The sequence below is a fragment of the Hyperolius riggenbachi genome, chromosome 8 (genome assembly GCF_040937935.1).
Source record: "Hyperolius riggenbachi isolate aHypRig1 chromosome 8, aHypRig1.pri, whole genome shotgun sequence".
Lineage (NCBI taxonomy): Eukaryota > Metazoa > Chordata > Amphibia > Anura > Hyperoliidae > Hyperolius > Hyperolius riggenbachi.
Window position 1 is genome coordinate 199,858,494 of NC_090653.1, and position 72,089 is coordinate 199,930,582.

Here is a 72,089-nt window from a genome sequence, read left to right on the forward strand (position 1 = left end):
GGGCGAGTCCCGCGGTATCTGCTGTCTCTTCTCCGCTCTGGGCTCCAGCTTCACTTTACTTCTTGTTGGGGGAAGTTTAAACAGTAGAGGGCGCTCTACTGTTTAAACTTCCCCCCCACAGGAAGTAAGTGAAGCCAGCCGGAGCCCAGCGCAGAGAAGGGACCACCAGGAAAGCGGGGACACGCGCCGGCGGAACAGGTAATGTATTGCCGCTAGCGTCGGTCGTCGGACATTTGAACACCGCTATCGACGCTCTCCCGACCCTCCGGGGATCGAGCGAAATTTCGACAGGATCGATCGTTTTTGGTCGGAAATCGGTCAATCGGTCAGTGTTTGCGCATCGATTTCACAGCAGATTCTATCAGTGTTCGAATCTGCTGTCTATCGGTGATAAACCAGGCAAGTGTATGGACACTTTTAAACACTTGTATAATATTGTCTGTGGCAACTAAACAATGGCCAAGACATATTCCTTATAAGTGCCAACTTATTTGGTCAAATAAAAATGATTCTGATTAAATTAACCTTTCTCTTAAAAGATACTTTTTCATCTTACCTATAAAAGTTTTGTTTTTGTTTTTTAGCATCAAACTATTGAAATAGTACTAAAAAGTATGCAAAGTAGTATCAAACTTATTTTGAGCATTACCTTGTTTGATAAGAGCTTACAAAATATATTACTTCGTTAGGTGTAAGACGTAACCTTCACACACGCTGACTTGATCGTTATTGGCCGTGTGTACAGCAGCCAACGACCCCAATCCATGAGCGATCAGCCAGGAGGACCTACTCAACCCAAGCAATGCCAGTCCTCTCCCCCCCCCCCCCCCCTTCCACCGTGATCACATTGTTCGTTCTGCCTGTCACCATGCTCTACTCGTCGTGAGTCAAATCATGTTCCCTTTGCTGCAGTTCACCACTCAGCCTCAGACCCTGAGGGAATTCTGAAGGCATTCAGCACTGCAGGCAAAGTAACCTTTTAGATTGGCTGATGAGTCTACACACAATAAAATTTCAATTGCTTGTACACTTGATACAATCTGCAATCTTCTATAGAGTAGTGTTCCTTAACCCTGTCCTCAAGGCCCACCAACAGTACACGTTTTGCAGAAAACCACACACATTCACAGGTGGGGTAATTAGTGTCTCAGCAGGCTGATTAATAGAGATGGCCCAAACCTCCGATTTTCAGTTCGCGCGAACTTCTGCCAACCGCAATAGACTTCAATGGGGAGGCGAACTTTGAAAACTAGAAACATGTATGCTGGCCACAAAATGGGTGGAAAAGATGTTTCAAGGGGTCTAACATTGAGTTTTTGCATGGATGAGTGGGATAGACACCAAAAGCCCTGGGGGAAAATTCTGGATTTGACGCAAAGCAGCGGTTTAAGGGCAGAAATCACCTTGCAGTGCTGGACGGGTGCACACCATGGCGAGAGTGCAGGCAATAGCGGTTTTCAAGCCTATATGGTCGCCAGGCTGAGGTAGCTCAATGACAGAACAGTGATTGTCCAGCTGATCGAATTTGGTCTGTCCACAATGAAGCAACAACCTTATCTTTGGTGTGCCACCCCCTGAGACACTCATATAGCCGGCCTTCATTGCTTCATTGTGGCACGCAAGCCCCTTCACCGCGACAAGGTAACGATCACAAAGAGGAATTGACACATGTACATGCCTTCTGTTTTGTTGTTGCAGCTGCAGTGCAGCCAGAAAAATTAGGCAGGCATGTACATGCACCAGAAAAATTATTATAGCGGCCACTGCTAGCTAAAATTCAGGAATCCGCTTGGAGTCCTGGTGGACCCTGTTGGTGGTGGCGGAGAAGGCAGTCAAGCGGCCTGCAGGCAGAGATGCTGTGTGGGGACAGACTTAGTCATGGGGTAGGCAGTCACATGGCGTGCAGGCAGAGATGCTGTGTGTGGGAACTGACTTAGTCTACAGGCGGGCAGTAACCGTCCGGGATCCATGCCTCATTCATTTTGATAAAGGTGAGGTACTGAACACTTTTTTGACTTAGGCGACTTCTCTTCTCAGTGACAATGCATCCAGCTGCACTAAAGGTCCTTTCTGACAGGACGCTTGAGGCAGGGTAAGACAGAAGTTGGATGGCAAACTGGGACAGCTCTGGCCACAGGTCAAGCCTGCACACCCAGTAGTCCAAGGGTTCATCGCTGCTCACAGTGTCTACATCCACACTTTAGGCCAGGTAGTCGGCTACCTGCTGGTCGAGGCATTGGTGGAGGGTGGATCTGGAAGCGCTAAGGCGAGGCGTTTGACTAAAGAATGTCTGCATGTCCGACATCACCATGAGATCGCTGGAGCTTGTCCTTGCCTGCGTGGACATGGGAGAAGGATTACTGGCAATGGTACCTTTATTGCGTTGTGTAGGTAGGTGGCTGCACTGAAGTAAACAGGTAGGTATATGCAGTGATGGGTATTACAATGTGCACCTGTCACAGTAGTAATCAAGTCAATGGTATAATAATTGTGAATTAAGGAAGCTGTGCATGGACTGCCTCATATGTACAATAGTAATCATACCACCAAGGGGCCAAAGGCCAGCTGCGACTGACAGGGCTGTATATAATGCAGGTGGGCCACAAAAAAAAAAGATCACAAGAACAACATTAGCTCTCAAAAGAGCTGTTGAGGGGTGCTTTTTCAGCAATACGAATCAGCAAACAGCAAGCTAACAAGCCTACAAGAGCCTAATTAAGCTTCCGCTATGTGAGTCTGCAGCAGCTCTCCCTTCTCTAATTACTGCAGGCACACGAGTGAGTGAAAAGCCTGACGCTGCCTGACGCTGCCTGCCTTTTATAGGGGGGGGGGGGGCTCCAGGAGGGAGTGTAGCCTGATTGGCTACAATGTGCCTACTGACTGTGATGTAGAGGGTCAAAGTTGAGCCTCATGATGCACTATGGGGGCGAATGGAACTTCCGGAAAAGTTTGCGGTTCTCCGCGATCGCGAACCCCGGAAATTTGCCGGTTCACGTTCGCCGGCGAACAGTTCGGGCCATCTCTACTAATTAACTACATCTCTGGATTTCCACAAAACATGCACTGTTGGAGGGCCTTGAGGACAGGGTTGGGGAACCCTGCTATAGAATGCAGGTAGCTGCCACAAATTCGCATTAGCGTGCAAATACAAAAATTTAAATGGGTTATTTCAACAACCTTTTTAGGGATAGCAAAATATAACAATTTCTCATATTCATCAGCTGGGACACCCTCTGGAGGAACGGCTCCGCCCAGTCCTGGGGAAACACAGAAGTAAAGTATAAAAAGCTCGCAACCTCCCTTAATCCCCAGTTCATTTGTGTTTCCGCCCGGGAACACAGGGTATTTTCAGCTCCCAATTTGTTTTTTTTCTATCGCTCACCAGAGGGTGAGAATCTATTTCTGGCGGTAGTACCTGGTTGGAGAAGGATGTTGCTGAAAGCTGCTGCCGCCATTGCCTCTGAATGCCCGCGGTTGGGATTGGGTCGTCTGGCTTCTTCCGCCTTCCTTCTGCGCAAGTGCCTCTCGGGACTTTAATGACCAAGCACGGAGGTCACTTCCGCTGACGTCGGAGGGGGCGGACCGGAAGTTGTGCGCACACACTTCCTTTTTAAACTCCGGCTGGGCGTGCGGGCGGCGGCAAGATGGAGGAACAGAGCTCTAACGTGGTCGCTGCCGCCGCCACGGCTGCCAGTACATCTAGTGCAGCCACGGCTGTTCCCACTGCCTCATCAAGCGCTTCAGCTTCCAGGACTCAAACGCATGCTGATGGTGTGGTGAGTGGGAGATTCTTTCTCCCTAAAGATGCTCCCAGTTTGATTTACACAGATTGTTTTTAACTGGGTTGTTATTTTGTCTCCTGTTTTTTGTGGTTTTTTTTATACAGACAAGAGTGGAGTCTGGGTCTTCTTCTAGTAGTAAATCCAGATCTAAAAAATGCTGTCAATGCTTAGCAAAACTTTCCTCTAGCTATACTAAATCTCTGTGTCAATCATGTATAGATGCTGTCATTTCGGCAGAGTCTTCCTCAATTTTTAAAAATATAATGAAGTCGGTTAAAAGGGATATGGATAAGACTCTGGGGAAATTTAAGGAATCTCTTTTTTTCCAATCCTTCTGTTTTAGCTGTTGCAGGTCCCTTCTCGGCACCTGTTGTGAACCCTCCTGCACCTCCTCCGGTTCCTGTTACTGACACTGTGCAAGTTGATTTACCTCAAGTTCTGTTAGACATGGATATACTTGTGGAGGAGGGTGAGGAAGAAATAGAAGGAAGAGAGGATGTTTCTGAATTGGAGGAGTGAGAGAGTGCCTTTTCAGAGGATGAATCAGATAGTGATTTGAAAAGGGCAGCTAGATTTCTGTTTAAAACTGAAGAAACAAACTAATTACTTAAAGAGGTTTATGCCACTGAACAGATCCCTGAAATTCAAAAAGAAATTACGGCACAGGATCAGGTATATTCTGGCCTGGCTCAACAATCTGGCAGGGTTTTTCCTTTTCATCAGTCGATTAAAGATATCATTGTATCTCAGTGGCAGGAACCCGAACGTAAATTGTTCATTCCTAAATCAGCAAAAAGAAAATTTCCTTTTGCTCCTGCCGACATTGATCAATTTACTAAATGTCCAAAATTAGATGCTGCTCTGTCCAAGCACTCGAAAAATGCTGATCTGTCCTTTGAAGATACGGGAGTGTTAAAGGATGTTATGGATAAGAAAATAGACTTGCTGTTAAAAAAGGCTTGGGAATCTACTTCATTTGCCTTTATACCAGGGATCGCTTCTACCTGCATTTCTCGTAATTTACAGGTGTGGATGGATAATTTAATTTCTCATAAAACTGGATCTGACTTGAGTACTTATGTTAAATCTCTGCCTCTGGTGTTAAAATCTGTGGCCTTTTTGGCTGATGCAACTGTAGAAATTGTGCGCATTTCAGCACGTACCACTGCATTGATCAATTCGGCTCGCAGAGCTCTTTGGCTCAAAACTTGGGAGGGAGATTTAACTTCTAAAAATAAGTTGTGTGCAGTTCCTTTTGAGGGTAATCTGTTATTCGGTAAGAATTAGATAATATACTCTCCAGGTCTGCAGAAAACCATTCCCTAACAAACATAAGACATTTCGGACTAGTAAGCTGAGTCTGTTCAGAAAACCTTAGCGGGAACAGGCTAAACAGCCTTCTCAGCAAAGGAAGTGGTCCTTTCCAACCGGTAGGGGCCGGGGAGGTTTTGCTCTCGCAAAACCAGGCGAGTCCAAGGGTAAATGACAGTTTGCCAGTGGGCGGGGAGACTTTGTTATTTTTTGTCCCACTGGGAAAAGATCAAACCAGATCCCTTTATTTTAACCAGTTCACCCCCAAGGGTTTTTATCCTAACGGACCAGAGCAATTTTCAGTTGTCAGCGCTCCTCCCTTTTATTCCCTAATAACTTTATTACTACTTATCACAAGAAAATGATCTATACCTCGTTTTTTTCGCCACCAATTAGGCTTTCTGTGGATAGTACATTTTGCTAAGAATTTTTTTATTCTAAATGCATTTTAATGAGAAAAACAGAAAAAAAAAGAAAAAAAATCATTATTTCTCAGTGTTCAGCCTTTATAGTTTTAAAATTAAACATTCTCCTGTGGATAAAACAAACACGTTTTATTTGCCCAGTGGTCCCGATAATTAAACCGTTTAGATTATGTCCCTACCACAATGTATGGCGACAGTATATTATTTTGAAATATAAGTGGTTATTTTTCTGTTTGTTCTGGCTATAATTACAAGCCCCTATGTAATAAATTAAAATTAATTTTCCCCCATAAAATATAGAATAAAAAAAGCTGAGTCCCTAAGGCAACTATTTTTTTTTTTTTTTTAAGCTGATTTTTTTTTTTTACAAGTGTTTTTTTTGGGGGGGAGGGTTGGAAGTGTAATTTTATTAATGATGTGTATATACTTGAAAATGTATGTGTTTTGTAGGTGTAATATACTTTTTGGCCACAAGATGGCGCTGGTGAACACTCATAGGACGTGTTCACTTTTTTTTTTTTTTTTTTTACACACTTTATTAAACTGTTACATTTCCTGTTTATGTGAATGGACGTAGCCGCTGTTCGCGGTCACGTCCATTCACTCCAGGCACTGCGATTGGGTAGAGGACTGTTCAGTCCTCTTCCCCAATCGCCCAGCACGGGATCCCGACGGTAATGGCGGCGGTAGCGGCGGACACACGGCGGTAGCAGCGGCGGGAATGCGCGACGTATTAAAACGTCATGTTGCTGTTAATAGCGGTAAGCATGACGTTTTAATACGTTAGGATGGCGGTAAATGGTTAAAGATCATAAAGGACGGGTATCGTCCGCAATTTTGTGTTCCCCCTCCCCCCAGAATTTTTGTGAACAAATTTCCGAAGGATCCAAGCAAGGCTCAGGGTCTACTTACAGAGATACAAAAGTTGATTTCAAAGGATGTGATAGTCCCAGTACCGCAAACGCAGGAATTCAAGGGTTACTACTCCCATGTTTTTTTGGTGACCAAAACCAACGGGGAATTCAGATTCATCCTAAATCGGAAGTCGTTAAACCCCTTTTTAGTTTACAAAAAGTTCAAAATGGAGAACATTTTTTTCTGTCAAGGCAGCTCTGCAGGGAGCGGAATTTTTTGCGTCAAAAGATTTACAAGACGCGTACCTTCACATTCCAATCGGCAAATCTTATCAAAAGTTTCTAAGGTTTGCGATTCGGATGAGGGATCGAACATGTCATTACCAGTTTCAGGCTCTTCCCTTCGGAATAGCGTCAGCGCCACGCATATTTACGAAAGTTCTGGCAGAGATAATGAAGGTGGTAAGGAAGCAGGGAATAAACATTATTCCCTACTTGGACGACCTGCTTATTTTTTCCAAGACAGAACAGGACCTCAAAATACACACGAATCTAGTCATACAGATTCTGTCTCGGATGGGATGAATTGTAAATTACTCGAAATCGAACCTCGTGCCTTCTCAGTCGATTGTTTTTTGGGGGTATGCGATCAATTCCATACAGGGGAGAGTCTTTCTGACCGCAGGAAAAGTGAAAAGATTACAGAGGGATGTCAGAGAACTACTCTTACTCCAGGAGATTTCAATAAGAGAGGGGATGAGAGTATTAGGTCTCATGACGGCCTCCATTCCTGCTGTAACGTGGGCACATTTCCACTATCGGGTACTTCAAAATTGGATATTGGAAGTATGGGACAAGACTCAGGAGTCCCTGGACTTTCAGGTTTTGATACCAGCTCAAGTGAAAAGGAGTTTTCACTGGTGGCTTCAGTCAAGCAATCTAACACAGGGCAGAATCTGGAGACAAGAGTCCCTTGTAAGGATTTACACGGATGCCAGTGCCTGGGGTTGGGGGGGCCACGTCCATGGGGCAGCATTGCCAGGGGAGGTGGCCCAAAACAATAGCCAGGAGATCGTCCAACTTCAGGGAACTCGCAGCAGTGAAGGAAGCTCTTGCTGTTTTTCAGGACATGATGCGGCTCAGCCATGTCCTGATCTTTTCGGACAACACTTCCACGATAGCCTATCTCAACAAACAAGGAGGGACCAGATCGCCGAGTCTGTCTCTTCTGACGATGGAAATTTGTCTGGGCAGAAGCCAATATTCTGTCGATAGAGGCCGTTCACGTAAAAGGGTCGCTCAATCTCAAAGCGGACTTTTTGAGCCGCCACGAGCTCGATCACTCTGAGTGGGAATTGAATCAGGAAGTCTTTCTCGATCACGGAACAACTGGGGTTTCCAGAAATCGACCTCTTTGCCTCTCCAATGAATGCCAAGGTTCCGCGGTTTTATACGCTTCACAAAAATGCGAGTTCTCTGAGGTTGGATGCTCTATCGACCCCTTGGAGATTCAAACTGGGGTTTGCTTATCCACCTCTAAAATTGATTCCGCATGTACTAGACAAGATCCAAAAGGAAAAGGTAGAGCTAATACTCATAGCTCCTGTGTGGCCCAAAAGAAATTTGGTTTTCCACTCTACTACGGTTGTCAATTCGACCTCCTCTGAATCTTCCAATCAGGCCAGACCTTCTACGTCAGGGGCCGCTGTTTCATCCCAAGCCGTAACTGTTCAGTCTAGCAGCCTGGACCCTGAGAGGTTGATTTTGAGGTATAAAGAGGTTTCTGATAAAATCATTGACACCTTATTGAAGTGTAGAAAACCGGTCATTTAAAAAATTTACAGGAAGGTTTGGAAGGTATATACATCTTGGTGTACAACACATAATCGAAATCAAAATAACATCGGGGCTATTCTTGATTTCTTTCAGGAAGGCTTTGAGATGAATCTGGCTTTGAGTACTTTGAAGGTGCAGTGCTCAGCCTTATCAATTTTATTGGACAGACCTTTAGCACAGGTAAAATTGATTAAAGATTTTTTCCGGCCAGTTCAAAGATCTACTCCTATTAAACAGTCGTTCCGCAATGGGATTTGTCGCTAGTTCTAAATGTTCTGACCAAGGCTCCTTTTGAGCCTATTGATGAAATTGAGCTACAATTTTTGACACTTAACCACTTCCCGACCGCCCACTACACAGGGGCGGCGGGGAAGTGGAGCCCTGCAGGACGGCCTCACCCACAGAGGCGGCGGTCCATTTAAGGGCATGGGCGGACCGATCGCGTCATCCGTGACGCGATCCTCCGCCGGCGCCTGTCACCGCTCGCTCGCCGCAACATCCCGCCGGCTATACGGAAGTGCCGGCGGGATGTTAACCCCGCGATCGCCGCATACAAAGTGTATAATACACTTTGTAATGTTTACAAAGTGTATTATACAGGCTGCCTCCTGCCCTGGTGGTCCCAGTGTCCGAGGGACCACCAGGGCAGGCTGCAGCCACCCTAGTCTGCACCCAAGCACACTGATTTCTCCCCCCCCTGCCCCAGATCGCCCACAGCACCCATCAGACCCCCCCCCCCTGCCCACCCCCCAGACCCCTGTTTGCACCCAATCACCCCCCTAATCACCCATCAATCACTCCCTGTCACTATCTGTCAACGCTATTTCCCCCCCCCCCCCCTGCTCCCTGCCCCCTCCTGATCACCCCCCACCCCTCAGATTCTCCCCAGACCCCCCCCCCCAGACCACCCCCCCCTGTTTACTGTATGCATCTATCCCCCTGATCACCTGTCAATCACCTGTCAATCACCTGTCAATCACCCGTCAATCACCCATCAATCACCCGTCAATCACCCCCTGTCACTGCCACCCATCAATCAGCCCCTAACCTGCCCCTTGCGGGCAATCTGATCACCCCCCCACACCAATAGATCGCCCACAGATCCGACATCAGATCACCTCCCAAATCCATTGTTTACATCTATTCTCTCCTCTAAACACCCACTAATTACCCATCAATCACCCATCAATCACCCCCTATCACCACTTGTCACTTTTACCTATCAGATTAGACCCTAATCTGCCCCTTGCGGGCACCCAATCACCCGCCCACACGCTCAGATTGCCCTCTGACCCCCCCTTATCAATTCACCAGTGCATTAATTACATCTGTTCTTCCCTGTAATAACCCACTGATCACCTGTCAATCACCTGCCAATCACCTATCACCCATCAATCACCCCCTGTCACCCCCTGTCACTGCCACCCATCAATCAGCCCCTAACCTGCCCCTTGCGGGCAATCTGATCACCCACCCACACCATTAGATCGCCCGCAAACCCGCCGTCAGATTACCTCCCAAATGTATCGTTTACATCTGTTATCTTCTCTAAACACCCACTAATTACCCATCAATCACCCCCTATCACCACCTGTCACTGTTACCTATCAGATCAGACCCTAATCTGCCCCTTGCGGGCACCCAATCACCCGCCCACACGCTCAGATTGCCCTCAGACCCCCCCCCCCCCCCCTTATCAATTCGCCAGTGCATTAATTACATCTGTCCTTCCCTGTAATAACCCACTGATCACCTGTCAATCACCTGCCAATCACCTATCACCCATCAATCACCCCCTGTCACTGCCACCCAACAATCAGCCCCTAACCTGCCCCTTGCGGGCAATCTGATCACCCACCCACACCAATAGATCGCCCGCAGATCCGACATCAGATCACCACCCAAGCGCAGTGTTTCCATCTATTCTCTCCTCTAAACACCCACTAATTACCCATCAATCACCCATCAATCACTCCCTATCACCACCTGTCACTGTTACCTATCAGATCAGACCCTAATCTGCCCCTTGCGGGCACCCAATCGACCGCCTACACGCTCAGATTGCCCTCAGACCCCCCCTTATCAATTCGCCAGTGCAATATTTACATCTGTTCTCCCCTGTAATAACCCACTGATTACCTGTCAATCACCTATCAATCACCCATCAATCACCCCCTGTCACTGCCACCCATCAATCACCCCCTGTCACTGCCACCCATCAATCACCCGCTGTCACTGCCACCCATCAATCAGCCCCTAACCTGCCCCTTGCGGGCAAACTGATCACCCACCCACACCAATAGATCGCCCGCAGATCCGACATCAGATCACCACCCAAGCGCAGTGTTTCCATCTATTCTCTACCCTAAACACCCACTAATTACCCATCAATCACCCCCTGTCACTGCTACCTATCAGATTAGACCCCTATCTGCCCCTAGGGCACTCAATCACCCGCCCACACCCTCAGAATGCCCTCAGACCCCAGCCCTGATCACCTCGCCAGTGCATTGCTTGCATCCATTCCCCCCTCTAATCACACCTTGAGACACCCATCAATCACCTCCTGTCACCCCCTAGCACACCTACCCATCAGATCAGGCCCCAATTTGCCCCGTGTGGGCTCCTGATCACTCGGCCAAACCCTCAGACCCCCTTCCGATCACCTCCCCAGTGCATGGATTGCATCTATTTTCCCCTCTAACCACCCCTGAGACACCCATCAATCACCTCCTGTCACCCCCTAGCACTCCTATCCATCAGATCAGGCCCAATACAACCTGTCATCTAAAAGGCCACCCTGCTTATGACCGGTTCCACAAAATTCGCCCCCTCATAGACCACCTGTCATCAAAATTTGCAGATGCTTATACCCCTGAACAGTCATTTTGAGACATTTGGTTTCCAGACTACTCACGGTTTTGGGCCTGTAAAATGCCAGGGCGGTATAGGAACCCCACAAGTGACCCCATTTTAGAAAAAAAAGACACCCCAAGGTATTATGTTAGGTGTATGACGAGTTCATAGAAGATTTAATTTTTTGTCAAAAGTTAGCGGAAATTAATTTTTATTGGTTTTTTTTCACAAAGTGTCATTTTTCACTAACTTGTGACAAAAAATAAAATCTTCTATGAACTCGCCATACACCTAACGGAATACCTTGGGGTGTCTTCTTTCTAAAATGGGGTCACTTGTGGGGTTCCTATACTGCCCTGGCATTTTAGGGGCCCTAAACCGCGAGGAGTAGTCTAGAAAACAAATGCTTCAAAATGACCTGTGAATAGGACGTTGGGCCCCTTAGCGCACCTAGGCTGCAAAAAAGTGTCACACATGTGGTACCGCCGTACTCAGGAAAAGTAGTATAATGTGTTTTGGGGTGTATTTTTACACATACCCATGCTGGGTGGGAGAAATTTCTATGTAAATGGACAATTGTGTGTAAAAAAAATCAAACAATTGTCATTTACAGAGATATTTCTCCCACTTAGCATGGGTATGTGTAAAAATACACCCCAAAACGCATTATACTACTTCTCCTGAGTACAGCGGTACCACATGTGTGGCACTTTTTTACACCCTAAGTACGCTAAGGGGCCCAAAGTCCAATGAGTACCTTTAGGATTTCACAGGTCATTTTGCGACATTTGGTTTCAAGACTACTCCTCACGGTTTAGGGCCCCTAAAATGCCAGGGCAGTATAGGAACCCCACAAATGACCCCATTCTAGAAAGAAGACACCCAAAGGTATTCCGTACGGAGTATGGTGAGTTCATAGAAGATTTTATTTTTTGTCACAAGTTAGCGGAAAATGACACTTTGTGAAAAAAAACTATTAAAATCAATTTCCGCTAACTTGTGACAAAAAAAATAAAAACTTCTATGAACTCACCATACTCCTAACGGAATACCTTGGGGTGTCTTCTTTCTAAAATGGGGTCATTAGTGGGGTTCCTATACTGCCCTGGCATTTTAGGGGCCCTAAACCGTGAGGAGTAGTCTTGAAACAAAAATGACCTGTGAAATCCTAAAGGTACTCATTGGACTTTGGGCCCCTTAGTGCAGTTAGGGTGCAAAAAAGTGCCACACATGTGGTATCGCCGTACTCGGGAGAAGTAGTACAATGTGTTTTGGGGTGTATTTTTACACATACCCATGCTGGGTGGGAGAAATACCTCTGTAAATGACAATCTTTTGATTTTTTTACACACAATTGTCCATTTACAGAGGTATTTCTCCCACCCAGCATGGGTATGTGTAAAAATACACCCCAAAACACATTGTACTACTTCTCCCGAGTATGGCGATACCACATGTGTGGCACTTTTTTGCACCCTAACTGCGCTAAAGGGCCCAAAGTCCAATGAGTACCTTTAGGATTTCACAGGTCATTTTGAGAAATTTCGTTTCAAGACTACTCCTCACGGTTTAGGGCCCCTAAAATGCCAGGGCAGTATAGGAACCCCACAAATGACCCCATTTTAGAAAGAAGACACCCCAAGGTATTCCGTTAGGAGTATGGTGAGTTCATAGAAGATTTTATTTTTTGTCAAAAGTTAGCGGAAATTGATTTTAATTGTGTTTTTTCACAAAGTGTCATTTTCCGCTAACTTGTGACAAAAAATAAAATCTTCTATGAACTCGCCATACTACTAACGGAATACCTTGGGGTGTCTTCTTTCTAAAATGGGGTCATTTGTGGGGTTCCTATACTGCCCTGGCATTTTAGGGGCCCTAAACCGTGAGGAGTAGTCTTGAAACAAAAATGACCTGTGAAATCCTAAAGGTACTCATTGGACTTTGGGCCCTTTAGCGCAGTTAGGGTGCAAAAAAGTGCCACACATGTGGTATCGCCGTACTCAGGAGAAGTAGTATAATGTGTTTTGTGGTGTATTTTTACACATACCCATGCTGAGTGGGAGAAATATCTCTGTAAATGGACAATTGTGTGTAAAAAAAATTAACAAATTGTCATTTACAGAGATATTTCTCCCACCCAGCATGGGTATGTGTAAAAATACACCCCAAAACACATTATACTACTTCTCCTGAGTACGGCAATACCACATGTGTGGCACTTTTTTGCAGCCTAACTGCGCTAAGGGGTCCAAAGTCCAATGAGCACCTTTAGGCTTTACAGGGGTGCTTAGAATTTAGCACCCCCCAAAATGTCAGGACAGTAAACACACCCCACAAATGATCCCATTTTGGAAAGTAGACCCTTCAAGGTATTCAGAGAGGGGCATGGTGAGTCCGTGGCAGATTTCATTTTTTTTTGTCGCAAGTTAGAAGAAATGGAAACTTTTTTTTTTTTTTTTTTCTCACAAAGTGTCATTTTCCGCTTACTTGTGACAAAAAATAATATTTTCTATGAACTCACTATGCCTCTCAGTGAATACTTTGGGATGTCTTCTTTCCAAAATGGGGTCATTTGGGGGGTATTTATACTATCCTGGAATTCTAGCCCCTCATGAAACATGACAGGGGGTCAGAAAAGTCAGAGATGCTTGAAAATGGGAAAATTCACTTTTGGCACCATAGTTTGTAAACGCTATAACTTTTACCCAAACCAATAAATATACACTGAATGGGTTTTTTTTTATCAAAAACATGTTTGTCCACATTTTTCGCGCTGCATGTATACAGAAATTTTACTTTATTTGAAAAATGTCAGCACAGAAAGTTAAAAAAAATCATTTTTTTGCCAAAATTCATGTCTTTTTTGATGAATATAATAAAAAGTAAAAATCGCAGGAGCAATCAAATAGCATCAAAAGAAAGCTTTATTAGTGACAAGAAAAGGATCCAAAATTCATTTAGGTGGTAGGTTGTATGAGCGAGCAATAAACCGTGAAAGCTGCAGTGGTCTGAATGGAAAAAAAGTGGCCGGTCCTTAAGGGGTAGAAAGCCCTAGGTCCTCAAGTGGTTAAAGTAGCCTTTTTAGTCGCCATTACTTCAGCTAGAAGATTGGGCGATCTGCAGGCCTTATCAATTAAATACCCTTTTTTGACTATTTTTCCAGACAAAATCGTCTTACGTCTCGATCCGAACTACTTACCGAAGGTGTCTTCGGACTTTCACAGATCCCAAAATATAGTCCTTCCCTCGTTTTGTGACAATCCTTCCTGTGCTAAAGAACAATTTCATTGTTTAGACGTCAGGAGGGCTCTTCTGTCATATCTAGCTAGGACTAGAGATTTTAGGAGATCTTCACATTTATTTGTATTATTTATGGGGAAGAATAAAGGTCAGCAAGCTTCAAAACAAACTATTGCTAGGTGGATATGTGAGGCTATTTCTCTTGCTTATAAGACTTCAGACTCCACTCCACCATCCAACATAAGAGCGCACTCCACCCGATCGATGTCTACGTCATGGACAGAGAGAGCAGGTGCTACAGTCCAGCAAATATGTCAAGCGGCAACTTGGGCGAGTTCTTCCACCTTCGTCAAGCATTACAGAGTGGACTGAGTGGACAGCCAGAGGTGCCTGGCTCTTCTACTGACGACATATGCTATTGCTCCGTTGTTATTGCCTGATGAAGCGGGATCAAACCTTCGAAACGCGTTGCATATTTGGAGTTCATAAATAAAATATATTGACTGTCTTTACTACAGTCATTGTGTGTCTACTTGGAGGAGGTAAGTCCACCACTACCTCCTCTATTTACCAAGAATTTGTTTTTTAAGCTCATTTAGCTTCCTTTTATCCTTTTGGCGCCTCTGTTCTCCTGTATAATGAGTCCATCCTGGGTGGAGGGTTGAACCCCCTTTTTTCTCATCTACAGAGAGCGACTTCTTATTCCTGAGTGGGGTCAGGAAAATCTCCCCACCTGCCTTTACAGTGGTTGCCTATTGGTAACCCTGGTTTGTGAGTATTAATATTTTATCTATCTAGTAACCATTTACCAGTACATATTACACTATTGGGGCTCTTGGTGTTCCTTGTTTTTATTACAGAGTGGACGTTCTTTCTCAGCAGGATTTGTCGTTTGGCAGGAAAGTGCTTCAGGCTGTAGTCCCTCCCTAGGTGGGTATTTACTTTGGTATCCCTCCAGAGGGTGTCCCAGCTGATGAATACGAGAAAGCACCAGTTAGTCTTACCGGTAACAGTGTTTCTGTTCAGCAGCTGGGACACCGTCTATTACCCTACCCTATTCTGTCCCATTTCCTTGTACTTATCTCTGTGTATTAGTGGGTCACTTGGAGGTGCTTCGCTCCTCCCTTTTTTCCTGGTGTTCGGGCTTTTTACTTTATATACACTGGGGATTAAGGGAGGGTGGGAGCTTTTTATACTTTACTTCTGTGTTTCCCCAGGACTGGGCGGAGCCATTCCTCCAGAGGGTGTCCCAGCTGCTAAACAGAAACACCGTTACCGGTAAGACTAACTGGTGCTTTCAATAAAACCGGTTATGGTAACGCTCTCTCAGAAAAGTGGGACTCTTTGCAGAGATATATAAAAATCACTTAGACAAATGATTTTTAAGTTTATTTTATAATAAAATAATGCATACAATGAGTATAGCAAATGTTGAAGAGAATGTGTACTCTAAAATTCTTACAATAAAAAGCATACCATTCTATTCATTATGTTCTCCTGGGCCCCTCTGTGCTGTTTCTGTCACTCCCTGCTGCAATCCTGGCTTGTAATAGCCATTTTATCCAGTGTTTACAAACAAAAGACATAGCAAGTCATACGCTGACAGTAGCTCAGTGTGTGAGTCATGCAGAGCCTGCAGGGGGCCTGCAGAGGGTGTGTATAGCTTCTAGCCAATCACAAGCAGCACAGCACATTCCAGCTTTACTGCCTCAGCCCGACAGACCTGACAGAGGAGAGATTAGATCATATAACAGAGATAATACAGCCACTGTGCAAGTAGGAAAGGTTGCAGTAAGACAGAGCACATTAGAACAGGTATAGGAACTTATAGGATAGAAGAAATGAGGATGAAAATTTTGTTAGTCTCTTTAAAAAAACGTATCTAACAATAAACAGTTTGATAAAGTAAAATTTCAATATAAGTGAAAACAATAACTGGATACAGTCTGAGCAGTCCGTAGAATTACCATGTCCTTTTAGAAGTCCAAACAGAAGTTAGAAAGTTCTGCGAGTAATAGTCCAAGGATAAATACCTAAATCTTTGATGGTATATGCACTCTGGACAGTCTTTGTGTCTGGCAATTTAACCCTTCCTCCACTGGAGGGTGGAGATGATAATCAGAGATGGGCAGTCTCTGCCACGTGCTTCAGTTTCACCTTTGTCATTAGAGGTAGAAAGAGATATGACATATCTGAAGCTATCATAAATTTGGGTCAGTTCAACACCTAATGTGGGGAATGGGACCTGTGGTTTCCTTGGATTCTCTGCTTCTTCCAGAGACCAAACACTCATTAATTAATTTATTTAATTTCAGAGAAAATCATATCTTTGTGACAGAAGGTGGTAGATAAAAGTTTTCTGGCTTCAGGTTGTGTCCAGCGCCCATCTAGCTAATTTTGATATCGTTGGCCATGATGGAATTCTGGAAATAAAGTAAAAATTTATATTCTTTATTCCATGGTTAATTATAGGGCATTCTTCCTGTCAGGATACGTGGAGGAATGTAGCTTTTGTCAGTTAAGGATTTATGTCAGGGATCTGGTTTTCTGTTCCCAGAATCTCCTGATCAATATCCTTTGAAGACGAATCAAAGAATGTGTAATGTTTGCTGGAGAGAAGGTTTGGATTGCTTTTTTTGCGCTCTCTACAGCGGAAGAATGTAACACATCACAAAAACAGTGACTTCCTATGGAAAGAGCTTGGACCTAAGGAAGCACTTGTTTTTAAGCCAGGCTAAAAACTAAAAGGGTATTCAGCAGTATGTCTTTGTGCACACATTTTTATGCGTTGGGTGCATCTAGTGCAGGTGAATCCGTCAGTTGTCCCTCCATCGTACCCCTGCATAGTGATGCAGTGCATCGTCAAATACACAGCTGACACATGTATACAGCCTGGCCCAGCGATGTCGCCCAAGGGGATCAGCTCTTGATGCCTGACAGGTGACATAAGTTGGCACTGTATACGAGGTCTTAAAGAGGAACTCCAGTGAAAATAATGTAATAAAAAAAAGTGCTTCATTTTTTACAATAATTATGTATAAATGATTGTCAGTGTTTGCCCATTGTAAAATCTTTTAAATCCCTGATTTATATTCTGACATTTATCACATGGTGACATTTTTACTGCTGGCAATTGATGCTGCTGCTTGCTGTTTTGGCAGTTGGAAAGAGCTGTAAACAGCTATTTCCCACAATGCAACAGGGTTCACAAACCAGAAACTACCAAGAGTTTCTTTGTGGGAGGGGTTTCACCACAATATCAGCCATACAGCACCCCTGATGGTCTGTTTGTGAAAAGGAATGATTTCTCATGTAAAGGGGGGTATCAGCTACTGATTGGGATAACGTTCAATTCTTTGTTGGAGTTTCTCTTTAAGGCTTGTACACATGTCCAAGCAATCTGCCCAACTATCATCTAAACTTGGTCTGTTGGAAGACAATTGGGCATGTGTACGGCTGGCAAACAAGACAACCAACTAATAACAGGTGGTTTACCCGATCCACCCAGAAGATCAAACTGCTCAACTGTATTGCAGGTTGGCCATGTACAGTAATGCGCAAGTTGTTTTTGAATGCAGACATACATGTTGTGCAGTTTGTTGGTTCACTTGCATGCGCAGTATTTAAGTTAGTTGGATGGCATGTGTGTATGTACTTGTCGTGTAGACACATTGTCGTGGGGTTGGTCATGTTGTGCAGATGTTTGTGCATTATGTTGGATATGTGTATGAGCCTTTAAACATTGCCATTGCCATTGTTTCTGTGGAGTAAAACCAACTCTGTATAGCCATAATTATCTTCCTGTTTGTGTGCTGATCACATCTGTAAACAATGTGTACAGTTTATAGATATTACCTGTAAACACTGCCGTTACAGACTGCTGCTGAGTCATTTGTACAATGTCAACAAAAGCAGCGGTTACATTTTATGTTAGAGTAACGTCATATGTTGGCATAAAAGTAAAATCAATAAAAAAAAGTATATTGCATTATGTGTCAGACCTGCATTTTATGTTACTTAAGCAAGCACACTTAGTTACAGGTACTCTGCCATTTAAACAAAATGGCATCTTTTTTTTTTCTTTTTTTGTTTATCAGGACATAGACAGAAACAAAATAACCAAAAGACTGTAGTTCATGATGGGCATCAGATAACTGTATGGATATGAAACATGATAGTGTTAGCGGCATCATTCCTATACAAATATGCAACAATAACTAAGCCTTAAAGGGGCAAAAAAATTAAATGTAAAATTTTTAAATATGCACAAACATAAACAAATAAGTATATTTTTCCAGAGTTAAATGAGCCATAAACTACTTTTCTACTATATTGCTGTCACTTACAGTAGGTAGTAGAAATCTGACAGAAGCGACAAGTTTTGGACTAGTCCAACTTTTCATGGGGGGATTCTCAGGGATTTATTTCAAAAGCCCTTAGTGTATGGCAGTTGCTCTGTCCAACTGCCCAAAAAACTGTTTAGCGAGCAGGGAAGCTGGCCAGCATCATTGTTTAAATCCTTTTTAGGGAATATCTTTATAAAGAATAAAAGCCTTGCTGAGAATCCCCTATGAAGAGATGGACTAGTCCAAAACCTGTGGCTTCTGTCAAATTTCTACTACCTACTGTAAGTGACAGCAACATAGGAGATAAGTAATTTATGGCTCATTTTACTCTGGAAAAAAGTACCGTATTTTTTGGAATAGAAGACGTTCTGGAATATAAGAAACACCTAGGTTTAGAGGGCAAAAATCAGGGGAAAAAATGTAATGTATACAGTATATACTAAACGTGGTGCGTCCATGTTCCAGGAGCATCTTGTACATGTTCTCCCCCATTGCCCTCCTGTGTCCACTGTGTCCCTTCCTGTCCTCCTGTGTGGGTCATCCCTTCCTGCCACCCTGCATGGTCCTCCTGCCCCATGTGTCCCCTCCTGTCCTGTGTGTGTTTCCTCCAGCCCCACTGTGTGGTCCTCCAGTCCCCTTGTGTCCACCCCTGTCCCACTGTGTGTGTCTGTGTCCCCTTCACCCTCCCCTCCCCCCCCCCCCGGTGTCCATGTGTGTGCCCCCCCCCCCCCGGTCCTACACCCCAGTCCCCATCCTTTCCTCTGTCCATGCCTCCCCATGTCTCCGCTCCCCCTCGGCAACAATGACGGCAGAGCAACTCACCTTCCTATGGATTCCAGCGCTGTGTGGTCTGCTGTGTGGTCCTCCGCCCCCAGCATGTCAGCGCTACACCTGTAAAAGAAAAGTTAGAGGCAGAGAAGCTCACCTACCCAGCAATGGCGATCAGCAGACATCTCACTTACCGCGCGGCTTCCCCTAGTGACGGCTCCTGTTAATGATTCAATGAGTCATTCCCCATGACTCAATGAGTCATTAACTGGAGCCGTCACTAGGGGAAGCCGCCCGGTACCAAGATGTCTGCAGATCATCGCCGCTGGGTAGGTGAGCCGCTCTGCCGCTAACTTTTCTTTTACAGGTGTAGCGCTGACATGCTGGAGGCGGAGGACCACACTGCGCTTGTCTTTTTTATTCATTGACACGATTTATAGCACGTTGCACTTTATAAATGTATGTAGTGTTTGAGCATACCATTGTACTCCCTCTTTGGGTATAATTGATTTGTAGCACGTTGCACTTTATAATTGTATGTAAGGTTTTAGCACAATAATGTCCTCCCTTTTTGGGCATAATCATACACAAATATATACTTAGCATCACCTGCATTGCTTTAGAATCACCACTAGATGTCCTACTTATCCTATTGCCATGGCTGCTTCAGGTCATTTCTAGATTTTTGTGTGTTGATATGAATTTTGGCCACACGATGGCGTATTGTGAGTTCTATATACATATATTGATATTCTCATGCGTTTCTGCAGTTATTAATTATTTTTGCATGTTATAACTATATTTTTAATGTGTTGGCATCCGCCTTTCAATATGTAGTTTGTTATATATATTTATTTCTGCCTCAGCCGCTTCATGCACTATCCCTCCGCATTCAGCATCATCGGGTATGCGCCGCTCAGTCTATGCGACCGCGAGGTCGCGTAGCGGAGTGACGCATAGGGGGTGTGGCCACGCCTCCTGCATCGTTCGGCGGCATACAGCGTTGTATTTAAGACGGATCAGTTTTAACTTTTTTATCTCCAAAGAAGCACCGTAGGAGGTGCGATACATGTGAGGTCTCTTGTCTCCGGCGGGGCTGAGAGGGACAGTGCATCAGGAACGGTGAGGTTACTACTTGATATTACTGACAGCCATTATATGCATGTGTTTAGGACTATTGTATTTAGGAGTCGGTGCTGCTCAGTGCATTAATATATGCATGTGTGATTGTTGTATATTTCCTCACCCACACTGCCTGGCTATATTTTTTATTGATTATTTGATTACTTATACATCCCCTCCCAGCTACGCTGGAGACTTGTGTTTGTTTTTATTTTGGATACGTCCTTGAATAAAATTCACTACTTTTTACTGCATGAAGTTAGTGGTTGCTTGGTCTTTTAACCATGGATGTCTTTTTTGTTTGATATTGCCCATCCTTTCCTCTGTCCATGCCTCCCCATGTCTCCGCTCCCCCTCGGCAACAATGACGGCAGAGCAACTCACCTTCCTATGGATTCCAGCGCTGTGTGGTCTGCTGTGTGGTCCTCCGCCCCCAGCATGTCAGCGCTACACCTGTAAAAGAAAAGTTAGAGGCAGAGAAGCTCACCTACCCAGCAGTGGCGATCAGCAGACATCTCACTTACCGCGCGGCTTCCCCTAGTGACGGCTCCTGTTAATGATTCAATGAGTCATTCCCCATGACTCAATGAGTCATTAACTGGAGCCGTCACTAGGGGAAGCCGCCCGGTACCAAGATGTCTGCAGATCATCGCCGCTGGGTAGGTGAGCCGCTCTGCCGCTAACTTTTCTTTTACAGGTGTAGCGCTGACATGCTGGAGGCGGAGCACCACACTGCGCTGGAATCCATAGGAAGGTGAGTTGCTCTGCCATCATTGTTGCCAAGGGGGAACGGAGACATGCTGGGGGCAAGCTGACCACACGGGGGGACAAAACAGGAAGTCCCCGACAATGCAGGGGATCGACGGTTTGTAACGGGGGGGGGCGGTTCTGAAGTCGGGGATTCCCTGCCTTTGGAATATAAGACGCAGGAACTTTTTCTCCCTATTTTTGGGGGAGAAACAGTATGTCTTCCGAAAAATTACGGTACTTCTTATTTGTCTGTTTGCACATATTTTACATTTTTTTTTGCCATAGTGCCCCTTTAAGGCGCATACACATGCAACTTTTTCCACCCAACTATTGTCCAAACTGTGTCTGTCTGGATGATAGTTGGACATGTGAAAAAATGACAAACGACTAGACGAGCGACTGATAACAGGCGGTCTGTCTGATCCAACAGGCGGATCAACTCACACAACTGTTGGGCTGATATTCCGCTTGTGTGCACAAAAGAGTTGGTCATTCTGTTGGTTGTTGCAAGGAAAATACAAGTTGTGCAATCACTTGGTTGTTCTGTCGGTCAAAGTCGTCAAGTTGGTGATGCAGAAAAATTGCACATGTATAGGAGCCTTTAGCCCTGACCTTTGTAACCACACATGGTCTGTGAACACGATAGAGCCCAAGATAGACTAGACCTCACAATTGCAGGACACAGTTTGAAAAACAAAATTAAAACTTGAAATAGTAGCAAAACCAGAGTGGGGACACATAACAGAGTTCTGACGACCACTGGACCATGTTAAAGAGACACTGAAGCGAAAAAAAAATGATGATATTATGATTTGTATGTGTAGCACAGCTAAGAAATAAAACATTAAGATCAGATACATCAGTCTAATTGTTTCCAGTACAGGAAGAGTTGAGAAACTCCAGTTGTTATCTCTATGCAAAAAAGCTATTAAGCTCTCCGACTAACTTAGTCGTGGAGAGGGCTGTTATCTGACTTTAATTATCTCAACTGTAATTGAACTGTTTACTTTTCCTCTGCTAGAGGAGAGGTCATTACTTCACAGACTGCTCTGAAAGACTCATTTTGAATGCTGAGTGTTGTGTAATCTGCACATATTATAGAATGATGCAATGTTAGAAAAAACACTATATACCTGAAAATAAAAATATGAGAATATTTTCTTTGCTGCTAAACTTCTAGTAATTATTCATAGTACACAACCAATTCATTATATCATATATTTTTTTTCGCTTCAGTGCCTCTTTAATTTAACTATATCCACAAATGAGAAAAATGCCTGGAAATCTCCGTCTGAATGGCTCTAGTTTCTGGACAATGGAGAGGAATGTTGTGTGAAAACAATACATTTTTGCATTTAAAGGATCATGGCAACTACAGGACTACAGTAGAATTACATTTTTTTTTTCAACACTATAGAAAAGAGGCCCCATCCGGAGACATAATAATATATAACACTGACATCTAGTTATGATGAAAAAATAATTTTATTAAGGTCTGATCCAAAACATCAACAATTAAAAACAGTTAAAAACCACCTCCTTAAACCGACTGTTGTCGCAAATCTCTCCAGCAACTGGGAAATTGCTAGTGTCCTAATAGTGTCTACTATTAGGACACTAGCAATTTCCCAGTTGCTGGAGAGATTGCCGACAACAGTCGGTTTAAGGAGGTGGTTTTTAACTGTTTTTAATTGTTGATGTTTTGGATCAGACCTTAATAAAATTATTTTTTCATTATAACTGGATGTCAGTGTTATATATATTATGTCTCCGGATGGGGCCTCTTTTCTATGGTGCTTTTAATTGTGTGTTTTGCCTTAGGGAGACGCATTATCATGTATAAATATAAAGCTCTATTTGTTGTGGTACTATTACATTTTTTTTTTCAACTCAAAGTGCAGAAGAGAACTTGAGCCAAAGCTCAAGGGTTCAGAAAAAAGATCCGGCAGCACCATGTAGAGTACAAATGCTCTTTTATTTAAAGGGAATCACAGATGACAAATTAAAAAGATTTTATACATACCTGCGGCTTCCTCCAGCACCATTCGCTCTGATCCCGCCCACGCCGCAGTCCACCACTGCTCACAGCTTTGGGAACCTGGTCCTATCACTGACGTCAGTTGCGGCCAGCTGCGCAGGAGAAGTGCGCCCTCTACGTATCTCTCCTGCGGCTGCTGGAGAGATATGCAAACAACACACTTCTGTTACGTTAGACTGGCTCCGACTGACGGAAGTGCGGGGATCCGGTTCGTGAAGCTGCAGGCAGCGGAGGACGGTGGCGTGGAAACAATTGCAGCTGATGGGGCTGGAGGAAGCCCCAGGTATGTATAAAATCTTTTGAATTTGTCAGCTCTGATGGGTTCGAATGTGGTCCCCTCCTAAACAAACTTGTTTATTGGCCTGTACGAAGTGGCATTTGTCTATGATAGTTTCTACTTCCCCCAGCAAACGATTCCATAACGAATTGACAGATGATGGATTTGGAACTTGTTTAATCAATCAGGGAAGATAAAGTAATTAAACGTTAAGTGTACCTGAGCCAAAGCTCAAAGACACAAACAGATACTTACTGTATTTTTCAGCCCATAATACACAATTTTTCTCTCCCAAAAGTGGGGAGAAAAAGTCAGTGGCCCATATGCAATTCATTTTTTCACCCGAGTTTTCTCCTAAGTGATATTTTCACAACTTGTCATAAAATGTCTTTTAAGCCACCAGCAAGCAAGAAAATACTCAAAATAAAATTTATAGAGCTTTTTCACTAACTTTTGGGGACTTTTTCAATTGAAATATGCTGAAAATTTAGTTTAAAGAGAAGATGAAAATGATCTCCTAGGAGCTAACTCGGGTGAAAAAATTAATTGCATATGGGCCAGTGTGTCTTATGGTCCAAATATAGGGAATCCCATCCTTATGAACACCCACCGAAATGAGCCACTTACCCACCACAATGTATTGTGCTCCCCATTGCAGACTACAGAGTGATTGGCAGCAGTAGTGGCAGCTTGCCTGCTCCAGGCATCTGTGGCGATTGGCTATGTCTCCCCTTCTTTATTTCTATTTCCCAGCACCTCAGCACTGCTGCCTTTCTTCCACAGGAGATGTGAGTGCACCTGTCACTAGAGCCAGCACTTACCTAATGTCAATGCTTTATGCCAGGCACTGCTGGCATTGTTTCCTCCCATCAATCTTTGCCATCTGTGGGACCCACCTTGATTGCCACCGCTGCTTTCCTCCTCTTACTGTTTTTTGGTGCTCCGGCAGAAGCATCTTTGAAACTTCTACTGGGGCGCCTCATTAGTTCACTAGGTGGACCAATGCCAATCATCCTGATAAGGGCACCTTCAGATGTCCTGCCTTTTTCAGATAGATATAGAGAGACATTTTTGACCCTATATCTATTTAATGTTCAAGAATAGACAAACTATTACAGAGGAAAAACTCTTTATTTCATTATTTTTTTTATTTGTCCTTTCTTATTGTATTTCCTTCTACTTCCTTCATTCTTCTCTAATTCTTCTTTTACTACTTCCTTCTCTTTTACATGTTAAGGGTCCTATTTCCCTAAACCATCCCCCCTTCCGCGCCATCTTCTGCCGGTTATCCAGCTATAGTGATTACTAAGCCCTGGCAAAGCATCTTTGAGCCTCCCTCCGGGGCTCCTAATTGGCCTTCAAGTTTAACCATTGATAGTCCTCCTATAGGAGGATTTTTAATAGGTTTAAAGGACAACTGAAGTTAGAGATATATTGAGGCTGCCATATTTGTTTCCTTTTAAGCAATACCAGTTGCCTGCCTATCCTGCTGCTACTCTGACTATAATACTTTCAGCCATAGACCCTGAACAAGCACACAGCAGATAAGGGGTTTCTGACATTTTTGTCAAATCTGACAAGATTGGCAGCATGCTTGTTTCAGGTGACTCACACTACTGCGACCAAATAGATCAGCAGGGCTGCAAAGCAACAGGTATTGCTTAAAAGAAAATATATGGCAGCCTCCTTTTACCTCTCACTTCAATTGTCCGTTAAACTGATGACCAATGGGGAGCCCCAGCAGTGAGACATAGGCGATGGGTCTTTTCACCTGTTTTGAGCAGGTGAAAAGAGTCTGCCTATGTTTGACGGGAAGCATTGCTTCCAGGGGGTGTTTGGGGCAATTGAACAGGGGGGGAAAGGACTCGCTAGACGATTATGTTGCCTACGCAAGTTTTTACCTCCTCAGGGAGTGTTTATTACAGTTGCATTAGGCAATGCTCCAGTCACCTAATTTTAGAACTAGCCAGCGCTTATTATCACTGGTGAGTTTGTGAATTGCATAGAGTCCCTGGTTTAGTATATTTTTTTTCCCCTGGATTTTGTCCTTTAAACCTAGGTGTGTCTAATGATCAGGAATGTCTTCTAGTATGAAAAATACATTAGTCCTCTGTTGTCTTTTTCATGGAAGATGAACAGGTACACATGTTGTATACTTAAAGAGGAACTGTAACGAAAAAACGGCCCCTGGGGGGTACTCACCTCGGGTGGGGGAAGCCTCAGGATCCTAATGAGGCTTCCCACGCCGTCCTGCGTCCCTCGGGGGTCTCGCTGTAGCCCTCCGTACAGCGGTGACGTAATATTTACCTTTGCAGGCTCCTGCGCAGGCGCTCTGGCTGCTTTCGCTCCGAAGGAGGCGGAAATACCCGATCGCCGTCGGGTCCGCTCTACTGCGCAGGCGCAAGTCTCCGGCGCCTGCGCAGTAGAGCGGACCCGACTGAGATCGGGTATTTCCGCCTCCTTCGGAGCGAAAGCAGCCACAGCGCCCCCGCTGGAGCCTGCAAAGGTAAATATTGAATTGAACAGTCGGCACAGTCGCCGGCTGTTCGGAGGGCTGCAGCGAGACCTCCGTGGGACAGAGGACGGCGTGGGAAGCCTCATTAGGATCCTGAGGCTTCCCCCACCCGAGGTGAGTACCCCCCAGGGGATCTTTTTGTTGTTACAGAGTCTCTTTAAGGACAGAAAGAATTCTGTGGTATCGTGTCAGCATTCTGTCCATAGTAAAGCAGGTGACTGTGAACAATCTGTTTGTTTTGCTGTAAGAAGGAAGGTGGGGAGGGAGAAAGCATAGAGATGTGAAGATGGCTTTGTAATTTTCTTTTTTTTAGCCCGTTATATGCCGATGTGTTTGCTGAGGGCTCTGTGATTAGTCACTGCAGGCCCTGGCTGGCTGGGTGTGAAGTTCCACCTACTTATACAGTATATTTACATACTATGTACTCGGTAATAGTTCTAGGTTGTTTTATTGCGTACATTTGCAAAGGCCGCCTGGAAAAAAGGGCGCCTGATATAGACGAAAAAAGACAGATTCGGCTACAAAGGGCCCCTGGTGTAGCCCATTTGCCAAATTCAGCTACAAAGGTCACCTGGTGTAGCCCATATGCCAAATTTGGCTAGAAAGGGCGCCCAGTTTAGCCCATAATCCAAATTCGGCTACAAAGGTTGCCTGGTGTAGCCCATATGCCAGATTGGGCTTCAAAGGGTGCCTGGTGTAGCCGACAAGCTAGTTTTAGTTTTATAAAAAGGATGCTGCTATAGGCAAAATTTGTTGGGCTATAAAAGGACTCTGGATATAGCTGAGAAAAGGGATTACTATAACTTAACTTCTTCATACTCACACAGAACCCACTTCTGATGATGCCTAACCCTAAGACCCTCCCTGTGATGCCCAACCCTAACCCCCCCAGTGATGCCTAACACTAACCCCCTGGTGGTGCCTAACCTAACCCCCCCCCCCATGGTGATGCCTGATCCTAAGACACCCCCCCCCCCCGGTAATTACTATGACCTAACTTCTCCTTACTCTCCCTGGTGGTGCCTAACCCCCTTGGTGGTGCCTAACCCTAAGACCCCCCCCCTGGTGGTGGTACCTAACACTAAGGATTCCACCCCACCCCCCCTCCTCTCTGGTGATTACTATGACCTAACTTCTCCCTACTCTCACACAGAACCCTCCCCTGGTGGTGCCTTACCCTAAGATCCCCCAGTGGTGCCTAACCCTTCAAAAATATCAGCTATAAAAGGGAGCCTTTTTGTAGCAGAATCAAAAACTTTGTAGCCAAATCAAAAATATGGGCTACAAAGGGGTGCCCTTTTTGTAGCCAAATCAAAAACCTTGTAGCTGAATGAAAAGTAATGGGGTACAAAGGGGAACCTTTTGTAGCCAATAAAAAAAACTCTGGCGCCCTTTTCATTACCTTGTAGCCCATATTTGCTGAAATAACATTGAAGTTTATGGAGGCGCCCTCTTAATACAGATGGCTCAAACGCCCTTTTCAACTGATTTCATTTTATTTAATGTATTTATAACTGTAAAGGCTTACTCCCAGAATGAGGTTGGTAGTGCTGGATATCAGCAAAGTTTTGCTGGATCTCAGCAAAGATTTGCTGGATCTCAGCAAAGAGGTAGGAAGCTAAGTGATGGAGCAAATGGCATACTGGAGCAGTGACTGCCCAGAGTGACGTGGACAGGAGCCAGCCAGATGGCAATCGAACGGGGGGAGAGCCTGATAAAAAACTATGTGAATTTGATACTGTTTTACATGTGGATGAAAACTTTTGGTGATATTAGTGTTTTAAAACAGTTATACTATGGTAGCACTGGATTATTGTCTGAGGTGATTTGTCAACTGACATCTTGTGAAGTTTGAAATAGGGGAAGGAGAATCTAGTATACAGGCTAGTATACTAGTATAAATATTCTGTTTACCCATTTAACACAGGGTCCTAATCAAGTGCCCCGTGGGTACTACTTCCCTGTCAGCGTTGTCGGGAAGTCCAGAAAGTGTTTTCCACTTCTTTCAGTCACAGCATCTCATCTCTGCTTCCCTCTATTGGCACCTCTCAGTACTGTACCGCTGGAGGAGTCAGAAGAGTCAGAAGAGATGCTGTGACTGTGTGAAGTGGAGAAGTCTTTCTGGACTTCCCGACTAAGCAGCGCTGATGAGTGAGTAGTACCTTTGGTCCTTCTGTTGCAATGCCCACCATACTGCATATAGGGGGGGGGGGAACTTAATCCTGGGGGACACATCTTGCGATCTATATTGGGGAAGGGGGGTTATACTACCTAAGCTATCTATACTGGGGGGGGGGGTACCTAATCATGGGGGACCCTTCTGGCCATCTATACTAGGGGGAGACTACCTAGGACTGGGGAGCACAGCTGGCCATTCAGTCTGATGGAGACAGGGCAGGGGAGTCTATCAGTGGTCGAGGAAGGGGAGGCGGGTCAAGGAGCCCTCCAAGTTACTTTTGCCCCGGGCCCCATTGGAGCTAGAACCGGCCCTGTGTAAAGCATATACTCTAACTCAGGCCATTCCGTCCTTTGACCTCCAACTAAGTACTCCTTACTAGATAGCCTAAAAAAAAAACACACCGCTTCTGGTATGCATATTGTGTACTACCCTACCCCTTGCCCCCTCCTCCACCATTTCTTTATATTGTAAGCTCGCAAGGGCAGGGCTCTCTCACCCCTTTGTGTCTTGGAAATTATTTATCTTGTGTCTTGGAATTTCTTATATATTTTATTCATTGTGTTAAATTTGTAACAGTAATTACCAATTCTGTATTTTGTACCAGCGTCTGTTATTTGATGCAACCATTGTCTGTAGTATTACTTACCCCATGTTTGTTTCTTACTTTGTACAGTGCCACATAACATATTGGAATTTTCTAATAATAAAAATAATACCTCAGTTGAAAGCCTTATTTTTTTTTTCTTTTTAGTAACATTCATTTTATTCAGTTTCAAGCTGCATACAAATTACAACACAATTTGCATCAACTCAGAAAAATGTCACTGATCTGTACTACCGTATTTGTCTGAAAAATGTTATTGCCCAGTCACCTGACTTGAATACATGGCAAAGGATTTCAGCTGAATAAACTGACAGGATGTAGTTATACTTGGGTAAAAAGGCTATTTAATGAAGATAAAGTTTAACTATTACAGTTTTTGTGTTTTTTTTACAAAAGTCAATATTGTTCCTCCTCAGAAAATAGGCACTGACTTCACCTGTCATGGCTTCGTCTCTTGTAAATAAGCATCAAAGATATAGCCTATACTTACACTATGTCTCAGGAATCTTAAATAGCATGATTTTTCTAAACTTTTGACAGGCAGTGTATTTTGTAAAATTACTAGCATTGACTGATAATATATGTGGTGTCAAATGTATTATGCTAAAATGAACAAAACCAAATGTAAGGAAAAACACAGAACTGCAAGTATAATAGAAGAAAATAATATGGTAACCTATAAAATGGTGACATTTAGTTTTCAATAACTGCATCAACATAAGATAAAAATCTCATACAAGATTACCTCAAATAATTAATCATTTTTCTGCCTTTTAAATGATCACACAAGGCAAGATCAATAGTAAGGGCAGCAGGCTGACTTTGAACAATCAAGAACTGTTCTGTACAGATAAGTATATCTGAAAAAAGCTAATATTCATAATATTTTATTAAAATGTTGTGAAATGCAGAATTGCTATTACCACTAGAGTGAGTCACGTAATTTGCTAAGGGGACAGGAAGTTTTGGTTTTGCTAAATTGCCATTAGCTAGACATTGACATTAAGAGAATTGCACAGTCTCCAGGCTGCTCTGCGTACGGGATCAACTGGACCTCTGTTATCCACATTGGCCTCAATTCACTAAGTAGTTTAGACTAGTCTACTGGTGATTTTTAGTCTACTGATGGTTTGGTCAGTTGCATCAAAGGGGAATTCACTATTTGTGTAATTACTGAATGTTAGACCAGGTCTAAAAACAGGTCTAAAACAATACACCAAACCATCAGTAGACTAAAAACCATCTGTAGACTAGTCTAAACTGCTTAGTAGTGTTGGGCGAACAGTGTTCGCCACTGTTCGGGTTCTGCAGAACATCACCCTGTTCGGGTGATGTTCGAGTTCGGCCGAACACCTGACGGTGCTCGGCCAAACCGTTCGGCCATATGGCCGAACTAAGAGCGCATGGCCGAACGTTCCCCGAACGTTCGGCTAGCGCTGTGATTGGCCGAACGGGTCACGTGGTTCGGACCCGAACGCGCTCTGATTGGCCGAACTGTCACGTGGTTCGGGTAAATAAATACCCGAACCACGTCATATCTCCGCCATTTGTCTGTGGGTTTAGCTTTGGGTAGGCAGGCAGGGTAGTTCGCGCTCCAGCCACGCTAGCCAGGGTCCCCCCCAGTCATTGTGTGTCGCTGCTGGGAATAGTAGTACACCGCTCGCTCAGCATTCTGTTTACTGCCACTCTGTGTACCTCGCTCAGCCACACTATATAGCATTCTGTTTACTGCCACTCTGTGTCTGCTGGGAATAGTAGTACACCGCTTGCACAGCCACACTATATAGCATTCTGTTTACTGCCACTCTGTGTACCTCGCTCAGCCACACTATATAGCATTCTGTTTACTGCCACTCTGTGTCTGCTGGGAATAGTGGTACACCGCTCGCTCAGCCACACTATATAGCATTCTGTTCACTGTTCTGTGTCTGCTTGGAATAGTGGTACACCGCTCGTTCAGCCACACTATATAGCATTCTGTGTACTGTTCTGTGTCTGCTGGGAACAGTAGTACACCGCTCGTTCAGCCACACTATATAGCATTCTGTGTACTGTTCTGTGTCTGCTGGGAACAGTAGTACACCGCTCGCTCAGCCACACTATATAGCATTCTGTTCACTGTTCTGTGTCTGCTGGGAATAGTGGTACACCGCTCGCTCAGCCACACTATATAGCATTCTGTTCACTGTTCTGTGTCTGCTGGGAATAGTGGTACACCGCTCGCTCAGCCACACTATATAGCATTCTGTTTACTGTTCTGTGTCTGCTGGGAATAGTGGTACACCGCTCGCTCATCCACACTATATAGCATTCTGTTCACTGTTCTGTGTCTGCTGGGAATAGTGGTACACCGCTCGCTCAGCCACACTATATAGCATTCTGTTCACTGTTCTGTGTCTGCTGGGAATAGTGGTACACCGCTCGCTCAGCCACACTATATAGCATTCTGTTTACTGCCACTCTGTGTACCTCGCTCAGCCACACTATATAGCATTGCGTACTCTGCCAGTCAGTGTGTATATTGCTGGGATCAGTAATACTCCACTCACCGTCAACCACTATATGAGCTCAACATGAGTTCCCCAGAGACCTCCGCTGTGAGCAGCACTCCCAACAACAGCAACAGCCAACGCCCCACGCAAGCTATAACATCCACCCCAGCAGCCAGTGGTCAGCAGCAGCCCTCCCCGGAGGAGAACGTTGTGTCCATCAGTCCGTCGCCAGAGCGATTAATGAGGGCTGCCATTGAGGAGATGATGGGGCCTGATGTGGAGGAGGAGGTCTGGCTCAGGCCAGCATCCCAAGTTAATGTTGAGGACGATGAGGGGTCTGTGTCTGGGGATGTTGGGGTGGCAGAGGTGGTGGGTGGGTCAGACTCAGGAGAAGAGTTGTATGATGAGGATGATGATCGGGACCATCTGTATGTGCCTCAGAGTCCGACCCCGGAAAACATGTTGTATCGTGTGTTTAGGTACTAAAATCTGCGTTCCCTCCCAGTAGTGTTGGGCGAACAGTGTTTGCCACTGTTCGGGTTCTGCAGAACATCACCCTGTTCGGGGTGACTATATAGCAGACTATATAGCATTGTGTTTAATGCCACTCTGTGTACACGGCTCAGCCACACTATATAGCATTGTGTTTACTTCCACTCTGTGTCTGCTGGGAACAGTAGTACACCGCTCACCCGCCACTGTATAGCATTGTGCTCTGTGTCACTGCTGACAATAGTGGTACACCGCTCACCCACCACTGTATAGCATTTCTGTACTGCCACTGTACTGCTGCCAGTCAGCGTGTACTTTAAGGATAAGTGAAATGAGGAAGAAATCCGGTGAAAGAGGGAGGGGCAAGGGAAGAGGTGTTTCCCCTGACGGTTCACGTACAGGCCACAGGGGAGCACCCAAGAAAACCCACTCAATACTGCCCATGTTGTCCAGGACAACAACCCTCACAGATCCAAAAGAACAGGACCAGATAATTACTTGGATGACCTCTCAAGCGTCCAGCAGTGGGTTAAGCAGCACCAGCACATCACGCACGAGGTCCGAGTCCTCAGCCAGTTAAAGTCTGGGCTTTCTTTGAAGACTGCACTGAGGATGTTACCATGGCGATTTGCAAGGTGTGCAAGACCCGCCTGAGCAGGGGGAAAAGTATTAACAACCTCTCCACCACCAGCATGAGCCGCCACATTCTATCCAAACATCCCACTCTGTGGGCAAACGCGGCAGGACAGGGTACCACCAGCAACACTGCCTCCCTTGGGTTCACCAGACTCACCACCAGACCCGCCTCAGCAGCAGCAGTAGCCCAGCCATTGCGTGGTTCACAACATTCACAAACATCAGACGATGCTGACACTGTCACTTTCCGGACTAGTGCTCTTGAGGTCTCCCAGTGTTCATCAAACACAACAACCAACAGCCCTTCGGTGTGCAGCGCTACGGTTGAGTTGTCTGTTTCTGAGATGTTTGAGCACAAGAGGAAATTGCCAGCAAATGACCCCCGGGCCGTGGCAGTAACAGCCAGCCAGCATAGCCAAGCTTCTGGCCTGCGAAATGCTGCCATATCGAGTGGTGGAGACAAACAGCTTCAAGGGCATGATGTCAGTGGCCATCCCACGTTACGTGGTTCCCAGCCGCTACCACTTTGCGCGCTCTGCAGTGCCTGAGTTGCATGAGCACGTGGTCAGCTAAATAACCCGAAGCTTGAAGAATGCCGTTGCCTGCAAGGTTCACCTCACCACTGACACCTGGACGAGTGCGTTCGGCCAGGGTCGATACATCTCCCTTACCGCGCACTGGGTGAACCTTGTGGAGCCTGGCAGCGATTCCTCACCTGCTACGGCGCGGGTGTTGCCCACGCCGCAAACAGCTGGATAACAACAGCAGCACCTACCTCTCTGACTCCTTCTCCTCCAACGCATCTCAAAGCTGTACCTCATCCGGAAATGCTAACCCAGCACCAGCAGCAGTAGGATCGTGGAAGCAGTGCAGCACAGCTGTTGGCATGCGTCAGCAAGCGTTGCTGAAGCTGATCTGCCTTGGGGATAAGCAGCACACAGGGGAGGAAATTTGGAGGGGAATAAAGGAACAGACGGATTTGTGGCTGGCACCGCTGGACCTGAAACCGGGCATGAAGCTAGACACCTGGCACGAACTGGCAATGTACGCAATAGAGGTGCTGGCTTGCCCGGCAGCCAGCGTTATGTCGGAACGCTGTTTCAGTGCTGCCGGAGGCATCATCACAGATCGGCGTATCCGCCTCTCCACAGAAAATGCAGACCGTCTGACTCAAATTAAAATGAATCAATCCTGGATTGGAAACGACTACGCAACACTCCTGGACCCCAACCAAGTAACATGACCGATGAACATCTGGGATGGTTTAGCGTTTCCGGTCCCTGTTTATTGAACCTCTCATCTGTATTACATTTATGACTGCATGGCGGCAAAAAGCATTGCTGCTATATCCGCACGCTTTTTGTCCTCATGCAAGGCCTGGGTTGTTGTGTCTCACAAAGCGTGGCCTTCTCCTCCTGCGCCTCCTCCTGTTCCATCACGTGTGCTGCTGCTGCTGCTGCTGCTGGGTTAGCGTTGCCGCGTGGTCCCTGTTTATTGAACCTCTTATCTTTATTACATTTATGACTACATGGCGGTACAAAGCATGCTATCCGCACGCTTTTTGTCCTCATGCAAGGCCTGGGTTGTTGTGTCTCACAAAGCGTGGCCTTCTCCTCCTGCGCCTCCTCCTGTTCCATCACGTGTGCTGCTGCTGGGTTAGCGTTGCCGCGTGGTCCCTGTTTATTGAACCACTTATCTTTATTACATTTATGACTGCATGGTGGTACAAAGCATGCTATCCGCACGCTTCTTGTCCTCATGCAAGGCCTGGGTTGTTGTGTCTCAAAGCGTGGCCTTCTCCTCCTGCGCCACCCTCCTCCTGTTCCATCACGTGTGCTGCTGCTGGGTTAGCATTACCGGTCCCTTTTCCTGGAACCTCTTATATGTATTACATTTATGACTGCATGCCGACAAAAAGCATGTTACCTGTGCAAAGAAAACAGACATTTCCCGCATTTAAAAGACAGTTTTCCCTTTGAAACTTTAAAATCGATTTTCTCAAAAACTATAAGCTCTTTTTGCTAAATTTTTTTTTCCTCTTGTACCCACTCCCAAGGTGCACATACCCTGTAAATTTGGGGTATGTAGCATATAAGGAGGCTTTACAAAGCACAAAAGTTCGGGTCCCCATTGACTTCCATTATGTTCGGAGTTCGGGTCGAACACCCGAACATCGCGGCCATGTTCGGCCTGTTCGGCCCGAACCCGAACATCTAGATGTTCGCCCAACACTACTGCTTAGTGAATTGAGGCCATTGACGTGTTGGTTTTTGATTAAAACTCTTTTAGGTGTTTTTAGAAGTGCGCCACCAGATTTATATCCTAAAATGTTAGTGCCAGCACAGTGTGATTGTTTTTATATCTGAATTAAAATTAATAGCCAATTAAAGTAGAAAAGCAAGTATTATTTTTATTACCTTACAAGTTACCTATATTCTCTGTCAATTGAGCCCAATATATTTACTTAAGGCCGGTTTTAGACTTTTTGTGTTACAATGAGGTGTGATGCACCTGCCACAGCTGGATGGTGTACTGGTTAAGGGCTCTGCCTCTGACACAGGAGACCTGGGTTCAAATCTTGGCTCTTCCTGTTCAGTAAGCCAGTAATTCAGTAAGGAGCTCATTGGGCAAGACTCCCTAACACTGCTACTGCCTACTGAGTGCGCTCTAGTGGCTGCCTCGCAAGCGCTTTGAGTCTGACAGGAGAAAAGCGCTATACAAAAAAAGGTATTATTATTATCACATAAAATGTCACTCTTATGACCCTGTGGCAGAGTGCACAGACAGGGTCATATGCATAGTGCCGCCCCTCCATTCAGTGACTTACTCTGCTGCTAGGCCGGATTTGTAATATTTACCGCCCACTGTCAGCAGCCGTCCCCTTCAGTGTAGATAACCTGCTCTGCTGGGCAGAAAATATGTCACTGGGATTTCTATTGGTCCGTGCATGCGCACCGCGATGCACTGTGCTCCATTGTTTACACTACGTGCGTTTCCCACAGACTTGTGTTACCCCAAGCTCAGTACGTTAAGTGTGGTGCTTGTGGAAATGGGCTGCAGCCCTTGCATTGGATCGTATACTTCCGTCGCACCACAAAGGACCACAGTAAGTCTCCATAGACTTCCATTGCTTATGCGGCCACTTGTGGTAAAATAGTGTAACGCAATGCAGGTTTCACCTGCAAGTGTAAAAGGGGTCTAAAAATGATAATCCAATTTGATAATGGCTCTAAGGGTGCCCATACATGGTACAATTTGCTTCATCCAATTTTACCATTTCGATGTAATCTAAGGGAACTACCTAAATTATACTTCGGTGTATTCACTTAATTTACCCTTATACTACATAGAAATGGTAAGATTGAATGAAAAAAATTGTACCATGTATGGACACCATAATAGCAATGTCACTATGTCACAGTCATTTAAACGGATACAGGGCCTGATGCAATTGTTCAATTCGCCAGCGTTAAATGCTGATGAGTCCAATAATCAGGCAGCAATAAAGATGCCTGATCCAATTACATTTAGCCCTAGGCAGGGTGTTAATATTATTAACGATACAATATTATAGCCCAGCAAGTTCCTTACCCCATATCCTATTGCACGTTGCATGCCTCCGCAGACATGAGCATTAGCTTAGACCTGCAAAAAGCAGGTCTAAACATGCTAACGCAAGTCATCGCCACTGCATCTGGGGGTCTCCTTTAATATCGCCCAGATGCAGCGATGGAAGATAGCGACGGATGTTTGGCCGGTTGTGCGCATGTGTGTGGAGCGAGGCCGTGGTGCTGATGCACAGCACCACAGGGTAAAACCTTGCTCCCCATCACCCGTAACATGGGAGCATCGCTCAGGCTTTTGCCTGAGTAATGTTCCCTAACGATCAGCCATCGCACGAGTGAAACTGGCAATAGGATTTGCCGGTAATCCTTGTGCGATGACAAGGTGATGAGTAGCTCACATCTTGGAAGCTACTTATCACCTTGAATAGCATCAGGCCCACAGTATTTTACTAGACCTTGTGCTTCTTGACATTTTTATATGTCATCATGTCTATTAAGAAACTGTTAGTTTTCACAATAAAATAAGATAAATAAAAGCTATAGATAGAAAGTGATCTTTACGTTAGATCAGCTACACCTTGCCACAGCCTTTCACCCATAGTTACATAGTTATTTGCAAAGATTAAACATCTGATTCCCCCAGAGGATCTTCAAACCCTAGTCCACGCCTTCATCACATCACGGCTGGACTACTGCAATGCCCTTTATGCTGGCCTCCCCAAAAAAAGACCTGCGTCGCCTGCAATTAGTGCAGAATGCTGCTGCCAGATTGCTAACAAACCAGCCTCGCCACTGTCACATTACACCGATCCTTCGCTCACTGCACTGGCTACCAGTAGAATGGAGAATACTCTTCAAGATTGGACTGCTGACATTCAAATCCCTGCACAATCTGGGCCCTGGATACATGAAGGACTTGCTGAAGCTGCACCACACCCCTCACAACCTCAGATCAGCAAGTTCTATAAACTTGGTCACTCCCAGAGTGCACCTCAAAAAATCTGGAGACGGAGCCTTCTGTCATGCTGCCCCTACTCTTTGGAACTCCCTACCACACCCAGTAAAGACAGCACCATCCCTGGAGCTATTCAAATCCAGACTGAAAAGCCACCTGTTTAGCCTGGCATTTCCAGATTTATAAAATTCTTCCCCTGTACCACGATGGTCGGAGCCATGCTTATGCGCTTTGAGTCCCACAGGAGAAAAGCGCTTTACAAATGTTATTTGTTGTTGTTGTTGTTGTATTTGAGTTGAAAAAAGACATACGTCCATCGAGTTTAACCAGAGAACAAAATACAACCCCAGCCTGCTCCCTCACATATCCCTGTTGATCCAGAGGAAGGCAAAAAACACTTACCCTTGTTAAAAGAATTATTAGCATGTGACTGCTACTGTAAAGTAGTAGTTTCATCTTCCCACATTTGAAGCTCAACTAAAGTGTATGTAATATTAATTAAATAAGTGACTGAAACACTGTATTTCATTTAGAATGTCCTGATACCAACTCTGGTTATGTCAATAACACTTTGCAGCCATATGGAATCAGGAAATAAGATGAACTTATGCAACTAATTTGATCTTTGCTGAAGATCACTGCATCTGTCATCCTATATACAGTAACCGAGATTTTGTTATATTTTCTGTTTGCTGTATCAAAATGAAATCAAACCTATAAACAAGTTCTTGGGAAAGCAACAGCTGGAAGTAATCCACAAAGGTATAAAAGTTTAAAAGCTGTATAAAAATTAGGATTTTCCAAAACATATGGTAAGGATTTCAGCTGAAAAAACTGACAGGATATAGAGACTATATTAAGTAGCTATAGTTGCCAGGGGAAGGTTGTTCTTTGAAAATAAAGTTACATAGTTAATTTGTTTGAAAAAAGATATCCATCCATCAAGTTAAACAAGACTGGTATAGAGCTGTGCTGCAACTTACAGCCAAGTTGATTCAGAAGAAAACAAAAACCAATACAAGGCTTGGGCCAATTATTCTTAAAAGGAGAAAAAAATCCTTCCCGACTTCAGACGGCAATCAGATAACATCTCTGGATCAACACCACTAATTATAGTCATAGATATCCTTTAATGCAAGGAACATATTGAACCCCTCTTAAATGCTTATAAAAATTTGCCATAACTACTTCATGTGGCAAGATATACAACATTTTAATCACTCACAAAGTAAAGAACCCCTTCCTCAATTGATGGTAAAAACGTTTTAATCCAGAAACAGATCATGTTCATGTCCCCTCATTATTTATACAAGCCTTGGAACGAAAGCTCATCTGCCAAGCTTTGTACAGCCTTCTGCCTGATACACACATACAATTTTGATTGTCCAGTTACTGATCTATTTTATCATCTCCATGTAGATTTTGTATACTGTTAAAATATTGTGTAAACATAATCGTACTACAAGGAAGTGGAAAATTGGCCAATCATTGATCAATCAAAATTGTGTGTTCTAGGCTGAACTTTTGATTGTTCAATCAATGGACAATTTTACCACTTCAATGTAGTATGGGAGCTTACTTACACAATTGTATGCACTTTCAATTATGATTAGTCAATCACTGACCAATTTCACCACCTCCATGTAGTATGATGGTCAAAAGATATTGAATACTATGAGCAGATTATTTAGGTAAACCCTCATTCCACAAAGAGATGGCAAAATTGGTCTGTGATTGGCCATTCATAATTTAGGGCTGGTGCACACTAGAGCGGTTTTGCAGCGTTTTTTAAAACGCTTGCAGGGGGAAAAACGCTTGGCTAATAAAGATGAATGGGATGGTGCACAACAGAGCGGCTTGTTTTTCTCCAAACGCAAACTCCCAGGCTGCAGCATTTTTTGGATTTCTGAGGCGTTTCTGCCTTCAAAGTTAAGTATAGGAAAAACGCAAAACGCTCTGAAAAACGCCAGATCAGAGCGGATTTCCAGGCGTTTTTGTTACAATAGCTGTTCAGTAACAGCTTTACTGTAACAATATATGAAATCTGCTACACAAAAACGCTCCAAAAAACGCTAGGCATGTTTGGAAAACCTCTCTAAACATGCCTAGGAATCACTCTGAAATCTGCTTCAAAAACCTCTAGCGTTTTGCAGATCTGCTAGTAGTTTTTGGTGTGCACTGGGCCTTAGAGTGTATACCAGGCTTTGGAGGACTGATATGTTTTGGCTAAGGAGAGTCCTTAGTCATGCTATAACTAAGGACCCATCTTGTTGAAAACATGTCAGCATTTTATCTTTTCATAAGACTTATACAAAGGCCTTCTTTATACATTTGGGCATGGAGCGGACTTCCTATTGAAGATTCTTATCATCCAGGTCACTCAATCCCCAATGCAGTGCCCAGAACTGTATCTCATATTCCAGATGTGGCCTTATAAAGGTAGCTATACATCACTAGACAAATCTTTTTCTGATTGAATTTGATTAGAGAGAGATCTGTCAGCTGCCCATACACCACAGGCTGATTCCCGATAATTTCCATGCTGAAATTAATCCGGAATCAGCCCTGTGCACCGCATCCGCTGCCTCCCCACCCCAGCGCTGTCCCCTAATAAAAAATGTCCGCCTGTTGCTCAGTGTAAAAAATACATTACCTGTCCATGGCCTGTGCTTGTCCCTCTGCTGCTCTAGGCGCCCCACGGGGTTTCTTAGTAAGGGCGCACGTGTGTGTGATGTCACACCCATGCCCTTACTAGGAAACCACATGGCAAGCGTGTATGAAAGCCAAGGAGTGCCCCCGGAGCAGCGAAGGGACAAGTGCAGGCTGCGGACAGGTAATGTACACTTTACACTGGGCAACGGGGGGACATTTTTCATTAGGGGGGACAGTGCCGGATGTGTTGTAGCATTCATCAATCGTCGGTAAATTGCATGTCATTCCCACTGGGCACCCGATTGAGCAAGTAAGCCCAACATCTTGGAGCATGAGTGATCGACAATGCAACCAATTTTCATCCCAAAATTCAACACGTTGGCGGTTGCACTTAGCGGCACAGATTTTCATCCAATTCAATTATAAAAATCAAATCAGATGGTCGATTGGCCGCCAAGTCACCTGATGTATGGCCACCTTAAAGAGACACTGAAGCGGAAAAAAAAAATTATGATATTATGATTTGTATCTGTAATACAGCTAAGAAATAAAACATTAAGATGCAGATACATCAGTCTAATGCATCTGAACTTGAGATAATGTTATCTTGTGTTTACTTAATTGTATGAAGTGAGGAATGTGACACATTCTCTTACACTGCACTGCAGACTCTCCTGAACACAGAGCGACAATCAGAAAGTATTTCTGCTTAAATTAAAAGATGAATAAAACCAGTTATGAATACAATGCAAAGTCACCTCTCAGACCAATAAAAGTGTACTTTGGGAACTTGAAATTTCTAAATAAATAATACTTAAGCACAAAAGTTAATGATAACTATATGGCATATAAAAAGTAGGAAAACATGTTTTTATTGAATATTATGTCAGGGTTTTATACCGCTTTAAACACAAACCTTTAAAATCCTTAAAACGTTTTTACAGTTCATTTATGGTGGCAAATAAATAAATAAATATGAATTTTGTGCCTTATCACCTGAATAGCCAACAGCATGTGTTTTATATTCAAACATTTCTAAGTGTATAAATTCCACCTGTACTCCTCCTTTTTAGTTGTCTTTAGTTGCCTATGTGGTAACCCGTGTTTGTGAGTATATCCACATCTGTTCATTATTTTGCCAACAATTGCTAGACTTACTGCACCATATTGGGCTCTCGGTTATTCTTTTTTGTTTCAAGTGCATTTCTAAGTGTATATTGCATTGTGATAGTAGAAACTTATGTTTATGTTTGCCTTCACTCAGGATATGAACCTGGAGATAGCTCCGCCTGCCAAGGGGACAGGAAGCACAAGATACAATTAAATAGCCACATCCTCCTACCTATCCTCCGTGCTTTCCTCTCCCCTGCACATACAGGATACAATTGCTGGGCTCTCCGTGGAGTCCAAGGGTTAGGCCAGTCTTGTCTCTGCCTGCCAGCAGTAGTTTCCTAGGCTGGAACTCTGCTTGGCGGTCCGCTGTGTGGGGAGCTGGACAAGGCGGATGACGGCTAGTGGTGCAGGACCCTACATGTGCATATGCACCGCTGTGGGTCCGTCAGAATCCCTCGTGTCCGGCTATGCACTTCTATGCCTAGCGCTGAGTGAGGGAGCGGCGCTTCTCACTGGAGGGCGGTGTAACCCTCTAAAAGAGGATAATTTGCTGTGTAATGCATTTCTGTGTGTAAAGTAAACCTAGCATCTAAGGCAGAAACTAGCCTTAGAAATTAGCATGATGAAACTAAAACGGTGCATGGAGAGAGAAGCCTAAGTGCTTAGATGGTCGCATAGACTGGTTGCTAAGGCGACCATGTATACAAAGCAGTGGAACCTTCTAGAAGCTCCAGTCAGAGAGCACAGCACAGGCGCAGAGAGACAGAGCGCACGAGAGCGAGACACAGCTAGAGGGGACCGGTTTTAACCAGTTTTCCTCAGCGCTTGGGGAGTCAGGAGGTGGCGGTAAGAGGGAGATGAAGCTGGGGAGAGATTGTCCGCAGCAGTCACCCCATGAGGAAAAGAGGAGACCCGGCGGCAACCCAGAGACCACCAGCGGTGGAGAAAAGAGGGCAGCGGTGACAGAGACAGACAGTTACTGGAGGCCAAGTGCAGTGAAGGAGAAAGGCTCTGACAGGCCAGATAAGTATAGGCCTTGCACCAGCTACAGGCCACAGTGTGTATGTTCAGAAAATAGCCAGTGTTCAGTGGAGGTTTGCTGAGTGTAGAGACAGTTAACCCAAGTTACTGAAGAGGCATATTTTGATGAAAGTGGTGCGACTAAAAACTGCCTGTTTGATGGAGCCTTAAAGAGACATTGACATTGTGATGATAATCCGTTAATTGATGCAAGATAGTCCACTGAGCAATTTAGTTCCTTTACCCCTATACCTCAATGATGGTACTGTGATTTAAAGGTGTTCTATTGTAAAGTGGTTGATGATTGTACAAGAAGATCTTTTGTAGCTCAACTTTCATAAAAAAGTTTTTGTGTAACTTAACATTTTTATTCCACAGCTTTTACCGGTGCACCGGCTGTGAAGGAGCAGAAGATTGTGTATTTTGACCTATGATGTGCAAGGAATGTGTATTTTGTTGTTGAAGTGTTACTGATTGAGAGAAGTTACCAGTTGACCACTGTTAGGTCACAAATAAATCCTTGATAATTGCATCTGAGTCAGTGTCAGTGGTTGATTCCTCTCAGCCGGGGCCAAGTGCTAATGGATAAATCGGGTTACATACGCGGAAGTTGTTAAGAGTGGTGTCATGATCGCTTCTGCAGCATGTACTGCTGGCTGCAGAGGTACAGCAGACAAGCAGTTTTGATTCCTTTACATGCAGTTGCTAGCATAGTTCTGCATGCATTGCTTGTGATAGTCTGTCAGCTAGGGAATGGTAATCAAGCCAGCCTGCTTGTGACTGATTACCATTCACCTGTGTGGAGATTTGCATCTCTGCTCTCATTGGATGACTTCAGTATAAAGGTTTGCTTCCTGCAAGCGTGCTCCGCCCATCATAGTTTCAGTCAGTCTAGGCTGTTACTGGGTCTCTGAACAACACTGTGAAATATAGTTCCTTGTATTGTTACTTTCTAGTTCAGTTTCTTGTGGAGTTACGTTATATATTTCCCACGGGGATATATATACGTACTCCTTCTAGTATAGAGTTGTAGTATTGTATTGCCTAGCTTAGTTGCTGTATTGCTTCAGATCTAGCTAGTCTTCCTGATTTATGTTATATATTTTGCTAGGCTTGCGTCGTATATTACATAGAGAAGAGAGTGTAGGCAGCACTTAATTTGCATAATTTTGCATCTGATTTGGATTCAAGGCGTGTATTTAGCCCCTGGGGGTCTGTACCCGCCCCTGAGGGTTTATAAGCCAGTTGCAGCCTGTGAGCGCTGTCATTTTTGTTTGTCTGTCTTGAAGAAATGTGTATACCATTGTATGATAAGTCGCACCAGGTAAGTTATGCTTTTAATGTTAGGTTAGTGGTTAGGTCTTCCCTGAGGGGGCACGTCACCGCCGTGGGAAAGTCTAGTAGGAATGATTTGTGCACACATTATTGCTGAAGCTAACGGCCTCCATTGCTGTACCTGTTTGAATGCATGCTGTGTAATATGGTCCATTGGAGCTCTGCACTTCTTTGCAGCTAAATCAATTCAGGTGCAGCCTTCTGTATTTGGAACCTCTGCCTACACTTTCTTCTCTATGTAAAATGTTCTAAGTATACTTGTGGTAGCCTGCATCCAATCTGCATTCAAATTTTAGATTAGGGACTAGCACATAAATGTGCACTTAATTTGCATAATTTTGCATCTGATTTGGATTCAAGGCGTGTATTTAGCCCCTGGGGGTCTGTACACGCCTTTTGATGGTTTATAAGCCAGTTGCAGCCTGTGAGCGCTGTCATTTTTGTTATCAAATCATATACTGGTTCATTGCCAATATATACGCATACTAGCGCGTTTGTTATTTTCCATATTGCGTTCGCGGATTTTTGTATCACATTGATAGCTGTAATTGTAAATTCTTTGTGATACTATTGTGTGATTTATCTGTGCTCTTGTACTCTGCTTTGTGGGTTGCGCCAATCTCCTGCAGAAGAGCAGCGAATCCTTCCAGTCCCGTTCTTGCGAAGTAAGCCATCGCTGCATTTGCGATTGGCTGCTTCATTCCAGTCTGTCTTGTCTGTGGATGCTTGCTTGTTTTACATTCAGACGCTGCTGTGAATAGGGGCTGATCTCAGCGTCTCTCCCTGCCATCCGCTATGGAGGATTCCTCTCAGAGCAGGGACGTCGCAGCTTGATACTGACCAAGTAAGGTCTTTTATCAGCATTTTTTTTGGGGGGGGGGGGGATGTCTTTCTTTTTTGGTACTCTAACACCTTTGCTTGTTTCTGCTTATGTTTTTCAGAACCCCACAACTATTAAATCCACAAGGGAGTGTGGTATTTGTCAAAAGAGGCTTGCCTATCCTAAGCCTCTGTGCAACACATGTATTTTGCAAGTAGTAAAACATGAAAGTGATTACATGTTTATTGATATGTTGTCTAAGTTCCAGGAGCATTTAGCTGAAAGGTTTGCAGCTACAAAAGATGCTCCAAACTTACCTTCCACTTCTCAGGTGATCCCTCCTATATTGAATACACATTTACCTGATGTTTTTAAAAACACAGAGGGTTGCGGATTCCTACTCAGAGGATATTGAGCATGTAGGGGAGTCTTCTGCTCAGGAAGAGGAGACATCCAGAAGCTCAAATAGAGGAAAATTTAAACTGCTACCTGGTCAGTCTAATGAATTGTTAGAGTACATTTGCACGGCTTTGCATATTCCTATTGAAAAGCCTAAACCTGCTTCTATTGAAGATGATATGTATTCTGAACAGATAGTTCAGAAACAGGTGGTTTTTCCAGTACACAAAACAATGGTTGATTTAATTGTGGGTTAATGGAAAGATCCCAATCACCGGCGTACCTACCGGGGATGCGACCCCCTCAGCCGCAGGGGGGCCCGGGGCTGCTCTGGGGCCCGTTCACTGTGCATGGGGGGAGCGCTGCTCTGGACCCCCCAGCTAGGTGCTCAACTGGCCGCAGCGTCTAATAGACGCTGCGCCAGTTTATTCCCCGCAGCCCCGCTCCAGCAGCCTGCATAGTCTCCGGCAGGCAGAGCAGGGCTACGGCAAGATGGTCGCCGAAGAAGCCCTACACTGGAGACTATGTGTCTCTAGTACAGGGCTTCGGCAGCCATCTTGCCATAGCCCTGCACTCTGCCTGTCAGCGCGGGAGATGTGCTGCAGGAGGACTCGGGGAGCTGCGAGCCAGATGCCGGGAGAGGAGAAGACTTCTGTCAGGTAAGTGAATTGTTTTTTTTTTTCACAGGTGCATTTTTTTTTCTAGTGTCTGCTGCCTACATTGTGATTTTCAGGTGTCTGCTGCCTACATTGTGATTTTCAGGTGTCTGCTGCCCACATTACGATTTTCAGGTGTCTGCTGCCCACATTACGATTTTCTGGTCACTGCTGCCCACATTGCGATTTTCTGGTGACTGCTGCCCACATTAGGATTTTCTGGTGTCTGCTGCCCACATTACGATTTTCTGGTCACTGCTGCCCACATTGCAATTTTCTGGTGTCTGCTGCCCACATTACGATTTTCAGGTGCCTGCTGCCCACATTACGATTTTCAGGTGTCTGCTGCCCACATTATGATTTTCTGGTGTCTGCTGCCCACATTGCGATTTTCTGGTGTCTGCTGCCCACATTACGATTTTCTGGTGTCTGCTGCCCACATTACGATTTTCTGGTGCCTGCTGCCCACATTACGATTTTCTGGTCACTGCTGCCCACATTGCGATTTTCTGGTCACTGCTGCCCACATTGCGATTTTCTGGTCACTGCTGCCCACATTGCGATTTTCAGGTGTCTGCTGCCCACATTACGATTTTCAGGTGTCTGCTGCCCACATTACGATTTTCAGGTGTCTGCTGCCCACATTACGATTTTCAGGCGTCTGCTGCCCACATTACGATTTTCAGGTGTCTGCTGCCCACATTACGATTTTCTGGTCACTGCTGCCCACATTGCGATTTTCTGGTGACTGCTGCCCACATTAGGATTTTCTGGTGTCTGCTGCCCACATTACGATTTTCTGGTCACTGCTGCCCACATTGCAATTTTCTGGTGTCTGCTGCCCACATTACGATTTTCAGGTGTCTGCTACCCACATTACGATTTTCAGGTGTCTGCTACCCACATTACGATTTTCAGGTGTCTGCTACCCACATTACGATTTTCTGGTCACTGCTGCCCTCATTGCGATTTTCTGGTCACTGCTGCCCACATTGCGATTTTCTGGTGTCTGCTGCCCACATTATGATTTTCAGGTGTCTGCTGCCCATATTATGATTTTCTGGTGCCTGCTGCCCACATTGCGATTTTCTGGTGTCTGCTGCCCACATTATGATTTTCAGGTGTCTGCTGCCCATATTATGATTTTCTGGTGCCTGCTGCCCACATTACGATTTTCAGGTGCCTGCTGCCCACATTACGATTTTCAGGTGTCTGCTGCCCACATTATGATTTTCTGGTGTCTGCTGCCCACATTGCGATTTTCTGGTGTCTGCTGCCCACATTACGATTTTCTGGTGTCTGCTGCCCACATTGAGATTTTCAGGTGTCTGCTGCCCACATTGCGATTTTCAGGTGTCTGCTGCCCACATTACGATTTTCTGGTGCCTGCTGCCCACATTACGATTTTCTGGTCACTGCTGCCCACATTGCGATTTTCTGGTCACTGCTGCCCACATTGCGATTTTCTGGTCACTGCTGCCCACATTGCGATTTTCAGGTGTCTGCTGCCCACATTACGATTTTCAGGTGTCTGCTGCCCACATTACGATTTTCAGGCGTCTGCTGCCCACATTACGATTTTCAGGTGTCTGCTGCCCACATTATGATTTTCTGGTGTCTGCTGCCCACATTGCGATTTTCAGGTGTCTGCTGCCCACATTGCGATTTTCTGGTCACTGCTGCCCACATTGCGATTTTCTGGTCACTGCTGCCCACATTGCGATTTTCTGGTCACTGCTGCCCACATTGCGATTTTATGGTGTCTGCTGCCCACATTACGATTTTCAGGTGTCTGCTGCCCACATTACGATTTTCAGGCGTCTGCTGCCCACATTACGATTTTCAGGTGTCTGGTGCCCACATTGCGATTTTCAGGTGTCTGCTGCCCACATTACGATTTTCTGGCCCACATTACGATTTTCTGGTGAACACTGCCCACGTTACGATTGTCTGGTGAATGCTGTCCATGTTACAATTTTCTGGTGAACGCTGCCCACATTACGATTTTCTGGTGAACTCTGCCCACATTACGATTTTCTGTCCCACATTACGATATTCTGGTGAACGCTGCCCACATTACGATTGTCTGGTGAATGCTGTCCACGTTACAATTTTCTGGTGACTGCTGCTCACGTTACGATTTTCTGGTGACTGGTGCCCACATTACGATTTTCTGGCGAACTCTGCCCACATTACGATTTTCTGGTGAACTCTGCCCACATTATGATTTTCTAAAGGCCCACATTACGATTTTCTGGTGAACTCTGCCCACATTACGATTTTCTGGCCCACATTACGATTGTCTGGTAAAATGCTGCCCACTTTACAATTAATTTACAGTGAAACGCTGCCCCATTACGATTATTTGGCACCTATGGGGGGGGGCCATCCAAATATTCGCAGGGGGCCCAGTGATTTCTAGTTACGCCCCTGATCCCAATAAGAGAATGTTTGTTTCTAGGTCTTTTAAAAGGCGATATCTTTTTAATGAGGAAGACATTAATAAGTAGTCTAAATGTCCTAGGATTGATGCTGCCATTTCAAAACTTTCCAAAGATTCAGGTATTCCCTTTGAAGATACGGGATTGCTGAAAGATTTATCTGATAGGAAAATGGAGGCACTTCTCAAGATAGCCTGGGAGGCAATATCTGCCTTATCTCCTAATGTAGCAGTCACCTGCACTGCTCATTGTTTAATTCTTTGGCTGCAGGAGATGCAAGCTCGTTTGAAAGATGGTGCTCTTCTTGAAAGTATTTCTCTATCAGTTACTAACTTAAAATTAGCCGCTAAATTCCTGGCGGATGCCTCAAGTGAGGCTGTTAGAATTTCTGCTAGGAGTCTAGCTTTAATTCTGTGCGCAGATTTTTATGGCTAAAAAATTGGGAAGGTGATATGGCAACTAAAGTGAAACTTTGTGGTCTCCCATTCGAAGGGGACCTATTGTTCAGCCCTTGAGCAAGTGCTAGAAAGGGCAGCTGAAAAGAAAAATACTTTTCCTTCTCTAAACAAAAAAACAGGCGCCCAGGAAAAGATTTTGTGGCCCTAAAAAAACTTAGAGGTCAGGAACCGAAATAAATAATGGCAGACGAAAAAAGGTCTCAAAGCCAAAGGCTTCCTCTTTAATCCTCAAATACCCCCAAACAATCCAATACTGAACAATGACTATCAATGACAATCAGGGAGGGGTACAGAATCCAATTTTCCAGGAAACCGCCAAAACATTTTCGAATAACAAGTTTCTTGCAGTCTCCAGTGAAGCAGTCTGCAATGGAAAAAGCTGTGAAGAATCTTTTCCAGAAGGGGGTTGTGGAAGAGGTTCCAGTTCAGAAGAGAGGAAGCAGGTTTTACTCCACTCCCTTCCTGGTTCCAAAGCCGAACGGCGATTTTCGCCTCATCATAAATCTTTGGTTTTTGAACCGCTTTGTAAAATACAAAAAGTTTTGCCTGGAATCAATTACTTCCACAATTCAACTTCTGGGAAAGGATTACTTCATGGCGTCCATAGATCTTATGGACGCGTATTATCATGTACCCATTCTGCCAGCTGACTGGAAATACCTGAGAGCAGCAGTTCGTATTCAATCCCAGGTCCTCCACCTACAATTCAAAGCTTTTCCCTTTGGGATCTCGAGTGCTCCCAGAATCTTTACAAAGATCATGATCGAAGTGGCAGCATATCTGAGAATGCAGAAGATCATTCTAATACCATACCTAGACTATCTCCTGATAGCTGCAAAATCCAAAGATACTCTTCTAGAGCATATTCAGATGGTTCTGACAGTTCTTAAAGGAATACTTAAGTCACCAAAAAAAAAATTACGCCTGCAGCTGAACGGTGCCCTCGTCGTGTCCCTCCGATGCGCCTGGACTCGCCGGCGGCCACTTCCGGTTTGGCCGTCACCGGCCGACAGGCTGAAAACGCGGCTGATTATCTGCGTCCCCGGCCGCAATAGCGCCCTCTATAATGCTATTGCAGCCGGGAACGCGGCTGATCACGGCAAAACTGGAAGTGGCCGCCGGCGAGTCCAGGTGCATCGAAGGGACACGGCAAGGGCACCGTTCAGCTGCAGGGGGCTGAGGGGAGCCCCGGGTGAGTAAAAGTCATTTTTTTAGGTGACTTAAGTATTCCTTTAAGGACCTGGGATGGATCTTGAATCCAAAGAAATCCAATCTTACACCAGATCAGAGAGAGGATTTTCTGGGAGCTTCACTGGACACAGTGAACCAGATCTCTTGTCTGCCACAGAAAAAAGTAGATCATGTGATCACTTGTACTCAGGAATTACTGAGAGCAAAGTCTGTCACAGTAAAACAAGCTATGTCTCTCCGGGGCCAGTATTCAGCCTGTATTCCAGCAGTAGCCTGGGCTCAGGCATATTACAGAATTTTTCAACTGACAATCCTATGTCAGTGGTCGGGCAGACAAAGACGGAAACAGTCAATTCGGGCGCCTGAGGCTAGTGGACAAATCGGGCGCCGCCATTCACTCCTATAATAAATATCGTTTAATGTGCGCCCGATAGGAAAAAAGGGCGCCGGAGAAAAATAACGTTTTAAAAGCGGCGCCCGGAGACTTAATGTTTTATTACTGCTTCTCATGATTACACATTATTTAATGATTTATACATTTTTAAATATTATTTTTAAACGAAAAACAGTACAATATTTTTTTTAAAACATTATTTTTAAACGAAAAACAGTACATTTTTTTTCTTTTTTTTTACATTATTTTTAAACGAAAAAACCAACAGGGGGGTCTTAGGTTTAGGCACCAACAGGGGGGTCTTAGGTTTAGGCACCAACAGGGGGGTCTTAGGTTTAGGCACCAACAGGGGGTCTTAGGTTTAGGCACCAAAAGGGGGGTCTTAGGTTTAGGCACCAACAGGGGGGTCTTAGGTTTAGGCACCAACAGGGGGTCTTACGTTTAGGCACCAACAGGGGGGTCTTAGGTTTAGGCACCAACAGGGGGGTCTTAGGTTTAGGCACTAACAGGGGGGTCTTAGGTTTAGGCACCAACAGGGGGGTCTTAGGTTTAGACACTAACAGGGGGGTCTAGGGGTTAGGGGTAGGTACAGGGAGGGTTACTTAGGCACCAACAGGGGGGGTCTTAGGTTTAGGCATCAACAGGGGGGTCTAGGGGTTAGGGGTAGGTACAGGGAGGGTTACTTAGTAATTTATTTTTTTTAACGTTATTATACGTTTCACTATTTAAACGAAAGATTAACGTTTTTACAATTGCCGATTTAATGCACAATATTTAATGATTTATAACTTTAAAAAACATTAATTTTAAACGAAATACAGTACAATACATTTTTAAACGTTATCCATGCTTATCGTTAAAAACCCGGCGCCCTTTTTTCCCAGCGGCCCTTTTTAACGTACGCGACAAAACCTGCAAAGAGGTGTAAGTTGGATTTTGCAAACTCCAGTGATTATTACGACAGATGCGAGCCTCTGGGGATGGGGAGCGCATCTGGGTCGAGGATACCTTCAAGGCAGGTGGTCTCCAATAGAAAAGACCTTCTCATCCAATCATAAAGAGTTATTGGCGATCTGGAAGTCTCTACAGAGATGGGAAAATCTGCTTATAAACAAAAATGTGATTGTCCAGACAGACAACCAGATGGCAGTGTAAAAGAAGCAGGCAGTTTACTACTGGCAAACAGAAGGACTGATCAGTGTGACAGGGTGGAAGTGGGGAAGGATAAAGGTGCTGCTCTTGGTATCCACCTCGGTGGCAAAAGTATCTGTGTTTGAGACAAGAAGAGACAGAGCGCACTCAGGGGAACAGTACAGCAGTAGATTGGGTGAATTCAGAATAATCTCACCTCTAGAAGTTGCTGGCGAACCTGTACAGGAGTAGCCAGGGTGTACGCTTTTATCCCTCTAGCCAGGGATCAGGCACAAAGGCAGCTGGATTCCTCCTTCACTCGGATGGTTGTTGGCAGGCAGCGAGCGGCTCTGAAGTTGTACACCCTGTCTGTGTGCAAGTCCGCTATATGCGGTTGCACAAACAGATTGTGGTGGATTTCAAAGCATCAGTGTAACGTTTGCGGAATCGTTTCCGTGGTCAGCGCACCAGACGTGCGCTGACGCGGTGGAAATTCTCCACAAACGTATAATTGGGAGAACTCAGGTTAGGTGCAATGCACCAGTAGAGGGCAAATCCCACCAGCAGATGGAGCTGTGGAGTGCAGACGAACAGATAGCAGGTGGGAATTGTACAAACATGATCAAGCAGGGCTGAATAGCCCTCAAGAGAAATAGCACAGGGACATACAGAACGTGTGTTCACCAATCTAGCCGCCACCCAGCGACGGTAAACACATCTGCAGAAACAAGTGGGAATGCAATCGCAAGAGAGAGGCGATTACCAGAAGTGACACTAGGCTGAACAGAGCACGAGAGTAGCAAAGGCACAGCAAACAACAATGAGAAGGTAAGGAAAATAACAAACGCTAGCTATACGCAAACACCGCACACATTCAGAACAGCGAACGCGTTTCTGCACAATCACCGCGCATTAGACGCCCAGTGATAAGCGTGCTACCCTTACTGACCAATGACACACAAACATGAAATAGAGAATGCGAACGCTTGCTAAACGGTTACCTCACAGAGCCTACAGCAAGCGTTCGTATCAGACAAGACAGACAGACAGGTGGGGCTGCCAATAGCAACCGCTGCTCTGGCCAGCACCCCTAAGGCAGAGATACAGAAGGAGGCAGTGCCGCTACCACTAGGGCAAGTGCGATCTAGACAGATGGAGCAGCCAGCAGCAACCGCAGCTCTGGCCTACACTCCCAGACAGAAAGATTCCCTGTCGACCGACACGGGTGACAAGGCAATCAAGGCACAGAAGGAAGCACTGCCACTACCATTAGGGCTAATGCAATCCAGACAGATGAACAGAAGTGGCTACCAGTAGCAACTGCTGCTCTGGTTAGCACCCCCAGACAGACAGAACGATTCCCTGTCGACCACCGCTGGCGACAAGGCAATCGAGACACAAAGATGTACAGGCAAAACAGATAATACAATCTGACTGTACTAGAGGGAATGCCTAGTACAGTCCCAAGAATTACTCTAAGATAATCTTTGACAAACAGGCAAGGCTGACACTCTAGAAGTATTGATCAGTAACAAACCATGAAGATGACCAGCAAAGGATGCTGGGAGAACATGGTATTTATACTGCCAGCCTTCAAAGGAGGCAAGTAGGCAATTTGCATAACGAATGTATGCAAATTCCTCAGCAGCAGAGCAGGTCTGAAACTTGCAAAGCAAAGACAGGTCTCCTTTCCAGAGACCTGCAGCCCTCAGACTTAAGGAATGGTCAAACAGCTGTCTGTCTGTGCAGCAAGCTGAACGGATCATTACAATCAGCTCCAGGAGTGAGGGATCTAAAAGCAAAGCTCCACGCTGCTCCATGAGTCTTGCACAGGCAGTTCATGGGCAGTTGGAGTGGTGGTCTAATTGTAACTCAGCAATGCGTGTAGGAAAGAAGAAACGGCGGCTGCCGTATAGTGTTGATTAAGGTTTATTAAAATATATTGCAACGCGTTTCAGGAGACCAAGTCCTCCTTTCATCAGGCAAAGAGACACTCTCTTTGCCTGATGAAAGGAAGACTTGGTCTCCTGAAATGCGTTTCTTCTTTCCTACATGCATCGCTGCATTACAATTAGACCACCACTCCAACTGCCCGTGAACTGCCTGTGCAAGATTCATGGAGCAGCTTGGAGCTTTGCTTTTAGATCCCTCACTCCTGGAGCTGATGCTTTGAAATCCACCACAATCTGTTTGTGCAACTGCATATAGCGGACTCGCAGACAGACTGGATGTACAACCTTAGAGCTGCTCACTGCCTGCCAACAACCATCCGAGTGAAGGAGGAATCCAGCTGCCTTTGTGCCTGATCCCTGGCTAGAGGAATAAAAGCCTATACCCTGGCTACTCCTGTACAGGTTCGCCAGCAACTTCTAGAGGTGAGATTATTCTGAATTCACCCAATCTACTGCTGTACTGTTCCCCTGAGGGCGCTCTGTCTCTTCTTGTCTCAAACACAGAACCAGATGGCAGTAACTCACATAAACAAGCAAGGAGGGACTCACAGCACTCCACTAATATCTCTATCTCAGCAGATCTTTCGCCAGGCAGAAAGCAAGGTTCTTTCCTTAAAGTCGGTTCATCTCAAAGAAAAGGACAATGTTCTAGTGGATTGGTTAAGCCGCCAGGAGCTAAATCAGAGCAACTGGCGTCTGAACAAAGAGGTCTTTCTGAAAATTTGCAGCAAATGGGGTCTTCCATCCATAGACTGTTTGCCGCATGGAACAACACACTTCTTCACAGATTTTGCTCCCTCAATCCCAGATGCTTTCCGATATGTCTAGACGCATTCCAGCTTCACTGTGGTCTGGAGAGAGCATTTGTGCACCCTCCCTTGAAATTAATCGGCAGGGTACTTCAAAAAGTGAATTCTTATTGCCCCAGACTGGCCAAGGAGGCACTTGTATCCTCTTTTACTCTCCCTAGCAGTAGAGGAACCCATAGTCCTGCCGATCAGGGAAGATCTGCTGTATCAGGGACAAATATACCATCCCTCAGTAGCCAGTCTGAACCTGAAGGCGTGGCTTTTGAGCGCCACCTGTTGAATCAAGGCCTTTCCGGAAAAGTGTTTTCTACCCTGCTTCATGCAAGGAAACCTGTCACTTCCACTATCTATCTCAGAATTTGGAAAGTGTTTTGTGAATTTAACAAGGACTCTCCAGAAATCTTGCGAAATTTTTTATCCCCAATATTCTAGAATTTCGCCAAAAATTGCTAGACATGGGTTTAAAATTAAACACCCTCAAGTTGCAGTTAGCAGCCCTGGGGCATATTTTGATTTTCCTTTTACCTCAAATGATCTGATTAAAAGGTTTATCAAGGCGGTCAAAAGGAAAACAGTGGTGAAGAAACCATATGTTCCGCCTTGAGACTTAAAGTGGACCCAAATTAAAAATACAAGATTTCAGAAATAAAATCTATTTTCTAACTTATAATAATAAATAGCAGTCTTTTTTTCAGCTGCTTGATAAAAAATATAAAATATTTTACATTTAGTGGAGAAACGCCTCCCTTCCTTTCATATTGCCGGGACAAAATCCGGCAAACTGTTGGAGTAGATGGTGTCCAGCAAAGGAAGAATTGCTAATGGCTGCCACCTGTATAACTAATTATAAAAAGAGAAGGGTGAAAAGCATGCACTGAAATGCTCATAGGCTTGAATGAGTGTTTATTTATCTTTGTATGTGTCAGAATAGTGCAACTAAGTATTTTGAATTAAAAAAATGTTTGGTTTGGGTCCGCTTTAAATTTAGTCCTAAATTCTCTTATCGCATTCCCCTTTGAGCCAGTGGACCAGATCTTCATTAACAACTTAAAGCTAAAAACATGTTTGCTGGTAGCCGTGACTACAGCCAGGCATATAGGGGAAATACAAGCCTTAAGCATAAAGCCACCGTTCATGTCTATCCAACCGGATAGAATCACATTAAAGTTACCACCCAATTTTTCTCCAAAAGTTGTTACAGATTTCCACAGAGAACAGGAAATCTTTATCCCTTCTTTTTGTCCGAATCTTACCGGAAAGAGGAAAAATTTAGTTAACTGGATGTCAGGAAAATGATTTTGTTTTATTTAGATAAAACTGCTGAGTGGAGAAAGGAGGATAATTTATTTGTTCAGTTTCAGGGTGCTCGTAAAGGGTTAAGAGCATCCAAGAGTACTTTAAGTAACTGGATAAAGTTAATTATAAGCAAAGCTTATGAAATAGCAGGTAAGCCAGCCCCTGTTAATGTCAAGGCACACTCCACTAGGGCTGTCTCCTCTTCCTGGGCAGAAAGAAATTCTGCCTCAGTACTCCAAATTTGTAAGGCTGCCACATGGTCCTCTTATAACACCTTCATAAAGCACTACCGTTTGGATTTACCGAGTCACCATAACTTCAGTTTCGGTCGTAAATTATTATCTGCGTTTGTCCCGCCCTAAGATAGGTAACATTCTAACTCTCCAGGTTCATATCCTGAGTGAAGGCAAACAGAAGCCAATAATTACACTTACCGGTAATTGGATTTCTGTGAAGCCTTCACGAAGGATGAAGCGACCCACCCAAATTTAACGGTGAGTCTCCTACTGAGTCAAGGTAATAGTCAATGCACTGAGGATAGGTAGGAGGATGTGGCTATTTAATTGTATCTTGTGCTTCCTGTCCCCTAAGCAGGCGTAGCTATCTCCAGGTTCATATCCTTCGTGAAGGCTTCACAGAAATCCAATTACCGGTAAGTGTAATTATTGGCTTGTGTTTGTCCTCCATTTACAGAGAATGACTACAATGTGCACACAAGTGTGGGATTAAAGGGGAAAAAAAAGGATTTTACTGTAAAACAAAAACACACAGTACCATTTCTGTTAGGAAATGTTTACAGCTGCAGCCAATGAGTATTGATTGAATGCTGCCGGCCACTGTAGTTAACAAAATAGCTATACAGATTATTAGTACCTGGTAGCCTCAGCAACTAACTGCTGCCCATCCCAAGGATACATATCATGATAATAGACTGTCACTGCCTACTGGTTACTTTAAAAACTGAGTACATCTCTGCATTAAAATATACACACGCCAAGCAAATACATTTGCATATGCTGCTTTCATTCTTGTTGACACTATATTAGATATTCTGCTTTATCACTCAAAACACATAAAGTATGCATGCAATGTTTTTTGTTGTGATATACAGTCCATTTGCCCTGCAGCAGTCACAATAAAATGTTTATATGTCTTCTACATTTTTATTACGTATATGTGGATAAAATCTTTCCTCCACTGTACAAATATTACACCAGTAGTGTCCTGCGGTCATGGCAGTTAGGCTTTATGGATTTGTTTCACGTTCTTTTCCCACAGCCAGGAACACAATGCCTAAAGATAATGAATGCGCTAATCTATACGATAAAGGATGTCCTGTGTACTGGCTCTTTTCTACACGGATGGTCCCTAGAGAGAGAACAGTAAAGCAGTGACATATAATTGGATTTGCCTTTGTCAGACAGTTACATTGCAGGGTCTTAGCACAGGTCACACTAAGGGTTTGTCTCACTAACATGTCAGTCGAATTTTAATATTTAATAGAAGCCTAATTAATCTCTGCTAACCTCAAGCACTTAGTAAAAAGTGACACTACACAGAGGATAATTACAGATGCTGTTCATCCTGTACTAAGGGCAGCAAGAGGCAATTGTTCAGAAGCCAATACTGAGTAAGAACAGGGAAAGAAATGGGGAGAGGTGTAGGGGAGGGAGTATGTGACCTTGGAAGAGAACTGCTGTTCAACACAGGCATGAGGAAAAGAAAAAAGTGAAAGCAGAAAAAAAGGGTTTGAAAGGGCAGAGGTGCTGAATGAATAAGTCAATAGAGAAAGACTAGTGTGGAAAGATGTATAAGAAAGAAGGAGAAAGGGCAACAGGTGGATAAAGGTATAGAAAATAAATCGTACGTAGGAGAAATGTTCAGGATAAATCCTGTATTACTGTACAAAAACAAAGCATTTACATTGATGCACATCCATTGCACCACGTGGATAGTGAAAGTGTGAGTATGGACTGCACTATTAAATATAAGGACATATTGAAAGGGAACCTGAAGTGAAAGGCATATGGGGGTTACCATACGTATTTCTTTTTAAACAAAACCAGTTGCCTGGCAGTCCTGCTGATCCTTCTGACATCAGTAGTGTCTGAATCACACACCTGAAACAAGCGTGTGGCTAATCTAGTCAGACTATAGTCTAAGAACCTGATTTGCATACTTGTTCAGGAAATATGGCTAAAAGTCTAGAAGCTGGTGCGCCCAATCAATCCTGAATGATTGCATTATCAATCATTTTTTTAGGCTGGTTTCACATAGGGTGCGGTGAGAGCCCAGGGCAGAACAGTCGCACTGCCCCATTTCCCCCGTGCATATTACCCTGCTGCAGGGTGCGCCGCACTGCCACTGCAACTCTCTAAATCAGCGCTGTCCAACTGGCGGCCCGCCAGGCCTCCTGTTGCGGCCCGCTCCTCTCTCCGAGATGCAGGCATAGCGTGCGCTATGGGCGCCATGACTGCTCCCTCTTGTGTGGCCTCTCCTGTGTCCCTGCTGCCGCTGCCTCACAGCTCAGACCTCTCAGATCGCGGCGACTGAGGCAAACAGTGCGCATATTACCCGCACGGAGTATGTCACACGCGGAAGTGAAATCAGTCACTTCCGCATGTGACGTTCTGCCGCACAGGTGTTATGCGCGTGCTCTGCTTGTTTCAGTCACCGCGATCTGTGAGGTCTGAGCTGTGAAGCAGCGGCAGTGGGGCACAGGAGAGAGGCAATGGAGGAACACCTGTCACTTACTGGGGGGGCACCTGTCACTATCTAACTGGGGGGGGGAGACACCTGTCACTATAACTGGGGGGCACCTGTCACTATAACTGGGGGGCACCTGTCACTATAACTGGGGGGGCAACTGTCACTATAACTGGGGGGGGGGGGCACCTGTCACTATCTAACTGGGGGGGCACCTGTCACTATAACTGGGGGGGGGGCACCTGTCACTATCTAACTGGGGGGGGCACCTGTCACTATCTAACTGGGGGGGGGGCACCTGTCACTATAACTGGGGGGGGGGCACCTGTCACTATAACGGGGGGGGCACCTGTCACTATAACTGGGGGGGCACCTGTCACTATCTAACTGGGGGGGGGACCTGTCACTATAACTGGGGGGGGGGCACCTGTCACTATCTAACTGGGGGACACCTGTCACTATCTAACTGGGGGGGCACCTGTCACTATCTAACTGGGGGGGCACCTGTCACTATCTAACTGGGGGGGCACCTGTCACTATCTAACTGGGGGGGACACCTGTCACTATCTAACTGGGGGGGCACCTGTCACTGGGGGCACCTGTCACTATCTAACTGGGGGGGGACCTGTCACTAACTGGGGGGGAACCTGTCACTATCTAACTGGGGGGGGACCTGTTGCTACCTCATCCGGCCACACCACAGCATCACCGCCAGCCCGGCCACAGCAGCACCGCAAGGCCTTTCAGCCCACACATCATCACCAATCTGGCCAAAAACACTATTGCCAGGCCAGCCAGGCACAGCAGCCATTAGAGGAGAATACAGAAGCCAGGTGAGAGGTGTCTACCATATTAAAGGGGCATTCTGCCTATTTATGTGAAATGCTCTCTATTTATGTGCCTCATGACTGCTGAATTTGTCGTGTTGGGGGCCTTATGATTGCTGAATTTGTCTTGTTGGGGCCTCATGATTTGTTGGGGGCATCACGATTGCTGAATTTGTCTTGTTGGGGGCCTCAAGATTGCTGATTTTGTCTTGTTGGGAGCCTCATGATTTGTTGGGGGCCTCATGATGGCTGAATTTGTCTTGTTGGGGGTCTCATGATTGCTGAATGTGCCTTGTTGGGGGCCTCATGATTGCTGAATTTGCCTTGTTGGGCGCCTCATGATTGCTGAATTTGTCTTGTTGGGGGTCACATGATTGCGAACTGCGAGAATATGGGAAAAGCTGAATCATCATCATGAGACAATAGCATTAAACCTTTTTTAGCTTTTTAAAACGGAAAATAAAAAAAAATACATTTTTCAGGAGTAGGATGGATGAAATTGATTATCTTCAGAGTTTATTTTCAACTTGGATTTTCCATAATGTTCATGTATGAGTTAAAACTTTTGTATGTAGTTTAAATTGCTGTTGCCACTTTGCGATAGATAAGTGACTTTTGGGTTGCAGTTTGGGCACTCGGCCTCCAAAAGGTTCGCCACCACTGCCCTAATCTAATGTCCCACATTGCTAAGTTCATGTAAATGTGTCTCCACCTATGGCCACACCCACATTCTGGTCCATGGCCACACCCATTTTTTGGTGCTCTACTCGCAACGGAAACCCCATGTTTTTTTTTTTCCTGGGGGGGGGGGGGGGGGGGGGACCTGCGGCTCTAGCAAGAACCTTCAGCCCTCCACCATGATGTCTGGAAAAAAAATGGCCCTCCATGCCCGTGAAGTTGGACAGCACTGCTCTAAATAGGCTGTTATGGTGTCATACTGTAGACTCCAAGGCAAATGCCTGCCTTGCTGTACTGCTTGTACCACTTGGCAACGCACTGCGGGGTCTGCATTCCCTCTGCATTGTCCTAACCTCTTCCACCAAATCACATCACACCGCAGGTAGTGTGGCTAGTCTCATAGAGACTAATGGCCACTGCGATGGGGGAGAGTACTGCTATGCTATGTGACGCTGTGGCCTTGATTCACAAAGCAGTGCTAAACTAGTTAGCATGCCTAAAGGCTTTGGGCGTGCAAACTAGGGTGCTAAGTAGTTTGCACAGCCAAAGCTATTAACGATTGCACGCAGCGCCAAAAACAGCGCGCGGTGCACCATTAACGTTGCACCGTTCGCGTGGAAATTTGCCTTTGCGCGCGGAACATCACATTGGCGAAGGGGAATTTCTGCGCGAATGGTGCAACGTTAACGGCGCACCATGCGACGTTACGGCGCAGCTCGCGATCGGTAATTGTTTGCGTATGCAAAGTTTTGTGCGCATCTTAGCGTGTGCACAGACACTTTAGGCGTGCTAAGGGGCTTTTTACAAGCGTGCTAACACTTAGCACCGCTTTGTGAATCAATCCCTGTATGTGTGAAAATAGCCTAAAAGAAAAGGTCGATCAGCTTGGTGGGTTTTTTCATAGATACCATCATAACTGTTTTAGATATGATCAAAAGTTGTGGATTGATTAAATATGATCTTCTTTTTCTATCTGAATTATGTTAGTGAAAATGAGATTGTTATCTAAAAATCGCACCATTAATGGACAGTTCATTTGAGAAGCTTGCGTTGTGCTGTTTCCTTTCTGTTCCCTTTACAGGATACCTGAAGTGACATGATTAGATAAACATAGTTATGGTATATATAGTACTAGTCATACTAAGAAATAATTTTAAATCTCATTCTGTTTTCCTTTAGAGCAAGTATTAAAAAAAACTTGTTTTGTTAACTATGCAAATGAGACAGGAAAGAAAAAAGTTAAATTTAGCTGATGTCCTTTAACCAGTTTACGTCCGCCTGAGCAAGGCGGCTCCCCCAGGACCGCCTAACGCCAATTGGTGTCAAGTCCTGGGGGCGGAGACTGCAAGGGATTGCACGCGCTAATGCTCGCGCAACCCCACTTTAATGATGGAGCCAGTCTGCCCTGCAGAAAGCTCTTAAAGCTGCAGTGGCCAGAATTATAAAAAATAGCCTGGTCACTAGGGGGGTGTAATCCTACAGTCCTTAAGAGGTTAAAGTAAATATAAGGCAAACCACTCTTATCGGACTGAGGAAAAAAAAAATCTGATAAGCCTTTAGTGAATAGTTCAAAGGGTCATTAAAGGAGTTATCAGGCAAAAAAAAATAAAAATGAGTTTTACTTACCTGGGGTTTCTACCAACCCCATGCAGCCATCCTGTGCTGTCGTAGTCACTCACTGCTGCTCCAGTCCCCCGCCGCCAGCTAGTTTAGTTTTTGCCAACCTCAGGGTGGGTGGGCCGCATTGCATACATGTTTACGCATTCCCGCTGGTGCAGGAACATTAACACATACGTTTTTATGCGTTAGTGGTTCCATGCGTAAAAATTTACGCATGGGACCACTAATGTGTAAAAAGTTTAAAAACGTATGTGTTAGGGCCCGTTTCCACTAGAGCGAATCCGCATGCGTTGTCTGCATGCGGATTCGCATAACCAATACAAGTGGATGAGACTGTTTCCACTTGTCAGTTTTTTGGTGCGTTTTTCTGTGCAGGATTTTTCTGCACGGTAGGGCCTGCAGAATTCGCCTGCGTGAGGAATGCAGGCGATTCGCAGGCTATGTATTTAATAGGGAAAACGCACATGCGTTTTTTGCCGCGATTTCGCGTGCGAATTCGCACGAAAACTAATGCAAATTGAACCAGGCAATGACATGGTTAAATTCGCATATACCCTGCCTATGCGAAATCGCATGCGAAATCGCGGCAAAAAACGCACGCGGAATCGCATCCGCATGCGATTTCGTCAGCGGTGGAATCCCGGTGATTCGCACCGCACTAATGGAAACGGGCCCTTAATGTTCCTGCACCAGCGGGAATGCATAAAAATGTATGCAATGCGGCCTGCCGACCCCGAGGTCGGCAAAAACTAAACTAGCTGACGGAGGGGGACCAGAGCAGCAGTGAGTGACTAGGACAGCACAGGATGGCTGCATGGGGCTGGTAGAAGCCCCAGGTAAGTGAAACTCTTTTTTTGCCTGATAACTCCTTTAAGGACTCTACATGCGATTCCGATTTTTTTTTTACGATCTAATTTTATTATTCTAATAAAAAAAACCGTAGCAGCATGCAGTACTTTTTTTTAATCAGAATTAAAAATCGGATCAAACTTCCATGGCTGCTGTTTAAAATTCAGTCTTAAAAATTCAGATTTTAAAATTAAAAAAAAATTGAGACTGTGAACTATGTTATTGTGTTCTATTTATCATTGGTACTACACATACAATTAATTATCTCATACATTTATTTTAAGTTCAGATTTGCTTTAGCTAAAGCTGCCAGTAACCTGCTCTATTACAGTCAAACCTGACATAGGGCACTGCACATTGGGTCACTCACTTACTGTACAGGCTAATTGAGTGGGTTTTTTACCTAGATTAAGGGTTGGAGCTGGAGTAAGGTGACTGTACAAAAAAAGCTTCAGGAGAATATGGACATTGGAGATGGACTGAGCAGTTTCCTTAGTCAGAGTACTGCAGATTTTAAAGTGGATCCGAGATAAACTTTTACTCATTGCATAATTGTGTTCCTTTTTTATTGTTTATAGGGCATTCCTCAAACCAAATACTTTTGTTTTTGTTTTAATACTCCAATTCCCTATAAACTAAACAAGCCACGCCCACAGGTTTTCAGAGAGCTAAGGCACTTTCAGACAGTAGCAAGGGCTTATGGGAGTTCAGTCTGGGCAGGAGGAGGGGGAGGTATTACTAGCCAGAGATTTTAGAGGTGGAGGAGGGAGGATTAGGTCTTTTTGCTCAAGATGCAGATAAGCCTGCCTCTGTGTAATGTTTACAAACAACATGACTGCTGTCATTGTATCACAAGAAGAAATAATCTTATTCTGTTAAAGCTGTTTGCAGCTAGAATTGCTGTGTAAACTATCTAAACTTTAGATTAAATATATAGACAAGTTACTCGTTATAGTTTGTTTTTAATCTCGGATCCGCTTTAATGCTGCATTGTGATGAATATAAGGTTTTGGTTTTTTAACTAATTATTGTTGGGAGAAAGGTGTGTGTGTGTGTGTGTGGGGGGGGGGGGGGGGTGTAAGTGTAGTGGAGGGCAGATGGGGAGGGTTTTTAATTTTCTACGGGTGTGCTTTAAAGATTATTCAGTCCTAGGCATAAAGTAGCGATGACTCCCCTTTATTGTGAAGTCTATTTGTAAATATAAAGGACAATACGAGACAATTAGTTCACTAAAGTTGTACCTGAGACAACCAGAGTAAAAGCTTTTCTAGATTTTGCTGTTTCAAATAGACTAGATCAGTGGTCCTCAAACTAAGGCCCGCTGCCCGAATGTGGCCCCCTGAGGCTTTTTAACTGGCCCCCCCACACACAAAATATATTATAGATGTGGTTAGCTACGTCTTTAAATATTGGTGGTCCATATATAGAATGAAGCCAGAAAGCAGTAATTCGCTGGTTTCCAATCAAATGCCACATCAGGTGACACTGTTGTCCAATTGGACTGAAGGTTGTCACCTTAGTATGCATCACTGTCTGGCCTGCAAAGACTTCTATGTATACTCCGGCCCCCCAGCAGTCTGAAGTATGTTGACCCGGCCCTTGGCGCAAACCGTTTGGGGACCCTTGGACTAGATATTGTGCTCCCATGTTTGTTGTGTTGGTTTCTTGTCATTACGGGTGTTCTCCACATCAAAAAAGCATACTGATGGGTTTTTGGTTTCACCAAAAATTTATCATAGACAATTAGTAGTTTGCAATCCATGGCCTAACTTGATACTAAATAACAAAACCTGCTTGCAAAGCCTACCGGAGTAAACTATACGAATCCATATCTTACACTGATAAAGACTAAAAGTAACGTTAATCAGCTGCCTGTAAGTAGGCTTGTATGGTTCTGTAGAATTAGCAGAATTGAGGTATTCTATAAAGAAGTGATTCTGCCATTACTATTTCAGTGACATGAAGGAATTATTTGTACAGCACATGTTTAAGGGCTGGTGCAGAGACTTGAACTGTGCTAGCCTTACAGGCTTCCCAAAAGCCTTCAAAAGCTAGCGTCTAAACGCTGGCATTTGAATGTGGCGCCGAGTGAATGCTCGGAAGAAGCCATGTGAACTAGGCCTAAATCAATAGGTATGGGAGATGACTGTATGACTGAATATGATTTATACTTGGGGAAGAGGATGGTGTGGGGTTTTGCAGTGAAAATGACAGCACGCTACAGTTATTTTGTATACCTAAGATGATGGCAAGGGGCAGAGCAAAGGGGCAGCATGTAATGATGGGGTGTCTTAAGCAGAGGTATGTGTTTAAATAAGATGTTGTTGAGATGATGTTGAGGATGGATAAATATGTTATTCCATTCCTATAAACATGTGTAGACAGCCACTTAATGAAGGCACATGACAATCAAACATGGGTCTAACCTAATTCTTACAAGGTATTAACGCCATGTTTTATGCTGCTTCTCTCCTTTGTGCAATATTGTTTTTACATCCCTTATGATGTCATTGTTGTATACCTTGGCAATTCTATCATTCTGTAACTATGCCCTTGTCGTGCTCGTTAGAACCTCATTTTCCATTTCTGTTGGTCCTCACCACATGCCATCATTTGTATCTACCACATTATTATGAATCTATGCTCAGTACTTCTGCGGCCACCCTGTGTGCTTCTATTGTGAAAAACATAAGAGAGTAGCACTTAATTTATTTAAAAATGGAAATGCCTTTTATTAATGAAGACAATAATTTATTGTACTGCAATAAAAAGAGGGTCTATAGGTCAGTACTGTGCCATATCAATGCCACTCGTATCACTGTATGGATTGCTAGAAATCTACTAGATCTGTAGATCACAAGTGTGCTGTTTCAGTTGCACTCATGCACACTTCATGCAGACATACACACTAGGAGCCACTTGTTCCTCCCTCAGAAAATTGTAGGTTTAAAAATCTCATTAAAAAATTAAATGAATAAAAATGTGCAAAAAACCCAAACGGAGATGTGTCAAAAGGACATGCACAGCGTTCCTGAGGAAATTGTCCTCAATCCTGTTGCACTGCAGTCTGATACTGTAAAGAAGAACTGTCGCGAAAATCTTAACATTTAAAACACGTACAAGTAAGAAGTATGTTTCTTCCTGAGTAAAATGAGCCATAAATTACTTTTCTCCAATGTTGCTGTCACTTACAGTAGGTAGTAGAAATCTGACATTACCAACAGGTTTTGGGCTAGTCCATCGCTCCATAGGGGATTCTCAGCATGGCCTTTATTCTTTATAAAGACAGTCCCTGAAAAAGATTTATACAAAGATGCTGACCAGCCTCCCTGCTCACCGTACACTTTTTTGGCAGTTGGACGGAGCAACTGCCATTCACTAAGTGCATTTTGAACCCCCTATGATGAGATGGGCTAGTCCAAAACCTGTCAGTTCTGCCAGATTTCTACGACCTACTGTAAGTGACAGCAACATAGGAGAAAAGTAATTTATGGCTCATTTTACTATGGCAGAAACATACTTCTTAATTCTATATGTGTACATATATTTTAAATTTTAAGATTTTCGCGACAGAGGTCCTTTAAGGCAGTGTCCGACTTGATATTGAAATCAGCAGAGTATCGTCACTAAGTGGCATTAACTCGTGACTTTTCTTGTTCCTAGTCTGGTCCTCTGACAGGTTCAATGTGGGTCTGTGTGTGGGTCCCGGCCGGCAGCTTTTACACACTAAGGATGGTGTCCTGCTATCACTCTGGCTGGCTCACACTGCTAGAGATGGCTTTCCAGATAGTGACGTCACTTCCTGCGGACATCATGTTTCTGCAGGTCAGACGTGCAGAAGCTGTGTGGATGCAGAAGGACAGAGAAGCAATAACAGGAGGCCTGTAAAAGGAGCCATTTTTGTTTTGCATTTCTACTGGGCGTGTGTGGAATGTACCCATGCATACCAAGTACAGATGGTCCCATACAGTAGAATCAAACTGCTCGTTCTTGGCTTTTAATTCTATGAATGGATGGCTTTGTACTTGACATGCATAGACTGTACTCGCACATGTGCAATACAGATGTACTCGTTCACGGATGGGAGCAGGGCCATGAAGAAGGTCCTGCACAGCAGTAGTTGGCTTGATGAGGATCTAGTAAACCTTCCAGAGGCTTCTCTCACTACTACTTCTTAGGTAAGTATGTAACTTGTAACATTGTGTTGCTCACAATTTACTTTAGCTTTACCAATCATACATCTGTCTACATCTGATTGTGGTTTCACTGGTGCGCCTTTTAGAAATCATGCAAGCAGTTAAAGCTCCCCCCATTGTGAGTCAAAAGACTTAAATTTCATACTTTAGGCTGGTCACTTGTTTTCTCAGATAAACTGAATCAGGAATGAGAATGGAAGTTTTAGATACAGTATGTTACTGAACCTTGGACTGAGAAATTTTCATGGACACATGGATGTTGAACTGCTAGAATGGAAAAATGTGAAAGCTAGAATAAGCTTTTAAAATAAAGTCAGTGTATATTTTTTGAATACACACAAGTACACTTTTTTTCTTTTGTACCATTTTATCATTCAGCAAATGGAAGCATTACGACTAGCCATATGGTAATGCAGGAGAAAAGCAAAGGCTAAAAATACTAATCAGGTGGAATGTGTTAAGAAAAATGAGATGGAAGTATGACACGAGGCTAAAGAAAGAATGCACTACACATATAAATGACACAGAAAAGGACAGATGGATTGAAGCACAATGAGAATGAATCATACAATATTTTACATGTGGAGGAGGTATTTATGCCTTAAAGACATTTATTTATTATCCTTTTTAATTTACACGAGTTCCCAGTATTTTTTAGAGGGTGAAAACAACATTTTTTTCAGTTTGGCTGCAGGTCATGGTCTTACCAATTACAGAGTGAATAATCCATCGCTTAGCTTTAGACATCTCAAATTACAGCAGCTGCTAATTGCACTCCCTGACTCTTTATTTCACGTCTCAATGACACACAGTGTGCCCCCTCCATACAAACGAGTCATTACTGACTCAGCAAGAGCAACAACACCAGCACTATTCACTGTGTTCACTGTGTTCTGTACAGACGGAGATAAGGAAATATTAACACAAATTGCATTTCTGTAATTGATGACTACATTTTCAGCGTGCATTTCATTTAAGCAAAACACCTCCTATGTGAGCATTCAGCAATAATGTTTATATAAGAATACTTCGTATATATTTTAAATAACATTCTGCAATATGTATGTAAACGTAACCTGGAAGTGGGAATATATTCATAATCATTTGTATTATTGTTATTGTTTTTATTTAGCTATTATTATTTCAATATAAAATATGTAGAGTTCAGCTAATCAACTGGGTAGCCTTGTCTTCAGCTGAATGCAATGCCCTTACATCTACTTCTCTGCATGTAGGTGAGCTTTCACAATCTGATTAACATGACAGCACCCTATATAAAACAATTATTTGTAGAGCAAAGTTTAATGAAAAAATATAAGCTTTTTAATATTTCTAAGTATAAACTGAATAATTTGAATTACTATTGACTGAAGCCCTATCACTATTTTATCAAAATAGATATGTTAGGATATGTTAGGACTCCTTCAATGTTTATATTGACTGCATACAGAAGGAAAATGTACCCACACTTCCTAGTGGCCCAAATGAGGGCTGAACAATGAGACAACACGAGTGACATATTCACAATCATAATATCTGGTTCATGGCCAAGCTGGACAGAGACCCAGTTGCGGTAGGGCAACACCAATAGGAATGAATTACTTTGTGACTACATCAGTAGGGATGCACAGTGCATGGAAAATTTAATAAAGTAACCCTTTTTCATAGTGCAGGCAAGGCTACAACAGAAACATAAACATGACAGTACAACAGGCAGCAAGGAAACTGCAAAGTGACAGGTCACATAATCGAAAGTACAGTGGGTTGCAGAAGTATTCGGCCCCCTTGATGTTTTCCACATTTTGTCATATTACTGCCACAAACATGAATAAATTTTATTGGAATTCCACATGAAAGACCAACACAAAGTGGTATACACATGAGAAGTGGAACGAAAATCATACATGATTCCAAACATTTTTTACAAATAAATAACTGCAAAGTGGTGTGTGCATAATTATTTGGCCCCCTTTGATCTGAGTGCAGTCAGTTGCCTACAGACATTGCCTGATGAGTGCTAATGACTAAATAGAGTGCACCTGTGTGTAATCTAATGTCAGTACAAATACAGCTGCTCTGTGAGGGCCTCAGAGGTTGTCTAAGAGAATATTGGGAGCAAAAACACCGTGAAGTCCAAAGAACACACAAGAAAGGTCCAAGACAGGTCAGGGATCAAGTTATTGAGAAATTTAAAGCAGGCTTAGGCTACATAAAGATTTCCAAAGCCTTGAACATCCCAAGGAGCACTGTTCAAGCGATCTGTCAGAAATGGAAGGAGTATGGCACAACTGTAAACCTACCAAGACAAGGCCATCCACCTAAACGACTTTGTGTATTTTACATTATGAAACAGAGCATTTCTAATGACCCTTTGAACATTCCTGCAGTAAAACCTTAAACACTAGGAAACAGTGAGAGGGCCAATGCACACCAAAAATCGCTATCATAATCGCAAACACTAAGCATTATTAGATGTGATATTTCTAAGCTATTCTAGGCATGTGCCAAGTGATTTTCTAGTTATGCCTAGTGATTTTTGAAGCGTTTTGGTGTAGAGACTTTTTATTTCTGGTACAGTTTGAGCTGGAAGTGAACATCTTTTGTAAAAACCTTGGAAAATATTTGTTATAGCGTTTTTAGAGCAATTTTCCTATACTTATCATTGAGGCTGAATCGCCTCAGAAATGCTGCAGGACCCGTGTTTGCATATGGGAAAAAAATCACATTGCTCCTTTGTGATCCATCCCATACAAATACATTAGCCAAGTACTTTTCAAAGCGCTAGCATTTTTAAAAGCGTTTAGAAGTACTCTTGGTCTGCACCAGCCCAGAGACAGGTTGAGATAAGTGCTTCAGAAAACAGCACTGCACTATAGCCGGCCAAGCTTGGTTGGAAAGCTCAGAGAAGCTCTTTTGCATAGATTTAAATTTTGGCCCTATCACAATGTATGGCGACAATATTTTATTTGGAAATAAGGGTGCATTTTTTTCAGTTTTGCATCCATCACTATTTCCAAGCTTATAATTTTAAAAATGTTTGTAATAAACCATCTTCACATGCATATTTAAAAAGTTTAGACCCTTAGGTAACTATTTATGTTTATTTATTTATTGTTTGTTTATTTTTTTTAATTGTCTTTTTTTCCCATTAAAAATGTTATTTGGGTAATTTTTAGTGTGGGAATCAACAGTTAATTTTAAATGTGATAATGTGGGTTTATTTTATTAAAAAATGTATGTAGATGTAGTTTTACTATTTGGCCACAAGATGGCTACAGTGAGATTTTTTTTCTAGTCACTTCCAGGAAGCACTAGGAGGATGGGAAACTTTTTTTTTTTTTCAGAAAGACCGCAGCCTCTGATAATAAGCCGTCTGTTTTTCTGCCAGGGACTTAGATCAGTGAATATAAACTATATTCCCATTCATTGATCTCAGGGATAACTGGGCGGCACGGGAGTGCGCAGCAGCCGCCTGGACGTAACAATCACTTCTAGGTGGCAGTAATAGTTAATGTAAGTGAATGAAAGTGGTTAATGAAAGTGAATGGGAGAGATTTAAAAAAAACGCTAATCAATCGCAAAAAAAGTGCTTCGAGTGTGAATGGGCCCCTAACCTCCTTGGCGGTAACCCCGTGTGTGACACGGGGTAAGCCGCCGGAGGGTGCCGCTCAGGCCCTGCTGGGCCGATGTACATAATTTTTTTTTTTGCTGGACGCAGCTAGCACTTTGCTAGCTGCGCCAGCACCCCGATCGCCGCCACCACGCGCCCGATCGCCGCTATCCGGTGCGGCGCGCGCCCCCCCCCAGACCCCGAGCGCTGCCTGGCCAATCAGTGCCAGGCAGCGCCGAGGGGTGGATCGGGTCTCCCAATGACGTCGGTGACGTCATCCCGCCCCGTCGCCATGGCGACGAGGGAAGCCCTCCAGGAAATCCCGTTCTTTGAACGGGATTTCCTGATCGGTGATCGCCGAAGGCGATCGAAGCGGGCGGGGGGATGCCGTTGAGCAGCGGCTATCATGTAGCGAGCCCTCGGCTCGCTACATGATTAAAAAAAAAAAAATTTTTTAAAAACTGCTGCGCTTCCCCCTGGCGGTATTTTTCATACCGCCAAGGGGGTTAAAGGCTGTCATCTTGCTGCGTTTCAATTAACTAACTGCACAGAGTAAGAGTTTAATATATATTTTACATCAGTCTAAAGGTGCCCATACGCAGTAAATTAAAATAGGTAGATTTTCCTGTTTATTCAACCACAATGATCAAATAGAGAAAAAAATGTAAAATAATATTTTTTTTTTTTTTGATAAATAAAAAAGATTGATTATTCAGTTTTTTCAGTGTGATGTGTTGGAAAAATCATGTTGATTTAAATGGTGTATGGTAGGTTTGATAAAATAATCTAATAGATCAAAATCTTATAAAAAATTTGAATCATGTATAGCAACCTTTTGCTATGAACCCTGTGCAATATCTGTGGTTAACATACTTACACGTGAGAAATCTTAAATAAAGCTTGCCATTAACCTCTGTAATATATTTGCTTAATTGATAAAATTGTCATTTTTTCAATAATAGTGGAGTTTTACTTTACCAATTGGCGTGAACGCGGCGGCAGCCCAGGACCACTCCACGCCGATTGGGGTGAATGGCTCTGGGCGGTAATTGCAGGGGATCGTGCGCGCCGATGCACGCGCATCCTCGCTGGAATGACAAAGCTCTGCTCCGCTGTCAGTCTCCCAGCGGTGTTTGCTGCTCTGAGACTGTTAGACAGCAAGACTGCCGTCTATTAACATTGTACAGTGCTGCGACCCAAGGCAGTGCTGTACAGGGGACAGCCGTGTCACTTGGCTGTCCCCTACAGAGGCACAAAGGCGATCTGCTGTCCTAGGCTGAAGCCTAGGACAGCGGATCGCACTGACTGGTGGGCAGGGAGGGAGGGGGATTATAAAAATAATAAAAAAAAATTGAATTTATTTAAAAAATATTAAGATAAATATTTATAAAAAAAAAACACAACATCCTGGCAGCAATCTTAGCCCACCAACAGAGAGCTCTGTTGGTGGGCAGAAAAGGGGGAGGGGGAATCACTTTTGTGCTGAGTTGTATGGCCCTGCAGCGATGCCTTAAAGCTGCATTGGCCTATTTAGTAAAAAATGGCCTGGTCACTAGGGGGGGTTTAACACCGCAGTCCTTAAGTGGTTAAAGTCAAACTAAGTTGCAAAACACTCATTAGGCTTATTAGTTATATGTTAGCACAGTGACATACTGTTGGCATTCATCTTTCCTTAACTACAAGCTAGAGTTGCTACTTTAGTTAAAACATAAGTCACTATGCTAAATTAATAAATAGTTAGGCTATATAAACTCACTAGATTACTGTAGCCCAAAATTAATCTTTGTGATAATTGTGCTTGAAAATCTACTGAAGTGCATACAAGTGTACCTAGATACTGCCAGCCTCTACCTCAGTTATTTAGAAACAAATCCTCTGATTGCATTTGTAGTTCCTGCTATGAGCTTCAGGAGGACTAACTGCTTGTTATCTCCTTTCCGACGGGCTGTTTGGTAGAAAGCCAAGCAGTTCACCATATACACATTGATCTCAGGTAAACTGACCCGTGATGCAACCATATTCAGTTCATTCAAAAAGCTATCAAGAGAGGAAAACTATCTCTCCTTTGTTTACAGTCTTGCCAGAGAAACTCTCTTCTGTGCAAGCATAGTCTTATCCTCTGCAGTCAGTGCTCAAAGAACAATCTGGGGAGCTGCTGTAGCGCTGGAAATGCGACCAATTAGGGCCCATTCACGCTTACGTGATTAGCGGGTGTTTCCTTTTGCTTTTTAAAGCACTAGTGCTTTGTTATCTTATGGTAGTGTTCTCACTGCCGCGATTGGCCCCGATCACGGGTGTTTTGCGATTAGCTCCAATCACAAACATGCTACTTGCAGCACTTTCTGGGCGATCGCAGTGGGCTGAAAACAGTGCTTATAAAGCGCTGACCACGATCGCTCTGGAATCATGGAAGTGTCCAGTGATTTTTACTGCACTAATCGCTGTAAAATCATTTGCGCAAAATGGAAGTGCAATTCGCTCCCGTTTTGCCTTTTTAGATGTGAAAGGGGCCTAGGGGCCTATTTCCACTGAGGTGCTGCATTCATTTCCAAACTGGACACGGCACCCGTGCTGTTGTGAAGCCACAGGCAAATTGTTATAGCTGTGCCATGCACGGGTATAGGGATTCGGAGGTGTGCTGCACTAAAATGCAGCATGCTGTCCGAAACATACTGGCATACAATTCGGACAGCAAGCTTATTGAAGGAATAGGCAGCATTTCCCCGCTCAAATTGCACATGATGAAATGCTGTGGATTACTCAGTAGTGGAAATGGGTCCTGAAAGTTTCTGGTAAAGAGAAGCACAGTGTGTAAAAAAAATAAATAAAATAAAAAAAATTGTATAGCACTTTCTGTCAGACCAAAAGCACTTGAGAGGCAGCCCCTATTGT